The sequence below is a fragment of the Phaenicophaeus curvirostris genome, chromosome 10, assembly GCF_032191515.1.
Source record: "Phaenicophaeus curvirostris isolate KB17595 chromosome 10, BPBGC_Pcur_1.0, whole genome shotgun sequence".
In the NCBI taxonomy this organism is placed as follows: domain Eukaryota; kingdom Metazoa; phylum Chordata; class Aves; order Cuculiformes; family Cuculidae; genus Phaenicophaeus; species Phaenicophaeus curvirostris.
In genome coordinates this window covers 7,034,129-7,106,217 of record NC_091401.1, presented here as the reverse complement: position 1 = coordinate 7,106,217, position 72,089 = coordinate 7,034,129, and the positions used below count along the sequence as shown (strand labels likewise).

The 72,089-nt window shown below is 37.7% G+C and overlaps 1 protein-coding gene across 4 annotated transcripts; it reads right to left on the bottom strand.

Moving 5' to 3' along the window:
- Positions 1-13,700: 13,700 nt before the first annotated feature.
- Positions 13,701-67,478, bottom strand: OPA1 (OPA1 mitochondrial dynamin like GTPase). Of its 4 annotated transcripts, XM_069865354.1 has the most exons (31): positions 67,376-67,478; positions 63,830-64,148; positions 63,418-63,514; positions 62,154-62,261; positions 60,900-60,953; positions 60,207-60,274; positions 55,641-55,751; positions 51,592-51,645; positions 50,918-51,022; positions 49,827-49,913; positions 48,793-48,906; positions 48,394-48,474; positions 47,908-47,982; positions 47,533-47,604; positions 47,310-47,409; positions 46,654-46,784; positions 46,028-46,100; positions 45,864-45,936; positions 45,093-45,208; positions 44,420-44,484; positions 43,743-43,819; positions 40,827-40,992; positions 40,150-40,302; positions 39,421-39,529; positions 38,699-38,778; positions 37,423-37,563; positions 35,984-36,100; positions 35,086-35,179; positions 33,675-33,785; positions 16,114-16,191; positions 13,701-15,660 (listed from the first exon to the last, which is right to left on the bottom strand). In XM_069865354.1, exons 1-30 carry the CDS (start codon positions 67,402-67,404, stop codon positions 16,127-16,129), a joined length of 3,045 nt encoding a protein of 1,014 aa, XP_069721455.1. In that variant the 5' UTR covers positions 67,405-67,478; the 3' UTR covers positions 13,701-15,660; positions 16,114-16,126. The 4 variants fall into 4 exon arrangements, with proteins under 4 accessions (XP_069721455.1, XP_069721457.1, XP_069721456.1 ...); XM_069865356.1 differs by lacking the exon at positions 55,641-55,751; XM_069865355.1 differs by lacking the exon at positions 60,900-60,953 and having other exon boundaries at positions 67,376-67,477.
- Between the last annotated feature and the right edge of the window lie 4,611 nt (positions 67,479-72,089).

The window sequence follows — 72,089 nt, the reverse complement described above, 5'->3', positions numbered from 1 at the left end:
GAGCTGCATTTGCATGTTTGGCTCATTCAGCCACTCTTAGTTTCCATCAGCTAAGCAGGGTACCGTCTCTGCAGGCACAGAATACTCTGATCATTGAAAAGCAACAGCACAAAGTATTCTGGCTGGAGCTTAGAAACCCAGCTTCAATACCTTTGCTTAAGCAAGAAGGGAAAAGAATTACTAACCTCTAAGTTTCACATTCAGTCATAATTAACGCTCTGGGGAAACATGTCCAGTTCAAGACAGTTCCTAATTCAGCAGATAAAAGGCAGAATTAGATCTCGGTGCTGGAAGCTACAGCACAAACTTAGACAAAGTATGGTGGTAAAGTTTATCAATGACTCTAATAAGCTTAGCAAACTTACCTGGTGACAAGATCCATCACAGAGGATTGCTGAATCAGCCCTCAATATGTCTTTATTGCAGGTCTCTTTTAGTCCAGCCAGAAGTTAGAAGTTGATCACAGTGACCCTTTCTAGAAACAGACCAAACATTAGGAAGTCAAACAGTTGTAACAAACTGCTTACAAGAAGGTAATAGATTTTTGTTTCCTGATGTCTCTAAATTGCCCAAGACAATCTGTTACAAGAAAATAAGGAAGTACTTGAAGATGTAAAAATATTTTTCTTTAGGAAGTATTTATCTTGCACTAGAAAACAGCCTTGTAAAAAAAAAAATCAAACAAGAAAAAGCACAAAACCTGGGACTGCTTCAAATACTTCATGCCAAGGACCACTGAACTCCTTTTATTTCCAGTGTCAGTGGAAACAATTAGCAGAAAAAAAGCTTCACTTAAGTCAGAGGACCACCACTCAAACAATATCAAGCAAGCTTGAAAATCCAAGATTATTGTTGACAGAACAAACCAAGATGATCATCAGTGTGTTATACCTTGGCATCTGTCTCCTGTTGACCAAGCAAATACGTATATCTTAGACCTAACAGGTCTATTTTCAGCTTAGTATAAATGAAACCAATGTGTGTTATCTTGCAAATGTTTGCTTGAAAAGTTACACAGCTAGCTGGCCAATCCTTTTTTCTTTCTTTATTATCACCTAAACCCCTCAGTTTTGCTTGTGGGTGTTTGACTGGGACAATCTTTTCTGAGTTAATTTTGCCCTTGTTCTTCATTAGAATAACCGCAAAAAACTTTGCAGCACTGTGAAATCACAGTGATGACTGAGCGAAACGTAACTAGCAGGAATGTCATTCTGAGGGACCTGAAAATCTGAATACTGGCAAAATTACTGAAAAGAAGAGGAATTCCACAAACACTTGGGAATTTATGTCATAGTTCCTTTCAAAGGTTTCTGACTTAAACTTCGCATGCCAGCTCAGTCCTCTGTCATCTAACATGACATGATTCTGAGGGGATCCTTTTGTCTCTTGACTCTAAACTAAGCCTTATTTACAGGAAAGCTATTTCCAGAAGGGCTCAGAGAAAGGGTATTTCAGACCCAGCATACTTCAACAGTGAGGCATTTCCAGAGAAAATTGCCATAGCAAAGCACTGGGTTTAGAATTCTAATAAGCAAAAAAATCCACCCTTGTATTTCTCATCAGCCACGTGGGTTTGCACAATTAAAACATAATAGCTTCTTCCAGGGCTTTGTTGAGGTCCGGAATAGCCCTGTGTAAGTGTGCAGTGTGGCATACCATGCCTATTTTCTTCTCTCTGCAGGTCTGTCTGCCCAAGGCAGCTCCCCTGCCCAATGGAAACCTGTTTTCTCCCTGGCTGTTAGAAAGGAGTTGTGTTTTAACTTTGCTGTGCTTGAGAAGTGTTTCTGATAATGTCTAGGATCAGTTGTTGGTAAACTCCAGAAAATACTTAGTTCACGTCACACTGAAGCCTTTGTTCAGGGAATAATTCCTTAAAACAAAAGGCAATTTTTAACATTAGCATTTATTGCAAAATTATCAGGCCTGAGGAACCTGACAAATTCTGGGAAAATCATACATTTTTGAGGTCTGTGAATGAGCATTTTTCATAGAGAAAAGGTCCTAGTCAGGGATTTTTAGCTGCTACTTATCCTAAAATTAACTGTGTAGGTAACAACCAGTGCAAGCCAAATGCTTACAATATATTCTGAATATGGCTTAACGCACATTTCCACTTTCTCTGAGGTGGAGCTGATGGAGGCTACTTAGAGTAAAGACTGCTTGGTTCTTCTCCATTGTAGATTCCTGATAATCAGTGGCTGAAAACACATCACCAACACGTAACTATTCATGATAAAATTTCTTATGCTAATTGACTGATCCCAGATGATTTTATTGTTGCTATTGAATATGGAGTGAAAATGCTGAGAATCTCTAGAGCTTCTTTATTTAGGAACTGGACTTCAGGTTTATTAAGAGACAAGTCCAGTTCTCAATATTTTTTTTAACCAAAAATTGGCCTTTTTGGGGTTCAGATACAGTTTTAGATTATTTTGAGGAATATATTAGAAGCCAACAGTTTCCAAAGAACCAGAGATAATGAACTAATGCTAGTCAGTTTGAGTAGTGCCGGGTTGTAATACGTGTACATTCAGTGCCCAAGGAGGCCACACACTGAACTTTTAAAAGAAATAAAAAAGAAAGAAAATAAATGCTTGCTTTTGCAAAAGCAAGAAACTGGTCTGATTTCTTCTTTCTGGCTAGTATTTCTGTCAAGGCCAGCACAGTGAAGGCCTTGTTCTCCCCGGGAAGTTCAGGACATTTTGTTTAAGGGAAATAGAGACTCTAGCAGCTGCTTTTTGGTAAAAGAAACCTTATAGACAATTGGTGAATCATCCCCAAAAGCAGTCACTTGACATCAGCCACAAAAGCTTCCAGCCTTGTAATCAACAAACCCTTCTGAACTAATATAAGAGGAATTACCATAGTATTTTCCTGAAGCATGGAGCTTCGCCTTTCCCTTTTGCTGGGAACACAATTACGACCCCGTCTCCCAGCCCCTTCAGCTCTGAATTACCCCAGACAAGTCTGCAACATCGCAAAATGTGAACAGTAGATCATAGGACTTGTCTCATCTCAGCACCTGGCAGTGAAATCCATACCGGCTTCTTTCTCTTTGACCTTAGACTTCTTTTTAGCATATGACTACATTAGCCTCAAAGACAAAACTGTTGGATTTGGGTTTGTTTTGTGACATGAAGGAAAAGGAAACACCATTAGTTCAACCCAAAAAGGCACAAACAGCACACGTGATGCCTATTTGTGTGTCCACTAGGTTTCTAAATAGCTGTAGATCAATTTTTGAATACATCTGTGGAGGGGGCAGTCCTGCAAGCTGGTGGGCTCTAGTTTAGAGAAGCAACATCTAACTGTCTGCAAAGGCTCTTTCTTGCAGATTCATTTCCTTAACAGTGTTTGCATTAATGTTTTATATGTAAAATCATAACTGTAGATGTATAGTTACACATTTTTCAAACAGATTAATTGTGATTTAGATTCTCTACCTTTTTAGCTTGCAAACTGGCATATATAAAGATTCCATGCAGTTCACATGCAAAACAAATCGTAGGTGAAAGTGGAGATGTGAAGAAAAGGAAAGACAGATCTCCTTTAATCTGCATTCTTGACCTAAATATAAAATAAATCACAAAGCTGTAGTGAACAAAGACCAAAGGTAGCATGGAAAAAAGATCTTTGTTAATGACACTGTTCTCCTGGGGCATGTCCCCACTGAATTGCACACAGCTGAATTACTCCAGTCAGATCCAGAGTGATGACACACATGAGCAAATGAGTGAGACAGAGATAAGCAGAAGGAAAAGACCATGAATTGAAATTAAAGAGGCTGAGACTAAAGTGGCCCTGGACCTTCACAGAAGTTAAGGGGAGGTTTAATTTTGGAGAGGACAAGGAAGCGGCAAGGAGCAGTGCTCTGCTCAGGTAACAGGACGCGTGCAATAGAACTTTTTATGAGCTGTGCTTTGGCTTGTAACCATTTTATCTCCTCTAACATGCTGTCATGGAAAAGAAAGAACTGATAGCAGGCTTGCAACACAACATTTCCTTTCCAGAGGGACTAGTGTTAAGTGTACTAATCCACAGTCATTTTTGTCTGCCAAGTTTTTTTCTTCAGTTTCAGACTCTTCAAGCCTAATCTGGACTCCTCAACACAGACCTGCAGTGTAAGAAACAAGGGTGGTAGAGAGAGCTTTCCAAAAGAGAGAAGAGCTCCTTCAACAGCAGCCATGCCATTGCCCTGCAGTGTTTTCAGGCAGAAAGTGGCTTGTTTCAATGTCAGTTTGAAGTAACCATGGCAGAGACAGGATGTTTGGTTTCAGAGAGCCTGCTGTAAGTTTATATTGTCAGAGCAAACACTCAGGACTCCAGATCACATCATCTCTTGTTGTTTACAGAGTGTGTTATGCCAGAATCGGATGCGAAGATGCACTTCACAGTAACAAAAGAGGACAATACCATTATCCCACAATTGTCAACAGTGTTACAGTGCTGAAGACTTTAGTTCAATATTTGCCAAGCAGTAAAATGAGCAATGACTGTCAGCTTGTTGACCTAGATGCATCAGTTACTAGAAAAAATATACTGACCAGACAGCAGTTGTTCCAATTGCTGGGGACCAAATCCCAGCCACAAAACTCAGTGCTGTTGAATTACAGATTAACAAGAACATCGTTGAAATCTTGTTCAGATGCTGTCACCAGGATACAACAAACAAGCATCCTTATGTTGAGACTTTCAGTCCAAAGCGCTACAACTCTTGCAGACTGAAATTCCAAGGGGGATTTAAAATGTTGTAAACATCTTTCCTGGAAAGGCTGAAGATGTTACAAAAATGTTATGTTCACCTTACAGCAGAATGATCGCTGTGGCTGCACTGACAGATGTTCTGCAAGCTTTAGGCTACAGCAAGTTTTGGCACAGTGATATATTTGTACCAGACCGTACTTTTGGTCACTTACCTGTGTCTCAGCGCAGCTAGTAAAGCTTCAGCTGGCTAGCTCTGATGGAAGGCTGATCAATCTGTAAAGTGTTTGTCCTTGCCTTACACCAGGACAGACATAGGGAGGATAAGTACTCCAGTTGCATCCAGTTTGGGTAAGTGGCACAGACTCTGAACTGGCAGCAGCCTAAATGTCCTTTCTTTACTTTCCGTGCGACACCTCCAACTGTCAAATCACTTTACTAATGATCTACAGCTGCAATCCATGTACAAGAGAATGACAAGCCAGTAGAATGGGCTTGTGCGAGATCATGGGACAGAATGAACAGTACTGACACAAACATTTTGCAGAGAAAAAAAAAAAAAGAGTGCAACAACATTGAGTTAAAGCAAAAATCAAGTGTGCTTCCTGCAGACACTTCTTCAGGCCTCAAAGGGCTTACAATGCCCAGGCTTCAGTTAAAGAGCTCACAACCATCCCTACCCCACCACACTGAATATGCAACTTCATGCCTGCAGGTGAAATCTGTCAGAATCAGGACAGGACCAGCATTCATGAGATTTCCTCTTTGCTCACATTGCACTGAGAGTGAGACTATTTTGCAAAAGCTTGATTGGTGAAACCTGCAATAGACTGTGCCTTTGTGCTTTGCTTGGGAAAAGCTAGCAAAATACTTTTCTCCCCATTTTGCCCAAGGAATCTTCCTTTTACAGAGCATCCCTTGCTGCTTGTTCTCCTTGGACAGTGTCCTGTGTCAATCACATACTCTGACTGATCCTAACTGCATGGACTCTACATACAGGGTGTTCACTAACTACCAATCACACTGAAACAGGCATAACAAATACCTGGTATATTAAAGGCAGAGGCCCAGTTGTTGGTTTCATCATAGAATCGCTAGGTTGGAAAAGACCTTTGAGGTCCAACCATATCTGTCCATTACTGAATCACATCCCTAAGCACTCAATCACCTCCCTGAGCAGCATCATCCAGTTCCTGATAACCCTTCTAGTGAAGAAATTTTTCCTAATGTCCAATCTAAACTTCCCCTGATGCAGCTTAAGGCCATTCCCTCTTGTCCTGTCCCCTATCACCTGGGAGAAGAGACCAACACCCACCTCTCTACAACCTCCTTTCAGGCAGTTGTAGACAGTGATAAGGTCTCCCCCCAGCCTCCTCTCTTCTACGCTAAACAATCCCAGTTCCCTCAGGCTCTTCTCATAAGACTTGTTCTACAGTCCTTCAACAGCTTTGTTGCCCTTCTCTGGACACGCTCCAGAAACAAAATGTCTTTCTTATAGTGAGGGGCCCAAAACTGAACACAGTATTCAAGGTGCAGCCTCGTCAATGCTGAGGGCAGGGGCAGAATCACTTCCCTGGTCCTGCTGGCAACACTGCTGACTCACTCGGCTGTCAACCAACACCCCCAGGTCCTTCTCTGCTAGGCAGCTTTCCAGCCACTCTTCCCCAAGCCTGCAGTGCTGCACGGGGGTTGTTGTGTCCCAGGTGAAGGACTCTGCACTTGGCCTTGACAAAGCTGATCCCATTGGCCTCAGCTCACCGACCCATCTTGTTCAGATCTCTTTGTAGAGCCTCCCTACTTCCTTCCAGCTTAGTGTCGTTCACAAACTTACTAAGGATACACTCAATCCCTCCATCCAGTTCATTGATGAACAGAACTGGACTCAGCACCGAGCCCTGGGGAACACCACTTGTGACCAGCCTCTAGCTGGATTTGACTCTATTTACCACAACTCTTTGGGCCTGACCATCCAGCTTGTTTTTAACCAAGCAGAGGGTGCACATGTCCAGGCCAGTGGCAGCCAGTTTCTCAAGCAGAATGCTGTGAGAAACAGTGTCAAAAGCTTTACTGAAGTCCAGGTACACTATAACCACAGCCTTTCCTTCATCCACTAAGCAGGTCATCTTGTCATAGAAGATCAGGTTAGTTTGGCAGGATTTGCCTTTCATAAACCCATGTTGCCTGGGCCTGATCACCTGGTTGTCTTGTATGTGCTGTGTGATAGCACTCACAGTGACCTACTCCACGTCCTTCCCTGGCACAGAGATCAGACTGACAGGCCTGTAGTTCCCTGGATCCTCTTTCTGGCACTTTTTGGAAATGGGCATTGCATCTGCCAGCCTCCAGTCAAGCAGAACTTCCCCAGTCAGCCAGGACTCCTGGTAGATGGTAGAAAGAGGTTTAGCAAGCATGTCCACCAACTCCCTTAATAGCCTTAGGTGGATTCCATCTGTCCCCATAGACTTGTGCATGTCTAATTGGCTAAGCAGGTCTCTAACTATTTCCTCTTGGATCATGGGAGCTTTGTTCTGCTCCCCCTCCCATCTTCTGGCTCATGAGGCTGAGTACCCAGAGAACATCTTGCCTTACTGTTAAAGACTAAGACAAAGAAGGCATTAAGTATCCCGTCTCTATCTTCATCCTTTGTCACTACTGTTCCCCCTGCATCCAGTAGAGGATGGAGATTCTCCTTGGCCGTCCTTTTGTTGTTGACGTATTTCTAGGAACATTTTTTATTATCTTTCACCAAATTGGCCAATTAAAGTTCTAGTTGGGCTTTAGCCCTTCTGATTTTCTCTCTGCTCGATCTCACTTCATCTCTGTAGTTCTCCTGAGATGCCTCAACCCATGCTTTTCTGAGACAATGCACATATGTCACAGATTCCTCTCTAGCTTATTCAAGCTCTCAGAAAGGCTTTTCTTTACACTTTAAAAGAGGCCTTGGATACTAAGATACCATTCTGCTTTCTTAAGTAATGTCACAAGACTTCTCGTTTGGCCACACAGTTGCTCTTTAGAAATGAAAGGGAGAGACTCTATGCTTCTGCTTGGGACAAGTGGCGAAAACCAGCAATCTTTTTTATAAAGAATGGGAGGGAAAAAAAGAGGAGGGAAAAAAAGAGGAGGGAAAGAAAAAAAAAAAGACCAGGAACTGAGTTCAGTCACTCTGGGAACCCAGCCTTTATGTACTGTTTACCAAAAGGATGAGCTGGGGAAAGGGAGGAGGGGCAAATATGTGCATTTGGTCTCACCTGCTGATTCTCAGGAGTCATGAATATTCTTATAATCCCTGTCTCTTGGCCCAATAGGCTACAAGTCTTTTCATCACAAAGCTTGATTTCAGCAAGGATCTGGGAATTGCTCTAAGCTTCAGCAAGTGGTATAATATTCCCTTGTTTCCACGTGAAAACAGCCTCTTGCCACAAACCACTCTCCAAAGTTCTTTCTCTGTTACTCATCTACTTAATAGCATTTGTCTTTTAGACTAGATTAGATAGTTAAATAAATTCTCTTGTGAGCTTTGTGGAGACCAGCCAGCAAGTGATTATTTCTGAGGCTGTTGGTACTTATTTTCATTGCACACATACACACACATTGTATATATATTGAGATACAGGTATATTTATAAAATGTGCTACACACTTGTAGTTAAAACCAAGACAACTGGAACAAACCTGAAAAGGGATCTGAGCAGTAGCATGAATTATTCTGCATGTATTTTTCAAGCCACATGGCACTACTGTAAGCATCTAATCTGACCTTCAGCACATCACAGGCCAGGGAATGTCACCTGGTGTGAGCATAATTTACACGGCAATACGGCAGAGGAGGACAGGGAAGGAGGTTGTGCTTGCAAGAAAAGCAAACAGTGTGTAAAAACATGTAACAAAGCAGAGATAAACCTTCAGGAAGTAACCTATGTCTACCTGTACTTCTATAAGCCTTGTTGAATTCTAATTGAATTCAGGCAGCAGACACTGGAAAAGTATTTTCTTTAACTGAAAAGGGAATCATACTCTCCTCCAGATGGAGGGATGAACTATGCATAAACTGACAGGGGGGAAAAAGGTTTTTTTAAACAGGAAGCTCTTATTTTCCTTATGGCAATAGTATCCAATGGCAACCAACCTTGGGCCATGAAACAAACATTTAACATCTTAAAAAAAACTCCCTTGCAAAAAGACCTAATGAATTAGAGCTGCCAGAGAAAAGTCAAGATAAAAGTTAATCTTCTGTCCAATGGTTAGAACAGAGGTATTACATGATAAGAACAAAAGGGATAGTATTGCCTTCCTGGCTATCAGTGAATGATTTTTTAAATTTTTAGTTATTCATATATTTTTAATACAATTTTATACAGTTAATATTCATGCTTGTCTTGCTTGTGAGAAAGTAGGCAAGGCCTCACACAAAGCCACACATCATCAGTACTGGAACCCTGTGAAAGTATAGACAGTTTTAGTAAGAAATCCAGGAGGTGGGGCAGGGAAGCTATTCTATTTGGGTAAAATATTCAGTTCATAATTAGTCCTAAACTACAAAATAATTTGCACATACAAATAGCGCTCAAGTTAGGTGTGTTTGGGATTACAAGTTAGGTGAACTCGCCTTCCACCCAAGATATACAAGCCTACCACTGAGGAATCACAAACGAAGCATGAGCACAGTTTGTTTTGGGGATGCCTTGAATCTGTGCAGGAAGTGAAAGTTTGCTTTTCAAGCTTAATATTATATAATTCATAACATATTATTATAGTTCCACAGCATATGCAGAAAACTGTTAACATGTATATGCGGTGTGATAGACAATATCCCTTATGTCTATACATTCAAGCTACCGTTCACCAACATAAAATCATGAATACACCTACATTTTTTTAAGACTATACCCCTGCCTGCCTGCGGTATGGTTCCCTTTTTCATCCTCTTTATGTCTGTGTCTCTCACACCAAAACTCTGAGGCCTGATGTTCTTGCAGATTTGTCTGCTTTGGCTTGTGGAACCCTTCTGTAAAGCATACATGCCACAAAGTGATGACCCCACACGATAAACAGGCCTCTCATTAGGTTTCTCCTGGGCTAAGTCTAATAAATAGACACTGTTGCACATCTCCCATTTTCCTTCTAGATGTATGCTGCCATGGCAGTTTGAGTCACCCAGAACGTTTCTCTTCAGCAGGACACCTCCAGGAATGCAGAGAATTAAATAATATAGATTGGTTCCTGCTGTGGTTTATTATGATTTTATACTTGAGATACTCCAAACTCACTGCTATGTGCAATTAAGACTTGGAGGGAGTAGTATTTTTGTGTAATATTTGAGTAATGGGTTCCTAAGGTAAGAATGACCCTCCAAACATCATTGCACTGACAGCACAGCAAGCTGAATATGGAGGATAGATATGGTAGCATTCTCACCTCACATTTTGGTACCAGTCACATCCCTCCAGTTCTCCTTCTACAGAAGCATCTTCAAGGATGCACAGCTCTGGCAGCTCGGTATGAAAGGTCTCATCATTCCCAAGGTTCAGTCTTGGTATGCTGGAAACGACTGCTTTCCTTACCATTAAAAACAACCGATCCAAACATGAGTCCACAAACCAACATGAGTCTCTTCAAACCTAGGAAGTGCTCTGCAGTTTTGTACATAGGTCTGAAATACTCCTTTGCAATCCACTGTTGTTTAGTGTATGTTGTACTCTGCTTTTGCCTCAGCCTCAATGTCTTCCCAACTAAAACTCCTACACTAGGCAGTTCAAAGGTCATTTTTTGTTTGTTTCTTGTCTGCTGCTAAGACAGATGTTTCAAGGCATGAGAGAGGATATAAACACATGCACACTGGGAAAAAAAAAAAAGTGACCAGGTGTTTAAGCAATGCCGAATGTAAAGGAATTCCAATTCACTGCTTTCTCCTTTAATCTGGCAATTCCAAGGGACCAGGCGTGTCACAACTTGTATCCAGAACACTTTCTGCTTGGGTGAGTTCAGACAAGGCTTGCATTAACTCCCCAACCTGCAAGAAAATTATTTGAAACAAAAGGTTCAGATATGTCCCTTCCCCTCCAACAAGCCTGGAAACAAATGGTACAGGAACAGGTCAGAAAGGAATCATCCGCCTACCATACCACTGAATTCATTTACCTACCTCAGAGCCCATTCAGCGAAAGGGGTGGGATGGGGAACAAGGGATGATATAAAGCAGAATGAAGCTCTGGGGTCGCTTGCTACATTACAAGATTTGACAGGCCTTTGCCAGCCCTCAGCTTCTTTGTGTCTTTCACATAATAGAGAAACACAAACTGAGCAGCCTGTGATCTGGGAGTTGCACTATTAGACAGAGCAAACTCTTTGCAAATGCTAATAGTATTGTAGCATCCTGTCAGGCAGCAACACAAAAAAGGATGTTGATTTTCACATGAACCAGAACAGACTCATTGTAAGGAAGGTTGCAATGAATGTTCCATCTCTAAACATCAAAAGCCACAGGCAATTGGCCAGTGGAGATGAAGCAAATACTGCCTCAAATGTTCTTAAATATATGGGGCATACCGTTACCTTAACACTTATTTTATAAGGCTAGCAAAGGGAAACTCTTGCTTGAGATGGAACTGAAAATGATCTTAGCTTATGATTTCAGTAGTGAATTTTAAGACCTAGAGAGACTTTTCTTGTGCAATCTAATGTATTCGAGCAGCCTGGAAGAGATGCTCCTTTATGAAACATGAATGTGCAGATTCAGTCAAGGGTAGAGTTTATGTCATTTCCAAATGCTAAGGTTGATAGTAGTAGAGCAGAAACAGAGTGTGCTTGGCCTTTGTGGTTCTAAGCATGTGGCATCTGTGGCAGTGATACCCAGCTCTTTACTGAAATTGGCTCTAGAACCATGTCTAGAACCCAACAGAGAGTTAATTCAAGAAATGCTACTACAGCTGCTAGACTCAACTCTCAGCCTTATGGCCACAATCACTTCTAGAGGAACTACTGGAACAATTTTACTGATTACTCATGGCACTAACACCAGAAACTTACCTAGAGTCAATGTCAGAAACATTTCTGGAACAGTTTGAGGCTGGCTCTAGAGTTGCTTCACAAGCCACTGCAAAAGCATTTCAGAACTATTTCCTGAAACACTTTTACAGTCAAAACTAAAACCATGTCTGTCATTTTTAGCATTTCTTATAGAACAGCTGAATAATTTCACCTTCTGATGTGCTACTTCACTGAAGTTATAGCAGTGACAAGCAAGACCTGTGTACACAGAAATCTGCATGGAGTTTCCATTCCAGCACTATAGCATAAACAATTGTTACCATCTCTACAGATCACACTGCAGCTCCACAAAAACACAGAGGTATCATTGCAGACTGACTTGAAACAGCAACACCTTTGCTGACAAAAAAACCCTTCAGACATCTCCAGGACCAAATGCCATCAAGAACAAAGAGTCTTAACTGACTCAAGTGGCCCTGGGTCAGACTTAGAGATCCCATATTTCAGCATTTCTTAACTACGTGATGAAATCTCTTGCATCTTTTTAAATACAATCGTTAAGAGTTACTAAGTTACAGTTAAGATATAAGAAAATTAAGTTCTCTGAACTTCAGTTTTGGAAATACATCATAACTCAGTTTAGGTTCATAACACACTGTCAAAACACTAATGAACATCCTTGATGGTAAAAATGAGAGCATACCAGTACATTGCAATAACTAAGAACTTCACTTGACATTTTCACCCTCTAACTGAACTACGTCTGCTTTTGACACTTTTACATCTTTCCAAGCTTTTCTCTCTCTCATGGTTTGATAACTTAGGATGAGCTTATGAGTAACCTCTCAAGGAACGATTCTTGATATTTGAAAAACCCCCATTTATACATTTTTTGTGAAGAAGTGACAGAAACAGCCCTGGCCATTAATATTTAAACCTTGGCTCATAAACATCTCATTCCATCAAAACCAGAAATATCTTACCATATCTACACGACAGTAAAGAATATTCTGAAAATGAAATATCCAGTTATGGAATAATTAATTTTGCATTTGCTGATTCCCCCCCCAACCTCAATAAAACAGAGAAAAAACCCACAGAAATTACAGATTAATCTGTTGCTTACAATAAACTGGTTTACACAGAATCTGAAGGTAGTATACGTAATACAGAAAAATATCCTGAATTTACGCAAAAGTTTGAAATAACAGTTTTCAATATGACACGAATTTTAGAGACAGTTCAAATAATTGTGTTTACTATGTAAACATCCTTCTTAAACTGTTTAACATAACTACAGCTAATCATTTAGTAAGATACTCCTTACAAGGAGCAATTTTGAAGTGGTCAATAGCACTTTTTAAGCCCATTTTTACTTTTGTTAAGTTATGCTTAACAAAGTTAAGTGATATGCTAACCTTAACATAAAATCCTATAAAATCCAGGATAGATTTACCTGTTGCTTATTTGTCAAGACCATTTTTGGTTACTTTAATTATAAAATCAAATTAACGTAGAGTTATATCCTTCACTCATCCTAACGTGCCCATGTCTTCAATTCAAGCTATGTGGAGCAAATAAGCAGCACAGTGATTTTGTAAAATTTTCCTTTATCTAAAAGAAAAAAGAAAGGAAAAAGATACACTCCTGAATTCACGGCTTGGTAAGCTGACTGCTCTATATTCTCAAACCCATTGTCCCAGTAAGCATGTTTATTTTAAATGTGCCTGAAACTAACACTCCTTCACCAGTCTTCATTTATACTTTGTATATCAGTTCATTATGCAAGCTTCTAGAGAGATAAGCTTTTAACATAATGTTTTTTCATAAGATATCTTTGTGTAAATGCATTACACAAATGGTAAAGTAATCATTAATTTATATAGTAAAATATAACACTTAGTACAGTTACCGCTAACTTGGCGCTGACACAGCACTTCTGAATTAGACATTTTAATAGCATTAACAGTATATTTCACGATTTAACAAATGAGAAAAAGAAGGCCAAAGTGACTTCTGAATTAGGTGCAATAGCACTGTGTTTGAAACACATTTTATTATTCCTTCAGTTACATTTTTATTCAATAAATACCTAGTTTTCATGGAATACATCATGCTAAGTCTTAAGATAAGCAGCACAGAGAAGTTGGAACTAAAACTGTAGGAACATCATGCTAAAGAGATGAATGTTAGGCCACTAGATGCAACATTTTGCAACATTTACATTACATAAATTTCAAACAGTGATTGCTAGTTAAATGCAAAAGTTTTTTTGTTGGTTTTTTGTTTTGTTGGTTGGTTGGTTTTTTTACAAAGAGGGATTTAACCCAAGTACAGACTTATTTCACTTGCTACACAACCTAAAGACAATGCCTTCAGTATTGTGCAAACTTACATTTCTGAAGTTACTGTCAGAGAATGATGGTGACACAAGCCATTTTTTATTTTTCCGTTCTCATTCATTTTCAAGAAGTAATTTTAAACAGAAAATCCCTGAACATTCAGTTAGATCACCTTGAAATATTTAAACTTCCAACACCATTTTCTGAATAATTCTATGTTAACTTTTTGTCCACTTGACTAAATATTTTACGTCTGAACATTTGGGGAATGTCTTACCAAACTTTGTATTGTTTCCTCTGAGAGCAAACAGAAACAATATCTGTTGGAAAATGTTAAGATTCCTCTCTTTCAACTGCCACACATCAAAATCAATAGCCTTTTGAAAAGGGAAAAACAAACTTGGGTCAAGCAACTTCAAAACAGATAAATAATCAGACATCTACAAATCAAACAGTTCCAAGCCTAATATCTACTTCCATAGAAGTATTCAGAAGTGTATCCAAATAATCTGTGGCAAAGTGTGGGCAGAAAAATATGGTGGTGATTAACCACCAAGCATCTATCATACAGAGCCTATATAATGTTTGAAATGTCATTTCTATGGCAAAACTGATAGGCTGCAAAAGAAAGGCTTATTATACTGAATGATAGAAGTCAAACGGGTGTGGAAGGACCTTATGCACAACATTCTTAAAAAAGCAATTTTGGTCTTACAGTAGTTATTACAAAAATGAGATTAATTATATTTTTCCTTTTTTAGTTAAGGAGGTTGGACAAGTTTGAATTGTGCAGAGTAACTTTCTCCGTTTCTCATGTAGGCAGTCAGGTTACTTTGTACCTATGGAGAAGGGAGAAGTTAACATGGAAATCAGAGCCTGTGCAATCCCAGACATGAAATGTAATCGGCTATGATTCAAGAGTGACAACATATACTAGGAAAGAAAAGGTAAAAGGAGCAGCTGTTGACATTATTTCCTGAGCCAAACCTTTTAAGGTGTCAGTGACTGTACTTTCACTTGAAAGCACTACAAGAATTACTTGGATGACGTTTCTCAAGGGTTTAGGAATTTAACAAAATCCACAATTTCCTCTCAAGATCTCAATATCATGCTTTTAAATCTGTACGAGACTGATCAGAGACTGCTTCAACACAGAGCATAACAAATTAAAATGGTATTACTTAGAAGGGCATTTTAATGTACGTACAAATACTAAAACTTTGTGTCAAATTCCCAGGATCATTTGCAGGCAAGAAAATTACAACAGATAAAATAATTTTATGAATCTGATCCAGCTCTACCATATAAGACAGATGCCAAAAATAAGCTTTTTTTTTTTCCCTCACAAGAAAAAAAAACACCTTAAATGTACAACTTCTGCAGGCTCCCAAGCTCATTGACACACAAGTCAGATTCTTCTGTCATGTTCTGTGCATGTACCTTCAAAAATTAAAAAAGCAGCTGGATTTTATTTGAGCTTCTCAATCCCATGAGACATTTTCTTTCTCCTGCAACATTTCTTGATGCTCCCCAAAAGACAGGAAAGAGAATGGGACACAAAAGTCTTTTCTATTCAGTCTTCTTGGTGCAAGGTAATCTGGAAAAGGCTGCATTCTTGTGTGAATTTTCTGTTGAAACAGAAAGGAGATTATTTTAAGATGTGTGCAAATACATGACAGCACTTAGGCTTATCTTTCTGAGAATTGATGTAGAAGAAAGAAATTTGTAAGGTAATAGCATGCAAATATTTTTTCTACCAATACGATCTCTTTAAGGAAAAAGAAGTGAATCAAAATGCTTTTGTAGACAAGAAAAGCGTTCCCTTAATTTTGATTCTAGCTAGTTATGCCTACAGTGATTCACAATACCTGAATAACTAGCCAGTAATTGCATTTATACTAAGTTTCCTATCTGCTCGTAGCATAAAATCTGAAAATATAGTTCTGCATTTTAGAAGCAGCAGCAGCCAGGCACTGTAATAAAACGAAAAGGAATTTTCTTATGTGCATCTAAGGGAGATGGATAATAATTTTATCCCGAAAATTTATACCAAACAATGAGAAAATTGTAGCAACAATTACCTGCTTGAACGATCTACTTTTCTTGATGTAGGGCTTCTATGAAGGCTTCAAGTTTTTCCTGGATTTCCCGAACTTTTTCTGGAGGAATTAAAAAGATCACCATTCAAATACCTAATACTTAACTGAGGACATGCCCAGAAAGAAAAAAAACAAACCTGCAAACATGAACAAACCCTAATGTTGTTGTCAATATCATCCTTCTACATCAAAAGAAATAAAATCCTGTCCCATTTGAAGAACTTCTATAAACATTTTATGACTAACACACCATACTAATAATTCAAAAATTTACCAAAGCAACCCAATATCAGAAATGCTGTACTTAAAACTCCTGACATTTCCATTAGATCATGTACAGCAAAACTACTGCAGACCTGTCATGAATAGGAGTTATCTTTTAAATAATGCCCACTAATCTTTTTCTCTTTTAACCAAACGTCCTTATTCTCCGCAGCATCACAAACACTACTAAGCATTCTAACAAAAGCTGAAAGCTTGTGTCCTTTCAGCAAGGAGAATTTTAGGGAACCAAACATCACTATTTGAGACACCTATTCAAATGGGAATGCACAATGTTAAGAAAGTTTAAAACTCAGACTTTATTTCCTTGCATTTCAGTAGTAACCAGATGGATATGTGTGGAATCTTATTTTATATAAATAGTAAAGCTAAAAGTTTATTTCTCTGCAAAAACTTGAACATAACAACAAATAATTACCAAGAATGAAAAGGCAATATTGATTTTGAAAAAAAATCAGAGGTTCAGGCATTTTTCCACACTTTTCTTAATTCCATACAATACTTGTCATCATATAACCTATCTGATTTATTAAATTGCTTATGAAGCAAGACTTAGAACATAGCTGGAATCCAAAGCCTGCGAGATTTCCTGCTTGTCTCTCACCACATCCTCATTTGAAGCTCCTTCTGTGTGTGATTATAGCCATGAAAAACACACACTTCAGAAACACAGAGGAACAGGGGGAGAGCAGTAGAACAGACAAAAATAAGTCAGATGAGCATAAACACAGATAATTTTGTTTTCAAGCTAAAAATACTACTGGATTAAAGCTGTATGTTTCCCTGTATGGGATATAAGGTCTGAGCTTTTCTCCTTTAAAAAAATATTTTATTAATGTTTCTTCTCTTTAGCAATATCATGTTATAGACATGCTTTGCTGAGCTGAAGTAGCAGCGAAGCAGAAAGAAAACAATACAATCAGCCTTAAATAGGACACATAGGCACAAGTGGGAAAAAAATAATTTACCTCCAATGAGAATGCAGCTAAGGGAATGAAGTTAAGGGAACTAAAAGTTTCATCCAGTAACAAACTGAAAATCCCACAGATAGTTACAAAATGTATTAGAGTAATCATAATAGTGAGAAAAACAAACCCCTGTACTCCTGTTCTAACAAAAGCAGAGATTTATTAGCATTTGAAATAAGTGTGGAAAAACAGTCTGTGTGAGGATCAAAAAACTCTTCAAGAAGAAAACTTATATCTTTATCACGCAATTGTTAGGTGATGAAGGGCAAGCCACTTATACTTTCAGCACTTCAGTGTCCCCTTCCCAACTGTGCTTATCTACACATACAGATGTACAGTGAGGCTGAACCACATTCTGGCTTCTAAAGAAAACACTGAGAAGTTTAGAACTTTCTTGAACTGCAGCTGATTTATTATTATTTTTTTTAATACTTTTACGTTAAATAAAGATTACAGTCAGTGTAAGGGAAAAAGCTGTATCTTGGAAGTTAAGAAAGAGCAGCAGCTGATTTTTACTGGGGTTGGATGCAATCCTTGATTCAGTTCAGTAGACAGAATCTTTTAAAGTTGCCAATGAAATAGTAGTCCCGTGATCACATCACCTTACTAAGCATAAAGTGTTTTAGTTAATCTTTTTAAATAGGAAAAATACTTATTGTTTGCATGTCAATATCAAACGCCCCTGTGCAATGAAAATATTGATTTGGCATTTATTTAGGTGAGTACTTAGTGGCTTCCAACACTGATGCTCAAAGTATATTTACAAAATTAGCCTTTGAAATAATGTTCTATTATCTTGGACAGCATGGACATATTTTTTGAAAATATTAATCTGGGACCTCACTCTCCAAAATGGGTGTGAGTTGCCAGTGATAACTGGAAATTAGATCTCATGATCCAGAAGATCGCTTCATATGCTTTCAATATCTTTATTTTTTATGTGGATTTTTTTAATTGCTACATGCTTTCCCCAAGTAGGTTCTTTACCTTGATCAAGCCACTAGACTCAGTGAAAGCAGTCAGATTTAGTAGTATTAAATGTAAATATTTTCCCTTCCCAAACTCTTGCTAATGAAATATTCCAGCCCTAAAAATTAATAGCATCAGCAAAAAATCTGTAATTATCATTTCACCCTTAAACAGTCTGTGCCAACAATATCTATTTTACTTTTCTGATTAGGGCACATTAAAAAAACAGGATTGCAAATACGTATTCCACCCAAATACACTGAATCAGCTGTGTTTGCTCAGAGAACAGACATACTGAAATTGCCTCTATATTATAAGCAGTTTATTAGTTTTTATACTTGAACTAAATTGAAATGATTGCTTAACTGTAATAATTATGAGGTCTCGAGGTAATTTAATACTTTGAAAAAACACGCTGGCTATTCTTAATAAAGAACAGTTACAATGACTGCCAAATAGCTGCAATTATTCATGCTATGCCCTGTACTCTTAGCAGTAGTAAAGCCTTTTGCAGCAGGAGACCTCAGCCAACCTGTAACATTTTCCCACAAGTTCGTTCCATAGAAGAGAGAAGAGGCCTGGTAAATTGGTTTACTTTTTAAATAGGCTAATGGCAGTTATGCATTTACACAACACTGATCTTTATAAATGAGTAAATATAAGTACTCGGGCAGAACTCTTCTAATGAGTGCAAGTGCAGGGTCTGCAATTCTGGGATAATTGTCCCTAGTTTCATCAGCACCATGTGACACTGCATTTGGAACAAGAATTAATTGTTACAATTCAAGAGTCAGACTTTACCCATCTCTGTTTGGGGAAGCTCCCTCGTCTGTGGAATGCACAAACCGTGTACCCACATTTGCAGGGTTTTGATTGACACTTGGATCAAAGCATTAGTGACTTTGAGGTGCTAAGGGGCATGGTTTAGTGTTTGATAGGAATGGTTGGACTCGATGACGCGGTGGGTCTCTTCCAACCTGGTTATTCTATGACTCTATAACTTGCACTTGTAAATTATAGTACATTTTGTTCTGAAGAAGGTTTATCAATGTACCAAACCTAGAAAATCATTCGGGTTTCAGATAAGAATACTTAGTATATAAAGCGACAGACAAAGGTGACCTATTGCTCTTTCTAGGCTCCGTGATACTGTGTTTTTCCATGTACAAGTAAGCTATAGATTAAAAGCCTTGAGGTTGCTAGCAAATTGTTTTTGTAACAGGTTGAACTACCCCAGCACTGTCATACAATGCTCCAGTATTGGAAAAGTTTAAGTTCTACGCTCCTACTATAAGGTACTGCAGAGGTTTAAATATGTACTACGGCTTACACTGGATTCTGGAAAGACGACGTGGTCTTTCATAGCTTTAATGCCGACCTGAAGTTACAATATATAAAATTCTTCCAGCACCTGTTAAACAGTCATCAAAAATGAAATTAAATCAATGAAGAATAACTGTAACTAAATCCTTGTTCCCATCTTTAGAATGGTAAAATTCACAGGCCTGGGGCAATGAATGGCTATTCTACTTCCCATTTACCCTGTGTTTACCTAAAAGATAAGCTGGTTCATACATCAACTACTTATGCCTCTTGATCTGGTCATGAATATTCCCATAATCCCCCCTCCATATCCCATAAAACTTTACTGACAGAATGAGAAAATTCTTTATTCAGATGTCTTGAGATCCTCATTCACGCTCAGCTCAGCCTCTCCTTATCTCCATATGAAATGATATTGCTACCCACTCATTTTCTTTTCATTAATCCTGTGATCCTAAATCTAAAAGACTCAAAACCAGACTAATTGATCTGTAATAAGGATTTGGATACACTGTGAACACAGATGCAGCTGAAATTCGCTTTTCCTAATATCATAAGTTGGTCAGAAGGGAGCCCCTTGAAATATTCAGTCTTGGAAGGAGTGATTGCTTACTGATTGCTGCCTTAGAAAGCTGAGTTTATCTACTAATTAACAGTGCAGAACCTGGCGAACCACTGCTAAAATAAAACATGTAAAGTAAGTTATCAAACAAATCTCCTGAGGTAAGGCCAAATGATCTCAAAAAAAAAATTAAACAAATTAGAAAAGCAAAGCACATCACTGATTTATTTCCACCATGCTCTAAGTAGCAAGAAAAAGTTCTCCAAGTATCTTACAACTGCATTAATCGGTTTAATAAAAGATATGGCCTCTGCCCACAAAACTTGTCTTGCTTATGGTTCTGAAGAGAAATGAATTTTGAGACATTCAAATCATACTTATTTACCTGTAAAATCCTTAGAGTTTAGCACAGAATTTTAGAATGATATTAATGTCTGTCTGTGCCACAACAGGGAGAAAAGTGCACAAGTGTTTTAGGCAAATAAAAAGCTTTCCCTTCTCCACTTTACAAGTCTGCCCATGTAACATCCATTTTCAGTTGCAGCATCAAGAAAAATTGTAATTTTTTTCTGGATAAAGATTTATCTTTATTTTATATTCTGAAGGAACAACTATGATAAAGTATTAATGTCACACTAGGTCCTCCTGTTTTACATTGAAGTGATTTCTACCTCCAACTAATGTATACATTGCTCTGATTTTTGAAAGCTCACGGTTGTTACTCCTTTTGCTTTGGATTGTGCTTAGACTTTAGTCCCTTTAAAAAAAAAAAAATCTTCCTTTCTTAATCCCTTCCTTGCCTATAAACTTTCTCACTGCTTGCTGTGCTATTTCTGTGTTATGGTTAATTAACCACAGAGGCAGAAATGTTGAATTTACTGCTGTGAATGCATCATCTTTCCTCTAGTCCAGTCTCTAGTCAGATTTCATCTGAATATCCAACAGCACACCATTAAAAACTGGAAATGCTAATTCGCAGTTTCCCATTGAAAGTTGAATTTTAGCTTAGGGCTATGTAAGACAAACCCCATAGTTGTCTACAACCCCCTATGAACAGTCAGGTGGAGAAGTGAGAGGGGGCAGGGGGAGAAGTCATCTCTTCAGAGTTCAGCCTTTTGTATCACGTTCCTGGATTTTCTAAGAGCGAGGCAAAAGCTTTATTTCTTATTGAAATAGTATGAGGCAGCACGCTCACAAGCACTCCAAATAATGCCCCACAAAGCAGACTTTCCACCTAGTTACACAGCCTGCATCAACATGCTTTCTCATGTCTCACACAACCACAGCCTAGAGGCTACTATAAGTTACTGATCATTGCAGGGTCAGGTCCAGTTGAATTTTAGAAAATCCTTTGAAAATACCCATCACATACTTTGCCAGTTTCCTCTTGTTCACATACCATATTTTCCTCTGGATGAGGCCAAGAGGACAGCTAAAGTTTGAACACTCAGAAAAAAAAACAAATGCAAAACCACCCAGGCTGCCCTTAAAGAGACAGAACATCATTCATCAGCTGCAAAGACAGATTTATAAGTAGAGGGTGCCCTCTGTTCCTTTAAGGCTGCAAAACAGATGGGAAGTGAATGGACAGTCAAAGGGTCAAGAAAACACATGGGAGGTGCTGTTTGTCTGCTGCATGTATGTTCCCAGCATAAGAATTGTCAAGATTGTAACTGCATGGCTGGGTGCAGGAAAGGCCTTTTCTTTAAGCTGTTACAAAGACAAACGCTGTTCCTCATCCTGCTGTCAAACTGCTATAAATACTGGTTTGCCAAGAGTTTCGACAGCTAGAAGTTTTTTTTAAAAAAGGCTGAGAAGGAGAATGAATCATGTGAATGATTCTTAAACAATTAGCTCATTAGTGTAATAAAAGCACTGCGAAATTCTGAGAAGTTTAAATGGAATATATAATAGTTCATGTAGTAAGTGAATGAATCATTAAAAATACACACCCTTTAAAATGTAAGCTTGCAGAAAACTCGCATCCTCTTTAGTTATTAGCAGTTATACTGAATGAAGATGCTAAACGATGTGACATGTTAGCAGTTTTCCTTTATTGTTACAAAATGTATTGCAATCTATAACGAGATTTGAATTTGTAGCCAGTTTAATTGAGTTGTTTCTACAAATTCTGACTTCAAAGTATGCTCGCTGGAATGGGATCAATACCACACAAAAATGATGTAAACAGATCTTTAAACCAGGCTTCCCCTCTCAGACACAAAGCTTGACATCCACCGTTACATTCATCAGAGTCACTGACAACTTTTCTATTTGCCCTAAATCCCTTGGTTATCCTGAGATAAAAGGTGTTTCAATCTCTAGAATAACTGCACACTCCAGTTATCAGTTCCAGAAAAGCAATGAGGAGGACAGGGTCATGCTCTAGCTATCCAAGTGCATCAGGTGAGATACTACCATTATTAAATAGATGAAGATAATATTTCAGTATCCCCCTCAGTAATATCTGTCTTAAACCCTAGAACAAGACAAGGTGCTAAACACATTATTTCAACATCACCATTAAAATCTCCAACGGTCAATAAACATATCAATTTCATGAATGAGACCAACAACTGCCTGCAAGTGACTTGGATTGAAAAATCTCCTTTTGCATGGCATTAGCAGAAGGAAACATTATGAAGCCCATTTCCTACAAAGACATACATACAGTGGACATTCTTTCTTTTCCTTGTTGTAGGTGAATCCACCTCTACAAATGAGACAAATCACCTCCAGTATGAATATTTAGTCTGCTACAGAAATATTATAAAATCTTAGTTTTGAGAGGTCATTTTAGCCAGACCTGCCCCTACAAACAGCCAATATCATTGAAGTCACTATCGTTGCAAGTATTAATATCATATTAATTATTAATCCCTACATATCATAGCTGAGCAAAACTATCAGTTGTCTGTTCAAGACAGCATCATCTTTATTTCAGAATAAAAATAACCATGCACCAGAAGAGAGCTCGTCTGAAAACACTTCAGCTATTTTTACCATTTGTTGAGCACTGGAACACTATTTTAGCATTACTAATAATGCTTTTTAGCACCAAAACCAGTAATTGTGCATTGTGCTGATGAAATTGTAGATTACTCAATGTCTTGACCTATAGCTGCCCCAGATTCACAAACGAGACCTCTGCAGCTTAATGGAACTGCTTTGGCAACACATTTCTCCCCTCCTCAGTCAAACAGAACAGAAGCCGACTGTATTTCTTAGAGTGTCCCCGGGGTGTCTCAGGCTGGCATGCACGAAGTCTCTGCCTCTGAGAGCATATGAGAACTGAGGTATGGGGCTGAAGCAAAACTGACAACTACGTAGACAATTGACTTTACACAAGATAAGTTTCTATGAGCTATTACACATCAGTCCTGCTTGTCTACAGACAAGAAACTAAATAATACCAAGTCATGACATGAGGTCGCAAACTAGCTTTATTGTCATCAACATTAGCTTAATATATAAATGACAATCTATATCAAGGTGGAACTTTATAAGAGTCCCCATGTCTGCAACAGCAAGGGAGGAATTGGGCACCTTTCAGTCCTCTGTCTCTATCTTAGATTTTTTATTAACACTGCTCTAATAATTCAGTCTTTCAACAGAATTTAGCTGTGATACACACTGGACAGCCAGAAGGAGCTTAGTAGCAGAATGACAAGGTTACCTTGACTCACATCTTGAATCAGGCTTACAGAAACAGAAAGATTTAATTTCAAAATCAAAACTTAAGCTAGAACGAATTAGAACATGATAATGCTCATTATTTTGGGTGGAAATAATGAAAAGCATAAAGCTAAACCAGAGATATTACCTAATGTTTCATTCAGTAATGTAAAAAAAAAAGTTTAACTTTCTTATGCAGAAACTACACGTACAGCTACAAAGGTAAATTACTTATGTAAACACTACTGTAACCTTAAGACTATAAAACTGTTAAGAGACTTCACATAAGAAATAACTGATACATGTTTGTTCTCCACCCAAAATAAAGCATACACAGTCGTTAGCCAGATAATAAAATATCACGCTATCAGGACTACGTATGTGAAAGTGTCTCTAAATTATGTTGGAAAATTAAATGGTGATAAAATAGTTTTTTAGATCATAATAATAATAAGCCTCCTTTTTGATAGTCAAAACTTAAGTCACATCATGTTCTGAAGAAAACTGGGTTGCTCTATTATTTTTACTTAGTTGGTTATCATTCCTAGCTGAAAACATTTCTGATCCTTTTGTTTTTAGATAGGCTTCAAAATTAGAAGCAAAGTGGAGTCCAATACAACAACGTGCAACACACTACACTGACTTCTCCAAATTACGGAAATGGGAATGTTACTCTCAACAGTCACATACCAGTTCAAAACAAATACAAACATCAGTTAATTTAAAAATTTTCACTTATATAAACAGTAATCTCTCTATGCTAAAGACTCATTTAAATTTTGATTAATAGGTACCCATATAAGCAACTAGTACTAGAAAGAAAATAGCATCCAAACAGATGTTTTGATCCTTGCGTCATTAAGGAAATTTTAGGAAAAAATTAAATGTGGCAGACAACACTAGAATGACCCTGAAATACAAGAGACATGGGTCTAGGGTAAGATTAACAGGTACTAAATATGTCATTACTCATGTAGCAGTTTATCATTATTTTTCAATGTCAACTTTAAGTGATAGGCCTCGCTTAGTCAGTGACAAATGTGCTGAACTTTGTAAAGATCCATTTTAGAACCTGGACATCAGTGCCTAACTCTTCATCAATAACTTTAAGAAATCACAGCAGACAGAGCTTGGTCATCTGGGATTCTTAAGTAAACCATCACTCCATCACAGGAGGTTTACAAGTGATGTATATTCTCCCTTGAAGATTACTTCCCTCTCTGAGAAGACACAGCTTTTTAAAGCACTTTCTGCCATGACACAAAGCAGGAACTACCTTATCTGCACTTTGACACAGACCATCCTACACATTCTTCTGGTTTTAATTCATTAGTTTTGTGCAGCTGCCCCAAAACTCAGAGGAAAAAAGAAAAAAAAAAAAGAACTTAAACATTCAATCAGTGTCTTTCACGTTAAAGCACACTTGTTTGGGTTAACTTCATAGATTATTTACATGAAATTAAAAAAACGATAATCATACAAAAGCAATTAACTTCCATTCTAACAGAGTACCAGAAAGCTAGCAAACCCACTAAAAATAACGGAATGCATTGTTGTTTACTCCTTCATGTTCAAAAGGTAGGGGAAATTGAGGACACAGCCACACAGACTGATCTCAAACACGTTGCCCCCAGCCTTCTTGTGCCATAGAACACCAGGACCTTTACAGAGCTCAAAGGGAGCAAAGGAGCCATACTGCCACCAGCACAAGCTTCAAGTCATAAGACAGAAGGCCCACAAGAGCACTTTGGCTGACTGATATTTGGGCAGAAATGAACATGCTCTAAGTGACAGTCAGCCTCTGATAAGATGCAGCCCATATTAACATGCTAGGAGAAGCTACTGGCAGGGGATTGCAAAGACAGCAGCTACCCTGCACATGCTTATCAGAAGCTGGAGATCTGTCCTGTGATTCCCAGAGGGAAATAGCCACTCTACTTTTGTGTGACTAGAAGGCCACAACATCTTCAACTCAGGATCAGATTATCAGCAAGTGCTCCTCACTGCTATGACCAGCTGAAAAGAGCAAAGCAAGACCACTGCCACTTCTGTGAACTGCCTCATAACTATGATGTGGCCACATTCTTAATTCTGTAGCTTCTAAAACTCATACTTCAGCATTGGTGAAGAAATGAGAGCACATAACTGATTCTGCAGATTCTAAAAATGACTCCTCCATTTGTATTTCCTAGGATTCTGTCCTCTTTCCCATGTACGTCTTTAAGCAGTAGGGGTGATGCCTCGGATCTACATTCAAATATCTTGCAAATTATACTGCTTTTTCCTGTCTCTTGTAAACATTGAAACGCAGGTTGGTTCTGAACAAACATCTTAGCAATTGATTTAAGGACTACTAACCACTGCCTTTTGAGCTGTTTTGTCTGCCTCTAGGTTCTAGGGCAAAATTACCTAAGATTTGCTTATTTGAGAGAAGATCTTTCCCCCTACAGCTGAGCTTTGTACCCCATGAAATGCTGTGACCTTCTGAAAAAGTTAAAGCTCATAATGGAAAAGAAAATGGAAGCAAAGGCTTTAGAAAGCCAAGTCAAAGCATGGTTTTATGGGGCACACGTGATCAACAATGTTACGTAGGAGAGAGGTCGCTTCAGAATAGTCATCTCAAGGGACTGAAATTTAATTAGACTACAATAATGACCACAATTTAGGATTAGTTTTACAGAACACTTTTATTCGTCAGCTAAAGGCAATTAAAGAAAAGAAAATGTAACCACAGAGCAAGTGATTATCTGCAAAGTACCATTCACAGACTTTATTCCCAACTTTGCGTAAATTAATAACAAAAAGGAGATTCACTTTGATTTAAATCACTTTGTTACATACAGCAGACATGACAGAGTCCACTCAGCTTAGCCAAAAACACCACAGGAATTTGAGATCCTGAGTCAGCAACTTGCATATAGAAGTACCAACCTTAGCTAACATTAGCTTTCTAATTACATTAAAGCAACAGGCATATGCATATATGATACTAAATCATTTATGTTCAGTCTGTAAAAGGTTTACATTCAACACAAGAGAGAGTATAAGAATTTAGCACAGTGATTGTAAAGCAATTAATTTAGATATAGAACTTCAAAGTACTCTACTGGTTTATTGAGTTTTTATGTTTTCGTCTTTACAAGAAAATAATTAAGCTCTGCAAACTATTATATTTAATTAAAAAAAAGTATGACGATTTAAACAAAATGGCCCTAATCTATCTTTTCTTCATGTGAGGGCTCAGGCCTCCAAAGTTTCAAAATGCTTTTGTGCAGAGAAAGTCTCAGCTAGCCCACAACACCTGTACAGGTGTCAATATTACTGACAAACGAACTTGGAGGCTGACCCCTTCACATTCAAACCTAGTAATTTCAGGATCAAGTTTCCACAGGCATTCCACAAGTCCTTTCCCACCTCCTGCCAATGTCTCTCCCTATGTATATGCACATGGTTTTACTTATAATTTGATGAAGTTCTGGGTTTTCTTTTCCTTTTTTAACTTGTGAGGAAACAGGATATTGGATGAACAGCATGCTGACCTAGGAAATATGCTTTGCATATACTGTTCTTACATGTGTTTATTCTGCACACATAAAGCATGCCTTTGCAACACTCAAATTATAGCTGTTTAAAAGGAATAAAGGAGAAGAAATAAGTGAAGATAGAGCATGTGTATTTTCGGGACACGTGAAATTTCATGTCTAGTGAAGTTAATGGCAAAGCTCCTGCTGACTGTCTGAAGTTTGGATTCACCTTAAGTATTCAATGTACACGTACACTACCTAGCATGTTTTTGCTACCACGATATGAATATCCCATTTCCTTTACAAAATTATTAAAGCGTTCAGTTCATAGCAGTTTTCCAGTAACAAAGCTTACTAAACTAATAAGGCAGTTGCTGCTGAGAAAAACAGAGAAAAAGTGACCATCCCTTACAATCTTCATAAATTATGTGTCATACAAACAAACAAACAGTGGAAAACAAGAGGGACAAGGCTAGGCAAGTGCATCTTGCTCCCAAAAGAAAAAACTTAACACCCAAGAAACCAATGTTCACTGCCTACGCCATCCTTCTGTATCAAAACGCAAGAAAATGTAACCAGAACTAGGAAGCTTGGTCTTGGCTCTGCTGCATGCTCATCCTCCTCAGCCCTCCTATAAAGGCCATTCATTGCCATCTTGTGTTGGGAAGTTGTATGACAACGTAATTACTGTACAAAGTTCACCCAATTGAGGAAGTTTGCTTTGGCCCTTTACATAAAAAGAGCAAGTCCAGCAGCATGAAATTCTGGAAACCATTAGGTAGTTCTGAGAAGCCTTTCACTGGGAGCTCCACATTAAATGAAATTGCCATGTTAAAAAAGTAGTCTACAGAAAGTTAAGATTTATACACATGCTATCAATTTTGCATAGAACTACAGAGTATTTCTGCTAAAATTACTACTCTAACATTTGTGTTAAAAATAAAATAGGAGAAAAGATATTATTTATCTTGAAATCAAATTCTTTCACCTATGTATGATTTTTTTTTCCAGCAAAGTGTATTACCCAATACTGAAAAACAATTAAAAAGATAGAGTTCTCAGGCAGGTGTGACTTCAAAGAACTATCTTTTGTATCTAATCAACCTACTTTAGCATTGCCATCAAAAAAAGATCCTGAGTCTCAAAGGCCAGCAGTTCTACTGTTCTAACAAATTTTGCAGAAAAAAACCTAACTCATTTAAAACCACAGTTAAAACTTACTAAAACCAGTAAATACAGAAGCATTTTGCAAATGCTTTGCAAAAGCTAAACATGAGAAGACAGTATGAACTAGTAAATACTATAAAAGATAATTGTTAGAATGAAAGGAGATACACTGACTGATCCCTCTTCTAAAGTACTGCAGAAACAAGGGGTAATTAATATTTTTTAAAAAAAGAGAAAGTAGAAAAGCTTTGTGTGCAGCTACACACACTGTACATAACACAGTTGCAGACTTTTGAAGGGATTGGCTTGCTACCATTAGGTAGTAGATTTTCCTTGCAGCCACAAGCAGTGTCTTAAAGCCTATGAAACACAGAAGGCAGCCCTGCCAAGAGGCATTTTTGAGTGGAAATTTTCCTATTAAAATATTAATGTTTACCATTGTACTTATAGTTCCCTCTACCCCATTCACTTCTTAAACATACCACGTCCTAGGTTCTGTAAGATGCTGATTTAGCAAAGCAGATAGCAAAACACCACACTACACTGTGTGGAATGGAAGTTTCAGATCAAAATATTTTGTCCTTTGGCAAAGAACACAAGATGCATGTGCCAACTAGAAAGTAAATGTAGTTCTTCCTGTTGATGATGAGGCTATCCAAGAGAGTGAAAGACCTGTGTGTGTACTTCAACTGACATTCAACTTTGGTGAAAACTTGAATATAAATAACGCAGAGTTGTAAGGTAGATAGTTAACAACTGCAATAAAACAGGTCCCTACTAACTGCTGAATATGCCAGAAGTACCCAGTTAGACACCTAACAGACAACAATTTCCTCGTTTCCCCATTCTCGGCAAAACAACAAGCATATCTCAATTGTACCTACAGTTTAAAAGCATGGCACGGAAAATGACTGGGCTGACGGGCTCTGAACTGCCTGCTACTTCTCACAAAAGAATCTGGAGTCATAGTAGATAGTCCAGTGTAGACATCAGGTCATTGCTCTGCAGCAGGCAAAGAAACTGAAAGGACCAGCTTAAACCCCAGAAATCATCATGACACAACTGTATAAATCCATAATGCAGACACCTTTTGAACACTGCATGCAGTTCTGCTATTTCATTTCAAAAAGGGTTTAGTAGGACTAAAAAAAAAGGGAAAAGAGTGGCAAGGCTGACTGAGGCTATGAAAAAATGTCCATGCAAGGAGCAACTACACAGATGAGAACTTTTCAAGCCAGGAAAAACAAGAGCAAGAGCAGGTAGCCTAAACATCTATAAAGTCTATGAGTGGCATAAAAAAACGAATAGAAAAAGATTACGGAATGTTTTTCACAGTGCAAGGACTAAGGAGAACCAAATGAACTGGCAGGTGGCTCAAAGACAAACAAAAGGAAGTACTTTTTCACACAATGTGTAGTTAAACTCTGGAACTAATTGCCACAGGATGTTGCAGATGCCAAAGTTTATATGAGTTCAAAAAGCAATTAGAGAAATTCACAGGAAGGAAAAAAAAAACAGGAACGGCTATTAGTCACAAAGACATTACTTCAGGATTAGGAAATCTTGGAACCACAGGTTGTTAGATGCTGAGCGTGCTTATAGGGCAAGTTCTACTCTATGCTTAACCTGTTCTGACACTGTTCTTTAAGTACTTATACCTGCCCTTTGCATTGCATGGACTAATTGCATTTTAGGACATTTTTAAAGTAACTTTTTCCAATTTAGCTACTCATTTTCTGCTCTGCCCCTTTTTTGTATCTTATGATCCTTTAATCCAGATCATCTCTAGTCCCAGGGCTTCTTTATTTCTATAAACTTGGTAAATGTTCACTGTGTAAGTATTATGATGATATTTATTATAAGGAGTATATTTACATTACATTTAAAGCCTTTTTTTGAAGAAAAAATAACCTTTTAAAACACGTAACTTGTTAGTAACCATTTAAAGGACCTGGTTAGACTCTAAAATACCTAGTATAAAACCTGAGAAGTAAACACTGATAAGCAGCAAGACTCAGGGCCTAAAGGCAGTCAAGGAACATTCACATAGAGGGTTACAAAACCATTCAAGGCTGTAGAACACAAAACCTACTGTCATGCCCCAGACCCACGTGCCACACACTAACATCCAGGCCTGACTTCAGAGAGTGGGGGGTGTGGTTTATCTGTGCAGCGATCCAGAGGCTGACAAGGTCACTCTCAGGGTGAAAATCAAAAGCAATATGTATTCTGGCTCCAGCAAACAGAGACCAAAATACTCAGGTGCACAGCCAAGACATGGGGGTGCGAGTTCCCAAAGTCAAAGGAAGAAATCCCAACCTGTTCAGAGCACAATCTGATCCCTGATCACAACCAAGGTCACTTGTATCCGATCCAACATGCACACCATACAGGAGAGAGACAGTGAGAAAGAGAGAGAAGGGAAAAGGCAAAAAAAAAAAATCACCACATTGATGGGCAGCAGCAGCTCCTCATGAACATGTGGCTGCTGGAGCAGCTTCTTCCAGACCACGTGGTCCAGGCTGGTCCTACTGAAGTGGTGGTCACGAGAGAGAGCACATGGGAGTGAGAGCCCCCCCTGTGTGGCGCCTTGCGAGTTCTTTTATAAGGCCCGTCTGCCCCCCATCAGCACGTGTTGGGGTGCTCTTGCAACATGTCTTTCACGAGGGTCTGGCCCAAGCAGTCTGGCAGGTGGAGGAAGGGGCAGCACCCACCGCTGCATCACCTCCCTTTACCTCTGCTCCTGCACCTCTCCTCCACTGAACCCAGTGCCACAGACAAGACCCTCTGGCGATATCCCAAGCCTTGTCCTTGTGGTGGTCTGCTACTGCACCACCCCAACTATTCGTTGCTGGTGCCACAAAACAAACATACAAATGACTAGACTTCCAACAAAATGTTTAAGGCAAAGAAGGAGGCAAAGTCGGGCTTTACACCTACTCAAACAAGTTGTGAATCTTATATGCACTCTCATTGTGAGACTGAGTTGCCCATCTTAGAAACAGTTTGACATTAACTGGTATCCTCAACAAACAATAAAACACCTCTAGTGCTTCAGCATTAGAAGACTGATGTACAGAAGTAAGATACTGTTGCCACATCATCAGCATCAAGAGGAAGCATCTCAACCCGAGGCATACAAATAATTTAGATTTGCAAGTAGTTTCTAATCGAGAAGCAAAACTTGGCCTCATATTTACAAATTTAGACTGTTTGTAACCAGCAGAATGACATATTGGAACATGTTTTCAGTAAGAATAGTGAGCCCTAGCAACTTAACTGACAAAGATGGAGCTCAAGATACGTGAATAAACTGGGTTACATAAATACAGCTGCCTGGAATGGAGACAGACTGGACTCCATGATTCAGGAAAGCCCTTCCACTTCATTCCACTCCTAATTAAAATACAAATACTTTATGAATGTGTGCTGTGGGAGTCAGGGCTTTTTTTTCCCTTAAGCAGAGTCCTGATCGTCACTAAATGCTGTAAGAAGGAAATTACTTGTAGAGCATTGAACTCTCAGATGGCTATATGCTATAAAAGTCTGTCTCAGGAGTATAAAAAAAACCCTGCACCACAGAAAAGCACTCTGTTCACTAAGGGAAAGGCAAAGAAATTCCTGCTTCCTGTCATTTGCCCATAAAAGTTATAACCACTTAGCAATAAAAGCATGCAGAAAGTAGAAAGAAGATTGCTTATCTGACTACAGAGCTAAGCAGCACTAGTTCTAAAATCTTCCCTTAGGTACAATAAAACAGAACATGTCATCATACATCATTTTGTACTGAATAACAATTATTTCCTTAGAATTACACGTGTGGGATTTGTGACCTCCTCAATCTAAGGAAATACAGCGCAGTGATGGTGTTTTCACTACACAGTAATTTATGAAATGCATACTACAAACTTGAAGCATATGTTCCAATACACAGATACAGGATTATAAACACACAGACAGGCTGCTCTCACAGGTCTAGTCTTAGTTTACAAAATAATGACCCCAGCTGTTACTGCTTTGAAATGGAAAGTTATTCCTGATGAAGAGAAGCAAAACTGACAATGCAAAAATTGCAAGTCAATTTCAGTGCAAAATCAAGACACATTAATTTGAGAATTACATATTTGCTAGTGTTCCTTTACTTTGTTTTGAAACATGCAATATTTATGGATAAATAAAAATCATAGAATCATAAGGTTTGGGCTGGAAGGGACCTTAAAGCCCATCCAGTTCCAATTCCCCTGCCACATGCAGGGACTCCTCCCACCACACCAGGCATCTTAAGGTCCCATCACACCTGGCCTTCAACACCTCCAGGGAGGGGGCCATCCACAACTTCCCCAGAGTAACCTGTGCTGCCAGTGCCTCACCACCCTCATCATGAAAATCAAATTTCACTCTACGCGTATAATTGCTCAGGAAAAAAATTAACATCCAGTAAGAAAGAAAGCAGCACTGCTCACTAATACAGGGGAGATAGCTTCCTCATTAATAATCTATGCCCCACTAAACAGCTTTACACTAGTTTTACCTCAACATATACTCAAAGAAAGGAAAAAGCCTTACTTTGTAGAACACATTCCACCCACTCTAAAAGAATGGCTACGTGAAGTTTGATACAGGGTTTCAAAAGCAACACAGGATGTTCAGAGAGAATTATGACCCTATCAAAAATCACACAGTCACACCAGCTGTTTCAGAGACCAGTCAAAAAAACCCAGTGAATTGCTTAGAGATGTCTCTGAGGTGTGGATTAACCACATTGAGCTAAAAACCAAGAACTTTCCTCTACAATATCACTCTGGTTTAACTACATTTTTCAGCATACTAATACAAAGTATTTACATCAGTGAATTTACATCTAGTGTAGAGTATGTAGGTTTTTAATCACACTATACTACCCATGGCCACCTTTGAATTAGTAATATTCAAGTATATTTAAGAATAATTCCGTTTGTGATATTAAATGCTAGCACATGAACAATCCACATGGCATTAAATATCCTTAAGAACAGTGGTCAGAATTTGCTTCATTTCAAGCTCATTCCAAACCACTATGGAGTAGGTACTTACTGAGATCCTCTGCAAGCTGGACCCTCTTGCCAGTTAGGAGCTTCACCTTTTTTTCATTGTCCTCAGCAAAATCTTCAAGCACTTCCTTTACATTCTTCTCCAAGCGTCTGACTGAAAAACCAAAAACACCAAACCAATCAGAAGTGAGTGATACAGACTTCTGTGCCTGTAATGACCTAAGGACAAAATTCTGGGAAGGTCTGTGGCAGACATTGTAGATGTTACCAGACTAATGGCTGGAGAAAAGGCAAACTTCTGAAACAGAAACTCCTTGTTTGGGCCATTAAGACAGAAAACTATGAGAAAGATGTTTAAATGTCAAAGGATATTTTCTCCTTGACATAAAATATTCTTGGATGATTCTTTTAGGAGGAGATGAAAATATCTGTAGATTATTTTGCTGTCTATTAAATCCTGTAGTTTCTTCTTTGAGACTGACTGTCCAACAAATATTTTATTGTAAGCATCCTTGCTGCCTCTTTCCTAACAGTCAAGTCTTTTGCTGTCAATGTCAGCCTCCTCAGATGAATCAAGGCCAAGTCAATTAAAGGTGAAAGATGGAAAAAAATTAATGATGACAGCAGATTGTGGTACTGAAGGACTGAGGACAAAGAGGGATGCTGCTGTATGTACAAGGCTAAAAGGAGTAAAAAGCTCTTTAAAGCAGTAGTATGTCTATCTTCTCACTCATATCTTTGCCCTTCGTACTTTGAGAGAGTACCTCCTAATGAAACTTCCTAACTTCCAGCCCAGCTGTTGTCAATGAGGTACATGGTTGGAAAAGACAGGACCTAACTTACTACAGTTAAGGAATTTCTTCTCTGTGGAGGGTAATATGCATCACATGGCAAAGTTCAGACCTTCTACTTGTGTCTTCTTCAAGAAGAATATTCAAAACTATTTCACAGATCAAAGGTCATTATTAGTTATACCATGGCAATAACCAAGTGCTACATAAATGATGCTTTATAAAGAAGCTTCTGTTGTATAAGCTTGTCTAGTTATCACATGGCACATTTTGCATGGCTTGAAAAAAATGCCATCAAAATTGTATTTTTATACCAAACACTTAAATATTTAAATCTACAGCCGTATCTATCAGACAAAAAAAGAATATAGTCACTAATTATTGAAATTCTTTCTGCTTGGAAGAAGACATTGCCAACCAGCATCATGTAAGCTGAAAATATTTTAAACTGGAGAACATCTTAAATTATTTGATGTGCTATTTGCACTGAATCCTTTTTTGCAAACAGTGTCAAACTCTTATTTACTTTACATCTTTTAATTACCTAACCAGGGCACAACAGCCAGCCATGCTAAGCAAAAAAGGAACACATAGCAAGAGGTACATTAGAAAATTTCTAAAGAATTTTTGGTTTCAAGCACCTCAACTCACTATGAGCCTTACCTTCAGTGTTAGTAAGCTGCTGCCTCAGCGTGTTTGCTGTAATTGCCAGCATTCGCTGTATTCGCCAGAAGAGGACAATATCGTTGCATTCAAGCTGAAACAAGGGAAGTTTTAGCATCAGACCTCTGATGTACCGTAAACATCCTACACTTATAAGAATCTCTTGACACTTTTAGCTGCAACTGTACACTCATGTATACATGTTCTCTCTTATAGGCAAATGTATTTCTACAGTAGCAATGATTTCTGTCTCTATCAAGACCATTGTTCCTCATTAAAAAGAACTTCACAGAAAGTGAGGAGCTCTAGCTTCCCAGTTATTTCTTTTTGATTCAAAATACAGTGGTGAGAAAAGTGTATATTCTTTTCTTTGTATGACTTTGTGCATACCGTCATTTGTTGTACTAGCTTGAGTTTACAAAACTGGAAAGCCATTTAAAAGATCTTTTTGTAAGCTCCATAGTTGTTTGGTTTTTATTTTCCTTTTGATCACATTCCACACATTAACTAGAAACACTTATTTATCTTACAATTACTTATGCCATAAAAATCCCTTAATGTTTTCTGCATTTTTCATATCAGTGAGGTAAATATCAATGGGAAAGTGGGAGAAAGCAACAACATTAAGACATAGCTGTACAATATTGCTTTTAACAGTGCATTGACAGACATTTAGGTCATGGCTGATACCTACTAGACTTTTTATATAATTACCACCAGAATGGCATTTTATCAGTTACAAACCTCATGTAAAACATATCTAATATCACCAGCTATTTTAAGGTAAAGTATGCAAACCAAAATTTAGGCTCCTTTAAAGTATTTATAGATTTTTTTTTTTCAAATAAGATAGAAATATTAAGGCAAAACACCAGTGCATAGTTGTTCTTCAATTTACCTCTGAGTCCACAAAATGCCTCTGATAATAATAGAAGCCTCTTCGACATAGATTGCAGTGGTTCAATGCAGTTTTCAGGAAATATCTTCTATAAATTTGGTGCCACGTGTCTTTAATCTAGGAAAACAGTACTTAAATTTGACTAAAGTACATACACCCGCTATCGTGCATAGTTTAATGATGACATTTAATTTTAAAGTGCAAATCCAAATTCCACTATTGTTGTCAAAATGGATGTTTAAATATTCCTCAACCATTTCACTTCAACTGGGATATGATTCATGTTTTAGTTACATTTGGCAAACTCTACAGATGATTGTTGATTTAAAAATGTACTCTTCCATGCTTCTAACATAACTGAATGCTCAAAAGTATTCTCTGCAGCCAAAAAACTTTTACATCATAATGTACAAACCAGGACAAACTGTTCTTCTCTTGCATGATGCAATCTTCACATTGACATTGAGAATACATTTTGAGTGGTACCCATTAAATTATCAATTAAGCCAGATTAAAGAAATATTTAATGGGTCTTATGTAAAGAAGCATTTGTAACTGTTCTTGATTAGGCTTATTTATGTTCCAGTTCTTCAAAATTAAATATGAATATAGATAAAATCCTTCAAAAGAAGCAAATTAAGAGAATCAATTACTTAGCTAGAAAGGAAACTCAGTTTGCAATGTCTCCTTATGTAGAGAATGTGGATCACTACTCTAATCGTTAAGAAAAGTGCTGTATAGAACAGGGGCAGCAGGTATTTAAATAATTTTTGTACCTTGAATAAGTACATGAGTTAATGTTGAAAAGGCAGCCAAAATTACTGCAGAAAATAAATCACTGTTAAAGGAAATCTACATCTATCACTTAATGTTTAAACATTAATTTAAATTAATTCCTATGTTGAATTAGACCTTTTATCTAATTACTGTAAAGAGCCATACACTGCAAAGAGATAAATAATTTTCCAGAACATTTTAAATGTACAATACATTCCCTCAGGGCACTCTAAAACCCCTGCCTTTTTTCCAGCTATTTTTACAAATTTCCCTCTCTTCCCATGAACTTCAAACTGCACCATACTATAAGCTTAGGAAGGAACGGCCGTTTTTATTGTATCTTGCTTACAGAGGCCTTGATTCCACTATGCAACAGCTAAACAATAATTTCAAACAAGTCTTGTCATAATGCAGGCAAAAAAATCTGCTCAGCAGATCCTGATTTCACTCTTAAACTGACAGATTCCAAAGTGTTGTACTGTATTTGTCTGACGCCAACAGAAGTCTGTGAATTGCGTGCAAGCATTCATTTAGTAATTCATTTGCAAACATCTGGATTACAAATTCAGTATTTAGACTGAATCTTTTGTATGCTATCTAGAAATTATATTCAAATGTTCACAGGGGGCTTCCATATGTTTTGTTACACTTCTGCATCTTACCAGACATGGGTCCACTGTTATACCTCTTGCTTCAAGGTTCTTTCTGACAGTTGTCACTTCATCATTTGCCAGATAAGCTGCATGTTCTTCATTGCATTTGATTAATTTCTCAAGTTCATTTTTTGTTTCATTACGAATATTCTAGGATAAGAATGATTACTTAGAATTAATTATTAGACTCAGAAATCATCAGCACCTCCTCAATAAACAGCCTTACCGGCTTACTAGACCAAATATAAAATACCTTTGACACTACTAGCTATTTCACTTAAGTGATTCAAAAGGGTATTTGTGCAAAGACCTCTCAAATACAGTGTTTTTAAACAGGTAACTCACCGTCAATTTTTCACATTTTTTTTCTTTTCATTATGTACAGTAATACAGAAGAGGAAAAGAAGGGTGGAAATAAAATCACAGGCGTTAGCCTCCTTTTTGCTCCCTGAATATCCACCAGCAGGGTTCACATTCACACATCACCTGCGATAGTGATGAGAACTGTCATTTTTGCTTAATAGCTAGCAAGAACTCTCTATGGATTTAGACCTTTAAAGCTGCTGTTCATTAAATTCAAGTAAGATAGGCAGTGACTTCAACCTTTCTCCTATACTGGGCTGCATAGAGCTGACCGCAAAACTCCCTCTTGAAATAATTACTTTCTATTGTATGCTTTTAAACTCTACTTCTTTAAAGAGTCAGTTTCAGAAAAGTCTAGAAAAAGTGACACAAAAAGCCCATCATCTCTGGGCACTGAACAGAAGGTACTACTTAAATTCAAAAGAAATTTCTGAAAGGTATGAACAAACCAGAAGAGAGGTTAGGATGAAAACAATCAGAAGATTTAACTGTGACTAGAATGCTAGTGATAATGCTACACATACTAACTAAATCCAAACTGAGTATGATAGGAAACTACACAAGACTTCTGCTTAAAAGGCATGCTGGGAAAGAGAATGGTCCAGTTTCACCCTGTTTTCATCAATTTCCTTCTATTGGAAGAACTTTAATATTGAGGTCAATGAGATAATAGTAAAGGTGTATGTAATTCAGTTGAAGAACAAAAAACAGTTTAGAAATTACTATGTATCTGCAATATGAAAATAGCATATGGAATTCTCTGTAGTGTCATATTTAAAACGATGAATAGTAAAAGTTTTTTTTTGCAATATAAATAGCGTGAAGAAGGCTGGTATTTTTTAAAATTTACCGAGTAATAGTAAAAGTTTTCTAAAGGTAGTCAACTACAAATTATTTTATATTTTTTTTCCCTTTTACCTACCTGTTCTTTGGTGCGACCTTTCCAGTATAACCACCTTTTTTTCCAGTCTGGACCCACCATATCTTCAATAACAGATTCAGCTAAAAAAGGAAACATGATATTTTATATCACTCAAGACAGATGTAACCAGCCAAATTTATAGTTTAGAATTAGGTACAAGATCAAGAACAGACACTTTATGCTTATGCAGATAAGATATGCCATAATGAGTCAAGATGTCTTACTTCAAGCAACAGTTGATGTCTTTTACTAAAATTTAAAAACGACTGCCATCTGGTAGATGCTTCAAGGAAAAAACATAACATTCCTTGATTGAGACAGCCCATCAGGTTCCTGATAACGCATTTAGCAAAAAGACTCAAAACCAAACAAATATCTTGCATGGATGCAAGTTGCATCAAAACTAATTATACTTCTTTATAACCATAACTGAACCAACTACTTTTCTTGAATTTATCCCATTCTTCTACATATACTTTTATAATTTTTTTGACTCTACAAATCACTATTACTTATCTTTAGTTGCCTCACTGCAAGAGTAAGAGCACTAGCTTTTCAGGCTGTACTTTGCTAAATATTTCTATTAATATCAGTACCATTTTAAACTATGACCACTATCTCAGTTGTGCTGATACAAAAGCTTGCACTGCAGTCAAGTGAACTAGATTTGAAAACTGGTCTAGATCAAAAAGCACAAGAGTAGAATACATCACACAACTCACTGTCTTTCAGACGACTTTGGAGCGTCTCTTCCATAAAATGAATAGCTGCGTCCCACTGCTGTTTATCAGATATTGATCGATCTTCTAAGGCATTGTGCTGGATTACTCGCTGCAATACAGAACACCATTTAAGTATACAATACATCATCCACTCAGGATTTAGGAAAAAAAAAAAAAAAAGATTTCTGGCACACACTTCATTTTTTGGTGTCTATAAAACCAGCATGTATTGGGCACAAAGGACTTAGTCAAGAGGTACCTTTCCAAAGCACTGCCAAAAAACCTTTTTTTTCTGTCTTTAATTTGACTATCTTCTATAGCCTACCATAAATTATGTCAAAAATACAGCAAACAATACAAAATCCCTTCAGATAACATAATTTATAAAGTTGGAAACAAAACACTTATTTCACATATTTAAGAGAACAAATGAGCTAACGTTAAACAATTCCAAGGCTCTCTTCGGGCAGCCAGTGGATTATGGAGGATTTTTTCCTGAAACAACCAAAATAATTCTTAGATATTATTTAGGGCAATAGTTAACAAAAGGCAACAATAAAAGTAATTGAGAAACACTGAATTAAAACATATAGAAAAGGAGAGATGGAAACATCTCCCTATCATTTAATGATTGCATTAAAAGAACACAAAAATACTGAATATGCAGCTTTAGTAAAAAGATTTCAACAGCACTTAGTCAACAATGCAAAAAAACCCACTACGTTATACCAAGCTATCCTCTGCTCTCTCATTCCATTTATGTCGTTTAATGCTTTCTTCTTTGACAGCTTGTTTCAGTTTATCAAAGATATCATCGTTCTCTTTTCCTTTTTGTTCTGTCATGAAACGGGAAAATTCTTCTTGCAAAGTCTCCCATGCCACCTAGAAAGTTAGGAAAAAACACCTACTGAAAGGTACCATTATACCATGCACCAGCTGGCAAAGAAACATTTATGACTACCCTTGCAAATATGAACACTTGCACACTTTCTGAAAAAAGGACTTACAAGCATAAGAGGAAGTCATTGACTTTTCCTTTGCTTCCTCATCCCTTACTAAAAGTCAACATTAAACTTTGCTTTAATATACTGTAGCAAGTGGCATTACGTTAAAATGACATTCATTTATTAAATAAGAATATATCTAGCTTGAAGGCTTTGTTTAACCCACTGGAGGGTTTTTTGGTCTTTAACAGAGAAACATCACCAGAAGCAAAATAAGTTGTTCCTGCTGCATATGTTTATCAACACTGAGGTCTTGCTAGCCTTTTCCGACATGTAAACTGGTCAGAAGAACTGCAGTCAGCCCTTCAAACCATCACTCTACTTCTCTGAAACTATGTTTTCATTTAACAGGCTTTGCACTGATATTTTTATTTATTTTTTTTTAAATAACTGAATTCTCACCTCTACTGCTTTATTAGGCAATTGCTTGTCAGTCCACTGCTTCAGTTTGATGTCCACAGTGGTGTTAAATGTCCCAGAGTTCATAGTCTGTGCTGCTGGAAGGTAGATATTCTCAATCACATGAGTAGATACCCTTTCCCATAAAGTTTTCTGAAGAATCTCCTCCCTATAATGGAAGTTGTAACACATGAAAGCTTCCAAAAGTGTCTAACAGGTATGCATTCAATTTGTTAGAAATACTGAAAAAAGACTATAGAACACAGAAAATACTCTCCACCATCAGGACACAGCTTCAAGCAAGATCTGCTTGGAACTCAGGACAAAAATACACAATGTTTTCAGCGGCGAAGATGCTTCAGAAGTTGGCCTCTACCACTCTTACGTCTGCCACTGCACTGCACAACCATTTCTTGCACCCTTTAATTATACCATAGAGTTTTACACATGCATACGCATGGCAGGTGGGGGAACAACAAGAGAGCAGACTGAAGTATTGAAATTATTTGACTAAAAAATAACCATCTTGCTTTTATTTGCTTAGTATTCAGATTTGTTTGTTGGAACATGCTGTAGTTTTCCATCTGGAACTTTCATTGATTGTTCCCAGATTTGAAAAACAATGAAGTAAGTTGAGAAGTCCAACCTTTTACCAAAGTGTACGTTGACATTCATTTACAAACATACTTCATGTCACTGTAAAACTAAGTACAACTTTCCCATTTATGATGAGTTTCAAGAAGTAACAATGGAAACAATGTAACTAACCTTTTTAACTACAATACACTCACACAGGAAACTTTGCAGCTGCAATCAGACAACTCAGCTGAGTCAGTATAACATGCCCCCCAAACCCACAGAAGCAATCATGCTCCTTCTGCTCCTGCCACAACCTCCAATAGAGGCTGTGCTTCTGGCACGTTAATTTTATGGTAGTTCTGCATGCTGTATCAGTTTACCAATAGGTCATGAATGACAGACTTTGCAGAATGGCGAGAGCTAATAGCTGAAAAATAAAAACTGCCTTTTTCTCAGTGGTACCAGACACCCAGATTCACTCAAGCCCTTTTCTTCCAAATGGGCTAAGGTTCAGGACACAAGCCTCTTCCCCAGTAACGCCGCTACTCTAACCGGGCCACCTGTGGACAAACACTGAAGAACTTCTCTGATGTATCACTCCTTTTCCTGTTTCAAGAACAGTGTAACTGAAAATTTCTCTTGCATTTAAAGCATCCTGCTTTGAGATTTGAAAATTTCAAAGCTGTCCCTCTGACATACCAGTATAAATAGGGATCAAAGCCAAGAGTTTTACTACTGTTAGAACAGATCTTTCACATGTTTAGACTAGTCAAATTATTTATACAAAATTAAAAGGAACTCAAACATTTATATATTGAAAAAAATCACTATAAATTAAAGGCAATATTGACACCAGCAAAATAAAAATGTTTTTCTCAAAAAGCTTCATTTGAACTAGGATGGTTTGGATAGTGTTCAAACAAAGATCAATTACTGATCATTCTTGATCACCACTGAAAGAACTGGGGACACGGCAAATTAATTTCACTTATATGGTATGCTGGAAACAGTCTACTATGGATTTCACCACTTAAAAATGCACTGCAGGAGGAGGATATTCCTCTGATTAAGAACAAATGCAATCTCATTCCTTCTTTGCTGTTGTGTCAATAATAATATGCTTTTGATTTGCTTAATCCAATCAAACTTAATTGGAAGGAATGGAAATTTTACCAGGATAGAAACATTTGCATTCATCAAACACACTGCTGTTTTTAGGCTGCATATAATGGCTAACATCAGCATTTTTTCATGACTTACGTTTCCAGCTTTACTTTACAGCTCATTAAATATCATACAACTAGAATCACCACCACATTTTAACTTTCTAAAGAAACGAACAAACACTCATGTTATGTACCCACCCAATACACAACGTAAAACGAAGCAGACTTGACATGAGCTAGGGCACTTCAGCATGTATTACATTGCAAACAGCAGCAAACACCAAAATTCCAAACATACATTTGGACTAGAACATAACTTCAAACTAATACACTACTTAAAACACACTTTCTCTGAACACACGCATATGCCCCGAATTATTCTGTCTTTAAGAATTAGATGTTTCATCCTGGTTTTAAATATATGACCAAGTAACAGGTCGATTCAGGCTGCTGAAGGCAAAAGTGTTAAAGAAATCTTTTTGTGGTTTTCAATTGTGGTACAGGCTGTCAAATACTTTACATTGGCTATTCTCCTCTCAGTCTGCATCTACAGTGGCTTTACTAAGCAGTGGTCCTACATTGTTAAAATACCTAGGCTAAGCTCTCTCTCATGCCCCTGTATCTGCCTTGCAAAGAAGCTGGACAGCATAGCATGGTAGTACTTGGTTTAGGAAACCAAGGAGATCTACATGTAGAGAATGAAGTTCTCAAACATCCAGATCGGCTCTTTTTACAGCCACGAATCTCTCAATGTCTAAACTTTTATACAGAGATTCAAAAACATTTTTCCAAGGTTATAAATAAATATATATATAATTTTGATATGCACAATAAGAATCCCAAAACATCAATAGCAATTACTGATTCATGTCTCAAACCAATTACTGATTCACGTCTCAAACATCAGAAAACATCTTTGTTATGACAGTTTCTTTTCATTTTTGAGTAATACCTATTGTTCATTATACTGTATAAAACCAGAACACAAACTGACATGTAATTTTTGTTGAGGGATTATACAAGTATTTGCCGACTCTGAGTTCCACGTGGACAAAGGACATAATACATTGTCCTAAGAAAAACAATTCCTTATTTAATTGTGAGAATTCTGTTTACTAAAACTCTTTTAAAGGCGAACTTCTACTACTTAAAAAGGAAAAAAAAAAAACCATACCAGTGCTTTGGTGTGACCTGAGTCAAACTGATGACTTCATCAAGAATCTCATTCTTTGCTTTTTCAAACAGTTCATTCTGTGCAAAAGGAAAAACATGAAATACAGTCTTAAGTATAGTTTGACCATATTTCCATACAAAAGTAAAAAACAAAACCTTTTTCTTACAGCCTTTAAGTCTAAAATGATACCTTCTGGTCATGTTCTGGACAATGAATGCGCTTGTCATAAGCTACCCTGGTTTACCAAACATCTTCCCACCCATCTCTTGCATGCCTCTGGCCAGACATAGCATTTGAATAGTCAGGATCTATATAAAAGAATTAGAGAATGGGATCATAATTGCTTTCTTACTCTGTAACAAAAGACCAGGGAATGTAACTTCTTTGCCAGTTCTGTCATGATCATAAAGAAACACTGACCAATTCCTGTGGGCAAGTTAGGTCAGGGAAGGACTTGTTATGTGTTAAAGTATCACAATTTTGAAGCACACTATTTTATAAAACAGAGAACTCAGTATTTCCTTCCCCTAGAAGGATTTATGCTGTCCTCACAATTTAAAATGTCTGTAAGTTATGTTGACCTTAAGAAACCTTTACAAATGAGATTATGGATTACAGTTTGCCATTTAATCTTCAACACTTTGTAGGAAACAATTTAAAGCAATAGTACAATTTACCCTATCAAGCTCTCGTAACTGGGGGTAATTGTTCTTCCACTCAGTCTCAAGATTGAAACGTGTAGCTGCAAAAAAAGAGAAACAAGGCCTTAATCTTTAAAATTGTTTACACATGTTTCACAACTATCTTAAAAGTTTAGCAGCTCCCAAAATTGCCACAAATGTTGCTTATCACAAACACTTCCAGAACTTTAAGTGCCTCTGCAAATTAGCAAAATTTTTTGCTGTCTATGCTCAGATATTCTGTTTGCAAATTGCAGGATTGATGTATTGAAAAAAAAAAAAATGTAGTGGAAAGAGACCCATTCAACTCCCAGCTCTGTACAAACTAGCCCTGCCCTGGCTGATCAGATGGTATTTTATACACGCAGCCACTCTAAACAACATCCAAATCTCGAAGAACTGTTTTGCCTGCAAAAAACCTATTTTTTTTCTTCATACTTATTTACTCCATTGGCTTGCAGAGCAAGTGGACCCTTCATACCATGAATTGGTTTTTGTATGTGTTTTTGTAAAGATTAACTAGGGCAATTACCAATACCTGAGAAATGGCGATCTTATAAAATATATAAAACAACTGCCCAAGCATGCTGGCAAAACAGTATTATATGTATTTGGAAGAACTATTTAACAATAGCAAGTTGCTATTTCACTTTTTTGAAAAGATGTATACCTTTAAAAGCATCTGCTTGCTGCTCCACAGACTCCCTCACCATTTTCCAAAAGCAATCTGACACGGCAAGACTTAAGTTCTTTGTTGTTACCTGGTGTGCCTTCAGCATACAGGTCCTGTAAAGAAAAACAGCTAGAGGAAATTCTGCATGCACCCATGCTTTCTGGCCCCCATTTTCTCCTTGCAAAAATAAAGTCTTGCTGTTTATAGTAGATGGTAATACGTTAACGTGCACCTGGCTCAAATTTCAGTCTCTTCCTCCAAAATATTCAAGGCAGATAATCAGCAAAGCAAGGGGGAGGAAAAAAAAAGAATCAAAACTACAAAAATTTAGCACAAAAAAATTTTATTCTAGAAGTTTCAGTGCAGGCACTATAGTCCCAAAACCTTAAAGCTTACCTTCCTGAGAAATGCAAGCCTATGAAATCAAAACTTTGCTTCAAGAACTTCCAGTAGAGCACACAAGCTAACTCTTTGAACACAACATTGTTGTCACATCAAGATATCTCTGAAGAGGGGCTCAGACTGCAATGAAATCAACTGCTGCCTGAAGACACCTGCCTCTTTCCATTGACCTATAGCAAGCATCAGGAAACCAGGCTAACTTGGTTGCCTAAACAAGACACTTAAATTAAGCAGATTAAGCCTCAAAGGGTGTTTCCACACTGCAATCCCCCCCGCTTTTGTTTTTTTTAAGCTTAAAAAGAAAAATTGATGCTAGCATTTAACAAAACAGGCTCATTTTAGTTTAAGGAAAAAATACCAACATACTTTAACAGCTTTGAGTTTTGAAAAAATTCCTCTTCATATTCTTTAATAGACTCAATGCTTTCACTGCTGTTTCCTGGAGAAAGAAAAGAGTGCTGCAACAGTTCCATTTAGACAGTTTTCTCTGCTATTTAGGACAAAGTAAGCAGAGCCAGAGCTCTCTTTACCTTTTCCAGTAACAACTGCAAAATAACCCAAAGCTTTCATTGGGAAGAGTTTGCCTTCAATTATTTGCTGGATCTATGAAAAAAAATAAATGAAAAAAAACTGTGGTTAACGTTGCATAATGACATTTTCTTCAGTGCAGTTTTAGATAGATCTAATTGTTATCTATGCACAGATTACTATAAGGAACAGTTTGTCATGGGACTATGAGTTCCAATGATAGTTAAAAGAAAAAAAGTAAAAAGGCATAAATCAAATAAGACATAACATAGGCCCTTTCACTTTATTTTGTGTTTCACTATCTCAGAAAATGCTAAAGCATTTTCAGGAAATTGAACCTGTTCAGGTCAATAGCATGAAACAAACAAGTAATACAGCATGATGTAACCCAGCCGTGACTAAAGCTGATCACTAAAATCAGAGCCTGAGAGAGATTAAAACAACATACACACTTTCCCCACGCCCCCACCCCCCCGCCAAAAAAAAAAGAAATCCTACTGAACATGGAAATAAGCACTCAAAACATCTAGAACAGGTAGGTGAGGTCCAGTATTTCTGACAGGATCTCAAATATTTTTCCACATATGCCTTTAGCCATCATAATATGAGAAAAATAGTTTCAACTCACCCTGCTTGGGCTAGCCACGTTTTTCTCAGCAAGATCAACTTTAGTCAACACAAAAATTGTCCTTTTTCCTTGAGGGTCCATTTGGCTGACTAAGTCTGTGACAATACTGCGTTCTGCATCCACTGATCCATCTGAAATAAACAAAACCAAAGTTACACTTTAGGGACTATGTAATCTAATATACAGTACTGAATATATAGTAGGTATAAAATAAGTTTCATGATACAAATTAAAGCCAGTAAAATTACACTTATATTCAATTCCTGGGTACACAAAGTGGAAAATTTGCTTTGTTCCCAGTATCACTAAAAAAAATCTTGTTCTGTAGGTTTTGAACAAGTACGAGCTTGCTCAAAATATTAACACTGTCATTGTCTGCTACCTCTAAAAACATTTTTGAAAGTCTTTAATTTTACCACTTCTTTTATAATGATATAAACACTTATAACAAATTTTCTTTTTGTCATAGATTCCAAAGGTGCCTTAATTTATAAAAAGACATTCCACAGCATGCTGTTTTATACACTACACAGATTACCACAAATGGAAAAAAAGCCATGATCAAGAGAGACCCAGAGGAACATAAGGATTACAATTAAATTTATTTTACAATAAAAAAGTCCTGTCTGTTGGATAACCATCTAGACTCTTATTACCTTGAATACAAAGGATGATGGCGTTAGGATTCTGCATGTAGGCCTTGCTGATGCTAAATATAGTTTCCTTCGTATCTGGAGCCATACCTGACGTCACAGTCTTTAATATGGTGATATATTTGAAGGAAAAAAGAAAACAGGAAGATGTAAAAAACAGCTAACATTCTCACCACTAATATTTGCTCACTTACATGTCGTAAGAACTTACTTACTGTCTACTTACACTAATAACTCCAGGTAAATCAACCAATACCATTCTCTGCAAACCAGGACCTTTCACACTTAAGGAGATTGTCTGTGAAGTAAAATTGAAATTAAGGGTTTATACACACATCTACTTTGTATGTAATTATAAACACATATAAAGGCATATTTACATATATAGGATTTAAACCAGCAACAGCCAGTCATTCTAAATAGGAAATCCAATTTTATGTGCACATAATTTTGACACAAATCTAATTTTAACAGTCCAAATATTTTGCATTATAGAAGGTAAAATATTAAGTATACACAAATCCAATTCACCAGTCTCCTATGAGGAGATTAGCTGCAAAAGATACTAGTTTTTTTCCACAAAGTATTTGGCAAGTCTTACCTCAGTGCTAACAGTGCACCCTTCCTTCACACTATTTCTCATCCTGATTTCTATTTCATTTCTCAAAGCTGCAAGCTGTTTGAGAAAAGCAAAACATCAAATATAAAGCTCCTTATAATTGTGATAGAAGAAAGGCCACCAACATAAATAAAAAAGTTTACTTAGAGATTAAGGTCCAAGTTTAGAACTATACTATCTCAAACACATGTAAAATAACTAAGTTGGGTAAATGGGGTGCTAAATGACACATCACCTGCAGACCCATCCATACTTCAAAAAATGTCTTCGCATAAAAGCTTGTCCTATGCTTTATGTACTTCAGTGCCAGGCAAAACCCACGCTAAAAGATAAGAACTAATATAATGCCTTGCCCCACTAAACATATTTCACTCTAATTAAACAGGGACTAACAGCTCAAATACACTTTTTTTTATTTACAGAACTAATAAAAGACATATCAACATCCAGTCATCTCTTTATACTTACATCCTCTTCCTTGGTCAGATCAAACTCCCGAGAGCTGTCTTTGAATAAAGCCACATGGTGAGGACCTTCACTAAGCGTTACCTAAATGGTAAAAGCCTTATATGAGAAAGTATGGTAAATCTAACACAGGAACATGAGAAGTACAAAGCTTATGTACACTTCCCACTGTAGACATACGTAAGGCTTACTTAGCGCAGGTGAAGGACTACTTATAGCAGGACCTGCTACTACTCTGATAGCATATAGGGAACATTTAGCCACCTGCAGAAGTTTTGTCATGGACTGTAACAACTCAGAGGCTATTTTATAAACCATTGTTTACATATACTTCAATCAATGGCATAATCAGAGGGAGAACAATATGGCAAATGCTGATTCAGTGATTATGATGCTTCTTACCTTAACAGGGGAACGTGTCATCATCTCCCCAGACCCTCGAGGGAATATGCGGGCTTGGGCGATCATTTCTAACACACTGGTTTTTCCTGCACTCTGATCTCCAACCACCACCACCTTAAGTGAAAGGTGTAAACAGCCATTGGCTTTCAGCAGGACATTTCAGAAGCTTAGACAATAGATGACTACAAAGATGTTAATCTGTAGCAACACTAGCTGTATTACGTTGGGCAATAAATACACCGGTTTAAATACAGAATCGTTGAAGAAATACTAGCTTTTAGCCATGCAAAACACCTAACTTGTTCTTAAGACAGCACAGTCCACAAAGCACCCTAAGGGCCTAACCTGCCTGATCGCCCAACGGAGAAAAAACTTGCTGTTCTTGTGGCAGGCAGTTCTTCTCTTTGTACAAAATTCAGCAAGTTAAACACGGGGGACTACTTATAGGGTAGATGCTGCTTCTGCCTGGAGAAGGCTGAATTCTGACATCACTGCTATCATTTCCCCACCTTACAGGTATCCTGTAGAAGCCACCACTGCTACAGAGGTTGTGCAAGCAGGTAGCTTTCCTGTCTCTCCCCTACACTAACAGGCAGGCTAGTCAAACCCCTGCTCATGCTCACCCCTCCAACAGCAGCTGCAGTTAGCCAAGACACCTTACTTTCTCACCTCTGCTGGCACACAACAGGAAACAACAGTCATTTTACAATGCTAGGAAGCCTGGGGTGCCCTCACTGAAATAATTTAAAATGAAAGGCTGAGCACAGTAGCAATATCTGGATCTAGACAGGGTTTTACCTATGAGCCAAGACAGACTTAACGTAGCTACACTGGCTACTCTCAAAATTCTTGTTGCATTTAAGATGGGAGAACACATCTTACACAAAATCTCTGGATTTACAAGAAAACAGCCTACCACTAGCTCTAGATTATTCTGGAATACAATTAAATCTAATAAAATAAATAAAAATAAGTACAATTAAATTATAAGAGTGCCATTTCAGTAAAAAATCTTGACTATATTATCTACTTACTCGAGGTAGGTGATCTTGAGTGTTATAACTAGCATCATAATCAGACAGGATGTCAAGTACTTCAGAATACATATCAATCAAAGATTTCTAAAAAAGTACAGACAGAAAATACAGCCGATTAGCAGAACAAAGATTGGATTTCACACTACATCTGTACATTCTGTCAAGTCATCTGTAAAAATGCATTTATTCTCTCCAGATGGTTTGAAATCTAAGTTGTCTATACTGTAGCACAGATCACCATTTTATGAAGTACAATACCAAGTAAAGCCATTTCTATAGCTGCAGATGCATCTGAGAGCTCTTATATTCATAAACATCTGTGCTGAAATCTCAGCACCATTGTTCTCTTAAGTTTATGAACATAAGAGCTCTCAGCGAGACATTTATGAACATAAGAGAACAACAGTGCTGAGACTTCACAGTTTCCAAGTTAAGAAGCTGAATCGAGTTTCTTCAGTTAAACACTTCGATTTACATTTTCAGCTCGATGAACAGCAAGCATTAATAAAGCTATAGAGCTATTAACCTCATTCTGTACAAATAAGAACTCCCTATATTCCAGTTTCCAGAGAAAAGAGGAAGATCCATACTGACCAGCAAGTGATACAGAGAGACAAAAAACGTCTGGGTTTAGAACACTCAGAATATTGACAGATGAGCAAAACCATACTTAGTCCCACCTCCCTGATTTATAAAGGGCCCTGAAAAGATGTCTCCTGACCTGGTAACTTTCCTACCTCAGTAGGACCCATAACGAAGTATAAGCTTACTATATGGTGCATATAAGAACTGGATATTTATTAGCATATACAGTGAGGATTTATCAAAAAATCAAATACACATTTCCCGTTTACTTAGGTAAATTTAGTTAGATCGGGTAACCCCTTTGTGCTCTTTAACTGAAGTAACTTCCAGAAGTTATATAGTTCAAAAGAAACAGAATGCATAAAAGCCTTAACTTGTCAAAAAAATAACACATATCTTACAACAAATGTTAAAAATTTATACGTATTAATAAAATTTAGAATACCATAATGGAAAATACAGTGTAATTATATTTCTATGCTGATTAGTAACAACATAAGTACCTTTAACTTCCTCTGATGAATTCCCTTGTCATCTCTTTGCAGCACCAATTTTCTTAATTCCTTGTTCTCCTTCTCTAATCGTTCAAGCATTCTTTGGTATTTGAGCTACAAAACAGCCATACAAATACACTCTTCTAATTACGAAAACAGTATACTCACATAAGCACTTAAAAGCTTCTTTACTAGAAATTATGTTTCCTACATTAAAGGATTAAAATGCAGCTCCTTAATAAGTAAACTTTCCAAAAAAAAACAACATGTACGGTATCACAGACAGTGGCATTGAAGTTATAAAAGATAACTATAGAATGTTAGGAGTAAAGTAAGCAAGCCTAAAAAATGAAATATCACCATTGCATTTACATAACATCCTTGGGCTAACTTTGCATTTCAGGACTAGATAGCATCGAAGGCAAGGAAGGTATTTGGGAAAATATGATTACACATTTGCCTTATTCTTACACTCCTCCCCTTACATTCTGTCTGCCACTGCCCAGGACAGACTAGACTGACCTTTGGTCTGCTCCAACACAGTCAACTCTGTACTGATAAACTCAAAGGCTGAAAAAAGCAGTGCATTTTTACCAAATATCTTATTTGAGGTGTTTTCGTCTATTATGTCTGAGTCTGCTCATAAATCTCTACTTAAGTCATTAAGAACTCTGAAATATTACCTGAGTGCGTAAAAGTTCTTCCTGAAGTTGATCAATCTTCTCTTTGTCAGAAACCTACAAAGAAAAATAATCATGGCTACTAACAAGTTGTTTAGTTTACCCACTGCAAGCAACCAAATCACAAACTGAAAGCTTCATTCCACATAATATAATTGACTTTACATGCATTTTAGAGCAAGTAAGATTCCTCAATTAGCACTGGAGATTTAACACCGATGGAAAGTTCCATCTGCAACCAGAAGGTTCACATCAAAAAATCTCTGAATTCCAGTACGTGCAAATGCAAAAATGAACCCTTCAAGACTTAATACTAGGAAAGCAGGCCCAGGGAAAAGAAAACCTCTATATGGTGGTCATGGTTTTCTGGCCACTGCCCTGAATGTAATTTTAGTACTTAAGCTTCCAGTACCTTGTTCATTCATTTCCCGAATTACCATGATCTTAATAGGATACAATAACTAAAACGCCTGCTTGATACAGAAACTACTTCCAGGTAAGTATTTACTAGTTCTGAATCTTCAAGGGGATTCTTATTTCATATTTGGTTTTTAGAATTGTAGTCCTAAACATGAATGCGTAACTTCATATAGTGTAGTTTGTCAGGACAATCTTGAAGGGTTATTTTGAAATTATTTAAATTACATTAAGAACTGAAAAAAACAGGACATCATAATACAAAATATTTTGAAGTTCAAGGAATAGATGTAGTAAGATCAGGTAATCACAGCCATTAAATATTATTTTTATTTAATATTATTAAAATAGGTTCATCAAGAAGTAATAAACTGTTGTCCAAAACAATTCCTTTTTAATAACACAAAAGCAAAAGCATAAATGGTGCAATACAAATTTGTATGATGTAAATATTTACAAACAACAAAATCTAATGGTTGACTGACAATATTAAATTTAGAAAAAATTATACTATAAATTAAACTACTGAAAGAATGATAAAGCTCATTGACATTTACAAACCAAATTAGCTTCATATCAGAAAGAGCAAAGTACCTAACATGCAGGACAGCCATCATTTAGACACAAATCTATTTAGTTACTATAATTTCAGACCAGTTGTTACAGATTAAACAAGAAAAAAGTCCACAGTTATTGACAGTGATTGATATTATTTAGCTATTAAACCAGTATATACAGGATTGCACCTACACTTCCCAGAAAGCAATCCACACTGACACTTCTGTCTATATACATTTTGTTATTCATAAACTGCAAAGAGGAAGTACTGCAAATTTCCTTCCTTATGATTTCTTTTCAATTAGTTTGATAAAAGCAGATGTGCATCAGAAACAGGGTTAGTTTAGCACACAGACAACTTGATGTGTGCAGACACAAGGTGGTATACATAAATAAACATTTACATATACACACACTTCAAATATTTTGTAAATACAAGGGGAAAATAAAAACAGAAGGGCAAACAGAGTGGTGTGGAGTCAGAAACAGCCAAAAAATAAAGGAAAACCAGGAAAAAGTGTTTCCATGCGCTGCAAGTTTTCAAAGAAGTTAACATTGCCCCCTCTCAGCTCTTAAGCTGTTCCTGAACATACTTCTGGGGCCCGGACGCACCTCTGAAGCACATACTTAAGGGACAGATTGCCTCTAACCCCATGAGTACTTTCTTCTATGTACAGTATACTTGAGTCAAACACATTAAGCAAAAATACTGCACACAGTTACCCGTTGCAAGATTTGAAGCAAAGAATTATCCAGCACTAGATGATTAATTCTAACAAGAACAATTGGATAAGTTACATAAAAAACAGCTCTAGAGGGAGGTATATGCTTCAGCTTTGGCTTCAGGGGTGCTTTGAACGTTAGTACATGCAGTATTTTGAACATGTAATTCCTAACATTGATCAAAATTTAAGTTGCAAATAAAAACTATCTATCATAGCAATCTGAAGTACTAAGAGTCATAATATGACTAATTATAATTTATACTCAGAAAAAAAATAAAGATCTCTGCTATTAAAGTACACCTAAGCAGACACATATATATTTGGTTAACCCAGATCAGCATGGTTTGTACATCAAGATTCCTCGTTCTTTCCCCATTGCTACTATAAAGCTATGGGAAAAGAAAAACTGTAGGGTCATTTTTAATCAAGGGTTCCCTATTTGCACACAAAGATTCAGATACACATTTACCAAGATTACCAGAAGCTTCTTGTAGAGTTACTAATTTTGCATAGCCTTGCTTTCTAAAAATCTGCTACATATTGTATAAAATAAGCATGTGCCTCTGAAAATTCAGTGCCTTTTGAAACCACAGTTATTAGTTTTGTATTATTACCTAACCAGACTATATCCTCATATCAAGTCAGTACAGAAATCAGGTTATCATCTTTCAATTTGCTTCAAACAAAAAGATCAGCATGATAAACAAGACACATTCCTTGTCATTAGCCATTTATGCCAAAGAGCACACTTGAATGCTGAATTAAAAAATTTTATATGCAAAAGCAGTTAGATTTTCAGCACTCAGAAAACAGAGTACATGCCCTGGAAGACAGAGTAACAGTTAAAAGGAAAGCTATTGGGAATTGTAGAATTTGTTGCAAGAAAGTACTAAAAAGGTATATTTTCAATCAGAAACTAATGTAATATCAAGCTCATTTTTTTCGTAGTTGCATTTATGAGGGTGATACATTTTTATAGTTCTAATATTGTATTGCCTTTACAGTAATTTTTACATCTTCATATATTTTATTATAAACTTTTAAGCTACTACTTGACACTTCAGCTCTCTCAAACTCTTACAGGCTGACGGAGGTCCTTTTATCAAAAGAAAAAAAAAGGAAAAAAGGTAACTGAATAAATAAAGATGTCTTCAGTGCCCTAAATATTCTCTACTTTTCTACTGAAATATACAACTAGAAGAGAATGAGTGAATTAATAACTGAGGACAGAATACATAAGCGTTATTTTAAATCCAGTCAGAATATTAACTAAATAAATTTGAGAAGTGAAATATGATGAAAAAATTGCCTTTCACTTTTTTTTTTTTTTAAATTAAAGGAAGATAACTAGTTTAGAGTACCCAGGGGTTGTAACTCTAAACCCTAAAAATAATATGGCAAGATAGTAAAATATTTAAATTTAAAATGCTACCGTAGTTTCAGGGAACAGTGATTTTATCTGTTCACGCACTAAAACACAGACAATTGCAGCTACGCAACTATGTCTGAGAGTTGAATTCACATTTACTGTATTCCTTTTCTCGTGGGAGTTATCTTTAGATGTACAGAAGGTTAAGTTCTGCGTCCAGTACTCAATTCTAAAGCTGCTGAAAAATTTGAGTAATCAAAAAGATTTTTTTCAGGGGCACAGATGCAGCCAACAAAGGAATTATGGGTAGTAACAGATCAAGCAACCAAAATAATCTCAAATTTAGGAAGCATTTTCCATTAATCTCAGCCATATAGTAATTAATAAAATGATCAGAGCTTAAACTAAGATGTGCAGATGTTCAACAATCACAGTATGTCAGTATAAACTGTGCTTTCAGCAGGAAAACAGACAATAGAATACCTTTTGTTAATATACAGTAGAGACTTAACAGCACTGTTTAATCATCTGTGCAAAACTGTTTCTAAGAAGCTGCTGTCATTTTCAGATTTTTAACAGTATAAACCAGGAAAAAATGTTCCCAGAGATATACTGCCTATAAACAGCTATACACTTACAAGATAGAGCTACCACAAGCAAACAACAGTAGAGAAAACAGTCTTGACATTTACTCACATACTTTCTTTAAATACATTTCTAATGTATGAACTTTAAAGAACAGTTTTTATAGAAGCAAGCAAAATACAGCTTCAGAGTGACACAAAGCACCTGTTCTGCTTCTAATATTGCACTTTAAATGCAACTTCGTCAAACTGAAAGAGGAATACACATCTATAGTGAAGTTGGCCGTAATAATGATTTTAGCCCATGATTTAATTAGTTAGAATTTTCCAGCTGCAGTGCAGAAGACTGAAGTATTTGATTAGTGTGAATACAGTACATAGTTTCCCTTAAGCCATCACCTTTCGCTTCTGCTGTGAAGAGCTCATGTTATACTGGCCAGCGGCTCTGTGCGCATCCTCTTCATGCTGCTGGATTTGTTGTTGTAACAGAATGAGTTCACCAAGCAGACCCTGCCATGAGTTTATAATAAAAACGAGAGGAAAAATTTGGGGTGTAAGGAAAACAAAGTTAAACCAACAAGCATGACAAAGACAGATGACAAACAGGTATGAATGGGTCAGATCAAACAAAAGTGAAATTTCATTAGTAAGATCTCCTGGCAGTTGGCTGGGAGTGAATACCACCAGCAAAACCATGCATTTTGAAAATCCATGTGGAACTAAACAATAAACATTTAGCTACATCTTATAATTATATTCAACTTTAATTAAGCATCTAAATCTTAAAAAAAATACAGCTACCCTGGCTATAAAACATTCTCACAGGTTTCAGCTAATTTCAATTATTCATACCACAAATTCTTAAGTATAAGCAGTTTTTCACAACTTAACCACGCATGTATTTAAATAGCGTTTTAGATATTCGATAAAAAGTTGTGCACAACAGCTAACAGGCTCAACTTTGTCAGTAACATAAAAGTTCTCATTTTGTTCTTATTCTTAGCAGTGCAGACTGTTTATACCTGCTCTTCAACTTTCTCACACTAGGAGAAACAAAATGTAGAAAGAGTAAAAAGACAGAAAAAGCCCCCTCTCCACTTCTGTGACACTGCAGTTTAAATTCATGCTGTCATAATCCTTCCTGATCACATCAAAATCCCTGCAACTCCATGCTTATTCCTTTATTTGTTCAGCATTTCCATGAAGCAGCTTCTCTTCTCCCTGCACACTAAATATTCCTGTAATGGTAAGCTGGTTTTCAAAATTGGTTTGGAGATGCTACTTGCACCTTGCATACAATTTATTTCAGAGAATGCAGACAAAAGTATTAACAAACTATTAAAATAAAGCTCTTCTAAAAAGTATTACAGCACTTTCTAAGAAAAAATTCAGTGAAATGAAAAGTTTCAAAATGCACTTCAGGAATCAAAAAAAACCCCAAACCCTGAAACAGAACTTTGCCATAAGAATTCAAACCATCTAATATCAAGTTACACATTTGTTTCATGAAATACACACACAGGCATGTACACATAAGGACAAAAAATGCAGGAGAGAGTGGTTAAAAGGAGAGAGGCGATCAAATGGCCAAATTTAAACATTTGTTAAGTAATGATTTGTATAAAATTGCAAGAATAGAAAAATCTTCACATTTGTATTTTGCTGGACCACTAAGATTTAATAAATTTCTGCATTTCCAGACTAGCAAATGCATTAAAGCTGTGTGAAGAACTCAGGCAAAGCAAAAGATGTAATTTCTACACACCATTAAGGAGAGACAGCCTCACAGCTACATTTAGCATCAGAGGAACAATACCAATATTTTACTGTTTTGCAAACAAGGAAACTCTCAATATGACCTGACACAAACTCTTTAAACACTATGCTATGGGTCAAGAAAATACAAGAAAAAATACTAAATAAAACCTGTCATGAAGGCCTTTTCACATTCAAATGGGAAGCATAGCAAATGTTTGAAGTCACTAAACCTAGCTGTTTAATGTACAATCACTTTTTCTAAGACAGCTGGTCCATGTGACTCTGTTACTATAAAGCATGAAAAGCCTTTTTCAGCTACAGTTACATCATTTAATAAAATATTCAAAGTAAAAAATACAGTGATGTAAAAGGCTTCTCAATAACACTTTCTTCTTTATATATAAACAGTCAATAATCTTATTTCATTTATTTTCTATATCTTACTTCATATGTTCGAAGTAAAAAAAAAAAAGAAAACCACAAAAAATATCAAGAACCTTAAATAGCACAGAACTAAACACAAAGCACCCAGGCTGGTAGGAACCAGGACACAAACAAGGAAGTTCACATCTCTGTCATTGAACACTACCACTGTTCCCCCCAATCAATCGTTCCAGTGTGAATCTACGTGTTTTAAAGAATTTTGTCTAGCAAAATCAACATTGATCAATGAATGGGATTTCAGAAAGTTGTTTACAATCATTCTATTATTTTCATTATCAAACAGAAAATTATGGAAAGTGTATTACTTAACTGGCATGAAAGAACAAATCAAAGGAGAATGTTAAAAAAAATAAAAAGAGATCAGAGTCAAACAATATTCTTGCTAAAACCTCTTTTCCACTCTACAGCACTAGCAAAGCGCTGTAGAATTACTATGTGTCTTCTTACATTGACTGAAGGCGACCCTGTGCTGGCAGAGGAAGGGAGTCAACGCAATGCCAAATCCTGAACAGCACACTAGGTTCTTCAAGTCATGAGATCTTATCAAAGTACCAAAGGCAAAGAAAGGACTGTGTGGTTGGTTTTGAATTATTTATCTGGCTTCCAAGTCCCATGTCAATACTTAAATCACATTTTTCACATGCTTTTCAACCACAGCTATAACCACTACAAATTTTCTTTAAAAATTAGACTAAGCTTTGGAATTTATTTGCTTTAATAGGAAGCTGAAATTCTATTTGTTTTTTTGAGACAGGCAATAGCGCAAGAGAATTTTCTAAGGAGGTAATACTACCATTTCAAATGCAAGCCTGAACTAGGTCCACATATACAATATAAAACATATATGTAGTAGTAAAATATTATAAATACTTTCTCTGCTCTTTCTCCAAGAGGAAAATTTCTTATTTAATCCAAATAGGAACAGATTTAAAACTACATTTATTTAAACTACTTATCTGAACACTCCAGTAACTTAAATTCTCTTTACAAAAAAATTTTATCTTTCATATTAGATAAAAGATTATGAGATAAAACATGTTCGTTGGCAAGAAGTAACACAGCCTGATTTTGTGTATGGGACAAGGTACACTCTCCCAAAGTTATCCTGCAAATCTACTGGTTTCTCACTCATTCTATAAGAAGTTTTTAGATACTCATCTGAGGACTAAGCCCAATAACAGTTCTACAGAATGTTCTTCCAAATGAGGAATCCCTAGATTCTTTTAGTAGTAACTCATCTTTTCACAATGAAACAAAGAAAATCATCTCACCATGCCACAGCACTTTATGCATCCATACAATCACAATTCTTAAACTAGCATTGGCTGGCAGTGGAAAGCATTGAATGAAAAAAGGCCATCTAATCCATTGTCTTGAAAATAGTAATTTTGCTTGCTAATAAACTGATCATGCTTTGTTAGTGTCAATACGTGCCTGGTTTGAAAATTGATCTTATTAATTAGCAAGCCAACATTTTCTAGGCATAACATACTGGATATAACTGGTGTACCAAAAACTAGTAATTCAGACCAATTTTTCTAAATCACACTGATTTAATATGACTTGATATTGTCCATAACACAAACAAAATTTTGTTGGCAACATTAAAATGCAGTTGCCACCACATCCAAAAAAACCCTATAGTAATAATAACCATCAGAGATATTACTGGTATTCAGTAAAAATCTCAGTTAATTTAGTTAATGAAGACAAACTAGGATGGCCACTTCTTCACAAATCAACAGTACTTTATGTTTTAATGAGTGAAACCTGTGCCAAGCCATCATTCAAGAGAGAATAAAACAATATATATAGACAGTTTATTGACAAAGCGAAACAAACTAACTTAATTCTCATGCAGAAATCCACTCTTCTGGGGGGGGGGAAATGTAACAAAAAGTGAGCTTTGTACAGGTTTCACTATACATTGCCATGCAGAATTAATGTAGATAAATGTATACATGCCTGCATACACAAACATCTTTTATGTAAGAGCCCCAATTATAGTTCAGACACTTTTGCAAAAATACATAACCATTTACAAATTCCCTGTTATATATTGTTTTCCTTCCTTTTTTTTTAAAGGTTCTTTTGAAATATACGCAGGAAAAATGAAAATCCTTTAAAGAATGAGCAATATTACAATTCAGAAATTTAACAGGAATATGATCTACTACTTATGAAAACAAAGTGTTAAACTTTACCTTCTTTACTTCAAGGAAAAAAGACTAAAACTTTCAGTTATTAAATTACAGTAGCACTTTTTTCTGGAAGATAGTAACAAAAATTTGATGTATGCTTTATCTAAATAAGTAAAAAGAAAGACTGCTTTAATAAACAGAAATTCTTCATCAAAGTAGAAACTGTGAAAACATCAACAGAAATGAGGGTGCAAGCAGATACACTTGGAAATAAGTATAAAAGCCTAAACCAACTTCAGTAAAAAGCTATAAGCTAAAGAGGCACTGAGAACACACCCTGAAAAATTGCAAATGCACACAAAATATCTAAAACTACACTCTTATTAGAAACCAATTTTCTGAAGAAAGCAATTCCCAAGGATTGTTATGACTGCCATATATTTTCTTTACAAACTATACATCATCATGTTTACATAGTAAAACCAACAATGCATACTCGTCATTTTCAATAATAAATTCTATAGAAGCTGCTTCAAATAAACAGCTGCAAGTAGCTATTGAAGCAGTTTTCAAAAAATTACCTGCTGTCAAGACATTTTTAGTTTTGCAAGAGAGTAATTACCTTTTTGTACTGTTTGTCATTGTCATATCCCTGGTCAGTAGCTCTGAACGCCGTTTCTCCTGGAGAACCTAGGACATAATTACAGAAATCCATTATAACATGCAATACACACTTAAAAATTCTCAAACTACACACACTATAAAATTAGTTTTAACTCTTATGTATTATTTATTCAATAATCTTTGAAGTACCTATTAGAAAATCATTCACCTAAAGAAACTGAAAAAGAAATTAAGTTTAAAACTCATCTGAAAATTTTATGTCTAGCTTGTGACTCCAGTTATATCACAAGGGAGTAGACAGCTTCAGTTAGACTACTAAGGTTCTGAAAACATTGTAAACTTAATTATTTCTGATAAACATGAAGGGATAATACAAATTCCATTGGTATTATTGTAGCAAGGAAAGAAAATACTCTTTCCTATTGTAATGGCATAGATTTTCAAAACAAGCTTCAGTGAAACGCCCAAAATAAAAAGCATCTGCTAAGGACTGTGGTAGAGAAATAATAACTATTCATCTATTCATTCTCACAGGGGAGGAGCGAAGTATTTTAAAAAAATTCATAATTCAATATTAAATTGCTGTAAATGGTTGTGTCTATGCTGACATTCACTCCTCTTAGGAAAGTAGTATTTTAAGAGTTTGCTTTAAAGAGGCAGGTGAAGGGCAGTAAAAAGGGCTTTTACACACCTAACAACAGAAGTAGATCAGAAGCTCCTATGACTTCACTAACCAAATTGTAACCTGTGAAGAATCAGCAGAAGAGGGTGAAATAAAAATTGTAAGTACAAAACAAAAGGCAAAACAAAGATGAGGGATCTTTGTCTCATTTGGAGGACCACACAATCAAAACCGGCAACTTTGCCCATGTGAGTATGATAACAAATAACAGGTTACATCTCACAATATCAGTCAATAACACCACAATTTTAAACAGCCAAAATACAAAGGAGATTGTAATTTACTTGTCACTCTGTTGAACTTGATCCCTACTTAACTGCTGGCTCAGTTTGTAAGATTAATGGAGTAGTTCTGCCACTGACGGTATTTTAAGAAAATGAAAATACACTTCTAGTGTACACTTACATGGAAGTATTTTCTAACATGCTTAAAGTAACGACTAACACCTCACAGATATGAACTTTCAAGAATACACAGTCATGCGGCTCTATAATTCTCAAGGTCTAATAGGAATAATCTTGCATTTAATTACAAAACCTGGGTGAAATTTTGAGCCGTGCTCATTAGCAAGTCAGATAGGATGATCAAATCAATCATTTTTAGTTTTAAAAATTCCACCAACCAGAAATGTCTTATTTAAGTCTTCCAAAACATAAAAGCCATTAAGCCTACATACACTGAATCAACAAACTACCTGTTTGTCCTTTGTTAAGTATTTAGAACTCCTACCTACTCCTTTGAAAGGCAGCCCCTACCTAAGCTAAATCTTTAAGCAAGTCGTTCTGGAGCTGTGTCCAGACACATCATTGAACTCAAAAGAATACCTTTGTTACAAATTCCTTATTTCACATGCTTGTTAACACTAAGAATCATCACTGTCAATAACCCAACTATTCTCTTCTGTAACAGCTGCGGTAAAGCTTTGGTACTGTTACTGTCCAGTGCCACTCTTACCTTCTTCAAATTCCAGCTAGACACGTCCAGCTTCTACAACTCACTGACACAATCCAGCTTTCAATGTTTGTTTAGAGTTGTGCAAGAATTCTAGTTCTGTATTCAATTTCACATTTTGTTTCTCTGTACTTGTTACTAGAATTCTTGCTTTTAAAAACACATTACACTTACCTGTGTACATAACACTTTCAGACGAGATATTCAGTGAAAGGATCTGCTTTCTTTCAGCGTCTAAAGACATATCGGTAACCTCATGTTGTAATAGCTTATGCTTTCAAAATTAAAAATAAGCTAAAAAATTATTCTCACCAGGAGAAAAAAATCCTTTCAGTGCAGTGAAACTCTCTCCGATCCTGTCAAAGTCTGGCAGAAGTTTGGCAAGGTCATCTGCATCAGGAAGGGCTTTTATAAGTTTTTCTAGGAAAACAGTACAACAGCTAATGAGTAGGGTTTTTTCTCATTATTTTAGTGAGCAAAAATGGCTTAGGCTGTAAAACTTAGCAGCTTTTTCAGGACATGGCTTTTTTAATTTATTTTCCTCTCCCTCACTCCCCTCCCCCAATAAAGAGAACGCACCTCCCCCCATTAGTGTTGGGAAAGATTATCTAAAAAACCCATTGCTTTTTTGGACTTTGAACTTCCTGATAAATTGGTTGCCTCAAGTACTAAAACTTATCCCCACATTTCACATTTCATACTTTATTCTCTCTCATGCTTTGCAGACGATGTTTTTAAGTTACATAACACTAACTATACTCATTTCTTCTACATTAAGAGAAACTTATTTTTCAATTTCATAAACAAGTCAATTTTATAATCCGTTAAAAACCCCAAACTTATAGCTTTAATCTATTATGAAAATGTTGTGTCCACTACAAATAAATACAAGAAAATATGTCTCGTTTATTAAGTCTCTGAATTTATCTATGCAATGCTCATACAAACAGTAAAATCTTCATGAACTTTTTTTTTTTGGAAAAAAGAACACTACCTTACTACCCTGCACATATAAGAAGAAATTCTGTGCTTGTTTTTCAGACTTATATCTTTCATCTGAAAATATGAAAAAAACCAAACCACTGAAACCAGAAGGTTCAGGAAAATGGAGCCTGTTCTTCATTTTCTTCTGTATCTTCAAGATAATTTTCTAAGTAGGCAGGTTCACTGTACTCTGCATTTTCAATTGGTCTTTTACTGATCTATACATACTTATATTTTTTAATTGTAAGTGTCATTCAAATAGAATACTACCAAAACCTGTTCAAGTCTCCCCAATTACACTGCAGCTATCCTTTCAATAATAGGATTACACGGCCATGTGAAAAGGCCAAGAACACACTCAAAGGATGAAAGGATGAATTATGGAATATCAATGCTAAACAATGCTTAACATCCTCCTGCAAACACAGTGATACAACTACTCTGGTAAGACACACAAACTTCAACAATTTCACTCAAATTACAGCTATAAATTAGAGAGAGGCATTGAGGACTCATGCCCCTAATTTTAGGTTGTATGCATGCATTTAAGTATGTACGTCTTCAGAGAATAACATTTTAGCTTTTGTGATACCGAAGTCAATATGTTCATCAAGCTCCCAAATGAAGTCAGGAACAATCCACTTATATTCATCGAGATCTGGCATCATGTCCTTCCACTGATCATATGTCTAATACAAAAAGAGAATAAATACAGTAAAAATAGAAAAAGAAATTTACATAGAGAAGCATATGAGAAATCCACTGAAAAGTAATACCTACACATAAAAAAATACTAATCCATCATCTTTTAGATATGAATACTACTACTTGGAACTTTTAAGATCTACACTAGTTCTCTAAAAAACTGTTTTCCATATTCAGTCATCTTTAGTTAATCAAACAATCATATCTTGGATTTTTGTGGCTATATCAAGAACTATTTTTCTTAAGTACCTACTAACAACACAACCAAAATGCATAAAATAGCTTCCACAGATACATACCTTCTTAGCTGTATAACCACCACCTACAGCAGATCCCAGTATAAGATAGCGGATTTTGAGAAGCCTCGAGGCTAGTCTAGCTAGCCAAAAGTTCCTGTGGAACTGGTATCCATACTTTACATTTAAAAGTTTTGTTTTGCGTAGGGGAAGACGATTAAGAGAAGAGAACAGCTGAATGGATATCCTTAATGGACGTCTTTGAAATTTCGAACTCGGGTAGTAGGGATGATGTATACTTCGGGAAACAAGATGCAAGTTTTGAAGCGGTGATTTTCTTTTTATTCCATAGCTGCTATTTGCTAGACTCCGGCAGATGACACTAAAAGAAAGAAATAAAAACTCTGAGTAGCAGAATTGGTCAACATACGATTAACTCAACAACCTTTCAGAAGCAACTCACATTATGTTTTAGCTGCTTACAGATTAATTACAGTATTATCCCAAACAAATAACTTCCAGCTATCATTTTATTTTCCTGGTACTAACCAGGCAAACAAACAGCTGATAGCATTGTTAATGGGTATAGCATTTCTAGCTATTACAGAAATAAAACTTTAAATACCATTTCTGAAGTCTGTTATGAATTAAACTTAACTTCCACACTGGATTAAGGGAAATAACAGGTCTGTGGTAAAACACAGTTTGACAAACAGGAGCTTGAGTCCACAGAAGATCAACTATGATCAACTTGTAACACGAAAGAAAAATTCATAGTTTGGCATGCCTTGTTATTCAAAACAAACCTTTAGAGAATACTAAGCTTGTAGAGGGTTTTCAAACTTAAAAGAACCAATACGCATATTTACTTGCAAAATATACTTGTCCTTTCTAGGCAAAGCAGATTCTCCTTTGGAGCTGAAGCACATACTTAATGACATCTTTCAATTCCTTTCTGCGTTTCTAGGATTACAGCATTACTGCTTTGTCTTAGGTCATGCACAGACAAGGTTACTTCTGGAGATGGCTACATCGCGTTTGTTGAAGACCGCAGTAAAATAATTTAGGTTTATGCAAAAGGGAAAATTTCAGTCTGAAAGATTTACCTCTGAAAACACAGCTCATAAAACGCCACAAAAAGCAAATGTTAAAACACAGGGATGTTATTAATCCTGCCTACATTAAAATAAACACTTAAGTTAGTGTAACTGAAAGTATAGAAAGACATTTGTTCTATCTGCATACTTGAACATTTTCAGGTAGTTCTGCCAGTTCAGTGAAAAGACAATTGGAAAAAGTAACTTCCTCGGTAACATTTTAGTCTTCATATCAGAATGCTTAATATAAAATAATTTACTGGGTGCAAAATATGAGTGAAGTTACACTTCTTGAAATTGATGACTACCCCTTGATCATTTTTTCCAGAATTTTCAACATTATCAAGTGCATTCACTTATAAAGGGGATAAATAAAAAAGTGCTTCACATCATTGAGAAGGAAAATTATTCATCCCGTAATCCTAAATCATTTAGAGTTAACACATCTCACAGAGAATAAGTGAATCATACGAAATGGAAAATACTACAGCTTTTTCTAATAACATTCTCTATAATCTGTATAGTTCTTTGCCTTGAGATTTTACATGCAGCAGAGATGACATTGTCTAAGACACACATATACTTAATATTCAAAGAAGTGAAAAATTTTTTATAGCAGCACTTTTGACCCTGAAAGTGAGCTTTTGGAAGATAAATTTAAAATCAGTATTATGTGAATAGAGACACTTTCCTCTCTCAAAGGAGCAATTCTCCTCATGAGTTATGTTTAGAAATTTCCTTTAGTGTAATTGAAAGTTTAAAAATGGGAAACCCACTGTCTATCATGAAAGCCCTCACTCATACAAGTCACTATGTTTTTGAAGGGTACCCTCTGCTATACTAAACTATCAAGGCGGCTGTGCCTTTGCAACAAATTTGGTATCTAGAATGAGAATAGTAAGGAGCAGAATAATCCCTAAAGTAGTAACAAGTTTCTCCTTTTTGACATGGAATTACAAGAGGCTTAGTACACCACAGACAGCACCAATACAAAAGTGGCTACATAACAAGAGCAAAAGTGCAATCCAATTCTACAATACCCCCACTCCCTGCCATGGGCAGGGACACCTCCCACTGGATCAGGCTGTCCAAGGCCCCATCCAACCTGGCCTTGAACAATTCCAGGGAGGGGGCAACCACAACTGCCCTGGGCAACCTGGGCCAGTGCCCCACCACCCTCACCGTGACAAGTTTCTTCCTAACGTCCAATCTAAATCTTTCCCCTTCCAATTTAAAGGCATACCTCCTCATCCTATCACTACATGTCTTTGTAAATAGCCCCTCCCGAGCTTTCTTGTAGACCCCTTCAGGTACTAGAAGGTTGCTATAAGGTCTCCCTGAAGCCTTCTCTTCCCCAGGCTCAACGAGTCCAGCTCTCTCAGCCTGTCCTTACAGCAGAGGTGCTCCAACCCTCTGATCATCTTCGTAGCCTTCCTCTAGACCCATTCCAACAGTTCCATACACTGCTTATGTTGAGGATTCCAGAACTGGACACAATATTCCAGGTGCGATCTCATAAGAGAGTAGCAGAGGTGCAGAATCACCTCCCTTGACCTGCTGGTCATGCTTCTTTTGATGCAGCCCAGGATACAGCTGGCTTTCTGGGCCGCAAGCACTCATTGCCGGCTCTCGTGGAGCTTCTCATCAATCAGCATCCCCAAGTCCTTCTCTGCAGGGCTGCTCCCAATTGTGTTGTCACCCAGCCTGTATTGGAACCGTGGATTGCCCCTACCCAGGTGCAGGACCTTGCAATGGGCCTTGTTGAACTTCATTGTTGTTTAGCCTAGAGAAAAGGAGGCTGAAGGGAGACCTCATTGCTTTCTACAACTGCCTAAAAGGAAGTTGTTGAGAGGAGGGCGCTGGCCTCTTCTTCCAAGTGACAGGGGACAGGACAAGAGGGAATGGCCTCAAGCTCCACCAGGGGAGGTTTAGGCTGAACGTTAGGAAAAAATTTTTCATGCAAGTGGTCATTGGGCACTGGAACAGGCTGCCCAGGGAGGTGGTTGAGTCACCTTCCCTGGAGGTGTTGAAGGGACCAGTGGATGAGGTGCTGGGGGGCATGGTTTAGTGTTTGATAGGAATGGTTGGACTCGATGATCTGGTGGGTCTTTTCCAACCTTGATTCTATGATTCTATAAGGTTCGCATAACAGAACGGTGAAAAACAAGAACACAGAGAAGCTGCTGGGAAGGGCCAAGATCTGGCCACGAAGGCGGCCTGAAACACCAGGAAAGGGAAGCTGGGAACGTGAGAAACGCAGCTACCTTCCACCTCGCATCTTCAGGCGAACTGAAGGGCAGGAAACTTCCCCGCCTGGCAGCAGCCGCCCCACCGCAGCGGCCTCAGGCTCACCCCGCGCCCTTCGTATCCCCCACCTCGCACCCGACCCCCGCGGGCAGCTGCTGCTCGGCCGGGACGGGCGCCACAGCCCGGGGCGGAGGCCCCGAGACGAGGCGAGGCCCGCGGCTCTTGGCGGCCGCTCACCCCGCCGCGCCGGGCCCTCCCTGCTCACCAAGCCGCCGCCGCCCGTGTCCGCCACATCCTGAGGGTCGGGAGGGGCCGCGGGCGGAGGGGCCGCCGCGTCCCGGGCTCCCGCTGGAAGGGCAGGCGGCGCCGCGGGCCCACAGCGCTGCCGCCGCTTCCGGGCGGCCCGCGCCGCCGCCCCGGCTGGAAACCGCGCCCCCCCGCGCAAAGGTTCCGGGCGCGGCGGCGGGGGCGGCTTTGAGGGCGCACCGCGGGGCGGAGGCTGTGGCTGCGGCGGGAGCCCCTCGCTCCTCTGCCCCGGGGCGGCCCGGGTCCCACCCCCGCTGGGGCCGCAAATGCGGGCGATAAACTCCCCGAGACTCATTCTGGAGTTGTAGAAAGCGAGCATCCTTTATCAGCCCGGCCAACACGAGGGAGCGATCGATCTCCATCATAGAATCATAGAATCATAGAATAACCAGGTTGGAAGAGACCCACCAGATCATCGAGTCCAACCATTCCCATCAAACACTAAACCATGTCCCTTAGCACCTCGTCCACCTGTGCCTTAAACACCTCCAGGGATGGTGACTCAACCACCTCCCTGGGCAGCCTCTGCCAGTGCCCAATGACCCTTTCTGTGAAGAATTTTTTCCTAATGTCCAGGCTAAACCTCCCCTGGTGGAGCTTGAGGCCATTCCCTCTTGTCCTGTCCCCTGTCACTTGGGAGAAGAGCTCAGCTCCCTCCTCTCCACAACCTCCTTTCAGGTAGTTGGAGAGAGCAATGAGGTCTCCCCTCAGCCTCCTCTTCTCCAGGCTAAACACCCCCAGCTCTCTCAGCCGTTCCTCATAAGGCCTGTTCTCTAGCCCCTTCACCAGCTTCGTTGCTCTTCTCTGGACTCTCTCCAGAGCCTCAACATCCTTCTTGTGGTGAGGGGCCCAGAACTGAACACAGGATTCGAGGAGCGGTCTCACCAGGGCCGAGTACAGAGGGAGAAGAACCTCCCTGGACCTGCTGGTCACGCCGTTTCTGATACAAGCCAAGATGCCATTGGCCTTCTTGGCCACCTGGGCCACTGCTGGCTCATATTCAGTCAGCTGTCAACCAACACCCCCAGATCCCTCTTCTCCATCGATCCCCTGCAGCGAGACTGAGAGCCATGGTTTAGTGTTTGATAGGAATGGTTGGACTCGATGATCCGATGGGTCTTTTCCAACCTGGTGATTCTATGATTCTATGAGACGAAAGCAGGGACAGAATAGACTTACCATTTACATGCGTATGGATACGCTTCCCCAGAAATCTTATGCATATGCTATTACTTTCCAAGAACTAATTTTACTGTTATTATGAACTTCACAACAGTCAAAACTCTTGCTAATTTGGAGCTGGCTCCAGCTCTGTGTCTGACCTTGTGTTTGAGATAGAAAGATGCTCCAAACATAGGTGATTACAGAAGAAGAGACATCTGTTGAGCACGGATCATACTTCACACAAGACATTATCGTCTCTAATGAATAAGCAGTGTCTGGAAAAACACTGTTTGAAAGAAAACATGCTGTCAGAAAGATCTTCTGTCTCACTTTCAAAAAATACAGTTATTTAGATGAAACTTAACTCTAGTTTAGCGTAAATAAAAAATACTCCAGTTTTCTTAACAGTAACCACTTGATGTATCATGCCCAACGCCAGGGCTGGATAAGGTCATGAGGGCCAGGCTGGGAGGGAGGCTGGTGGTTCTACCAGTTTTACCTGAAATCGGTAAAGAAAAAAACCTCCCGAAACTCCTGAGGGAGGTGATTCTTCCCCTCTACTCCGCTTTCATAAGATCCTACCTGAAGTACTATGTCCAGTTCTGGCAAACACAACATAAGAAGTATATGGAACTATTGGAACAGGTCTAGAGGAGGGCTACGAAGATGATCAGAGGGCTGGAGCACCTCTGCTATGAAGACAGGCTGAGAGAGCTGGACTTGTTGAGCCTGGAGAGAGAAGGCTTCACAGAGACCTTATAGCAACCTTCTAGTACCTGAAGAGGCTACAAGAAAGCTCGGGAGGGACTGTTTACGAAGGCTTGTAGTGATAGGATGAGGAAGTATGCCTTTAAATTGGAAGGGGGAAGATTTAGATTGGACATTAGGAAGAAATTCGTCATGGTGAGGGTGGTGAGGCACTGGCCCAGGTTGCCCAGGGCAGTTGTGGTTGCCCCCTCCCTGGAATTGTTCAAGGCCAGGTTGGATGGGGGCTTGGGCAGCCTGATCCAGTGGGATGTGTCCCTCCCCATGGCAGGGGGTTGGAACTGGATGATATTTAAGATCCATTCTAACTCAAACCATTACACATTTCTGTGATTCTACTGAAGGCCCCGAAGGCTGATTTCTACAAAGCCAATGCTCAAAATTCCACCTTGCTAATATAATTGTTACATCTATTGCATGCATATATTCTTTAGGCTGCACAATTCTGCTTTAACACAAAACTGCTTATTCCTTTCCACATCCTTAATTAGGATAAGGATACCCTTCAGGTAATCCTTCAACAATCACAAATCATCCCCATCTGATATCCTTTTCCTTGTTTCATCACACTTTTTCAACCTTGAGTTTGACTACTGAGTTCATAGTTTTCTTAAGACTAAGTGTCCACAACCCTGAGCAGAGGTCAGGATGTTTATAGACGATATTAAGTGTCTGCATCTCTGGGATCAGGATGTTTGTAGTAAATAAATGAGGTAAATGGGGTGCAAAATACATTCTCCTTATCCCTTTCGGTAACACCAGTGCCTTCCATGCTGTTTAAATAAGATTCCCATATATTTCAGCTGTTGTCACACTGAAGAAGTGCGTGAAATAGGGGACAACGCTACCTTGAAAACTAGAATACACAAGGTGTGTCCAAATGGCTTTTCTGAGGTGCGGGGGGATTTTTGCTGGCAGAATCACATGGAAGTGGGAAGCAGAGGAAGAAGTTATAGAGCTCAGTGATTTACCCATCTGTCCTCAGACAGAATCACTTTTAGATTTGTTGTTTCTGAGAGGTGCATGCCTCACCTGTCCGTAAAGATTGCAGGCATTGGAGTGGTCACTTTGTAGTGCTCATGCTCACCAGCCTTAATAGAAGGTTTTACCTCATGCTTTGAGTCTTCCTTGTAGCAAGTTAACTCTACCCACTGTGGGCACAGAATACTATTTTTTCCTTACATACAACTATATTTACATACTTGAAAACTGGTGTAATGACTCCTCTCAGACTCCTTTTCTTTAAACAACCCGTATTCCCTCTTCCATGTTTTCGGACTCCTTTCACATGCTCCTTTGAGCTGTCCTGTGGACTCTCAGCAGTTGGTTCACAGCTTGCTTTCTGTGATACACCCAGAACTGGGTATCATCTGCTGAACTAAACAGAAGAAGAGACTTGGGGTGTTTTGTAGGCCAGGCTTCTGTTCATACAGTCGGATTTCTCAGAGGCAAATAAGTTGTGCAAAGATGACCTAGAACGTATGTGTATTTTCAGGACTGAGATAAAAGTTGTAGAGATGCAGTGAGGCACATGTTTTTGTCTCTTACTTGCCTGCCTTTAGATTTATTTATAAATTTAATGGACTATCTTTGTTTTAAATATTACCTTTGCTTTTGTATTTTAACTTTACTCATATTTTTCTGACTTACATCTGTTATTTTAGGCAAATTTCAATTTAAAATTAAGAAGATCACAGAATCATAGAATCATAGAATTGTTTGGATTAGAAGGGACCATGAAGATTGTCCAGTCTTGCCCCCGTGCAGTGAGCAGGGACATCCTCAACTCGATCAGGTTGGTTGGGGCCCCATCCAACCTGACCTTGAATTTTTCTAGGAATGAGGCATCTACCACCTCTCTGTGCAACGTGGGCCAGTATTTCACTACCCTCAGTGAAAAAAAATTCTTCCTAATGTCTAGCCTGAACTTCTCTCTTAGTTCAAAACCATTACCCCTTGTCCTATTGCTACAGGTCCTGCTAAAAGGTTTTCCCCCATCTTTCTTATAAGCCCCCTTTAAGTATTGAAAGCCCATAATAAGTTCTCGTCAGAGTCTTTTTTTCTCCACGGTGAACAAACCCAGCTCTCTCAGCCTCCCTTCAGAGGGTAGGTGTTTCAAGCCTTCGATCATTTTGGTGGCCTTTGGACCTGCTCCCACAGGTCCACAACTTTCCTGTGCTGAGGGCTCCAGAGATGGATGCAGTATTCCAGGTGTGGTCTCACCAGAGCAGAGTAGAGGGACAGAATCACCTCCCTCAAGCTGCTGGACAGAATCACCTCCCTCAACCTGCTGGCAGCGCTTCTTTTGGTGCAGCTCAGGATACTGATGATATATGAGATTGATGGTGATGCTCCATAGGGCATGATATGCATACAGGTTTTTATTTCTAAATTAATATGTAATTCTTATTTTGAACAGTAGAGGGCAACAAATAACCGAAGGTTCTGATCTAGGCTGCCTTAGAGATCTTTCTTCCAGGAGAAAGTGAACCTGCTTCAGAAAATGAAAACTACCACCATCTTCATTGGTTCTGGATTAACAGATTTTGCTGGAATATTATGACAGGTTGACAAACTACAGAAATAATTAATGTTTTACATCTTTAATTTGTTTTTTCTTTGTTTTCAGTTGTGAAGATCTAAATCTCCCTAATAAGGGTGTTCTGTATGAGCAAAAATTGTCAGTCAGAGCTGTACCAAGCCTATGAATAGTAAATAGATTGGATAGAGCCTTCATTCTTCCC

What these genes read in the sequence shown, in the direction of transcription:
- OPA1 (XM_069865354.1), bottom strand. Translation starts at nt 67,404, where the DNA reads ATGTGGCGGACACGGGCGGCGGCGGCTTG. An exon ending in GTGGTTATACAGCTAAGAAG is followed by an intron (nt 63,515 to 63,829) that starts GTATGTATCTGT and finishes TTTTTGTATTAG; the next exon opens with ACATATGATCAGTGGAAGGA. An exon ending in TGCCTAATAAAGCAGTAGAG is followed by an intron (nt 40,303 to 40,826) that starts GTGAGAATTCAG and finishes CTAACTTTCTAG; the next exon opens with GTGGCATGGGAGACTTTGCA.